At 33.8% G+C, this 72089-nt stretch overlaps 4 protein-coding genes across 4 annotated transcripts; 3 read left to right on the top strand and 1 right to left on the bottom strand.

Moving 5' to 3' along the window:
• The first annotated feature begins 10574 nt into the window (after positions 1-10574).
• On the top strand, positions 10575-20103 carry LOC132552686 (transmembrane emp24 domain-containing protein eca-like). Its single transcript, XM_060216878.1, has 5 exons — positions 10575-10714; positions 12361-12476; positions 14788-14892; positions 15072-15218; positions 16733-20103. The coding sequence occupies exons 1-5, from the start codon at positions 10576-10578 to the stop codon at positions 16880-16882; spliced, it is 657 nt and encodes a 218-aa protein (XP_060072861.1). The 5' UTR covers position 10575; the 3' UTR covers positions 16883-20103.
• A 2993-nt stretch (positions 20104-23096) lies between these two features.
• Positions 23097-23561, top strand: LOC132552694 (uncharacterized). The gene has a single exon (XM_060216886.1). The coding sequence runs from the start codon at positions 23097-23099 to the stop codon at positions 23559-23561; it is 465 nt and encodes a 154-aa protein (XP_060072869.1).
• Positions 23562-24403: 842 nt separating this feature from the next.
• On the bottom strand, positions 24404-35925 carry LOC132552688 (putative pre-mRNA-splicing factor ATP-dependent RNA helicase PRP1). Its single transcript, XM_060216879.1, has 13 exons — positions 35844-35925; positions 33969-34066; positions 33196-33344; positions 32459-32649; positions 31954-32155; positions 31372-31548; positions 30872-31126; positions 30409-30667; positions 29591-29782; positions 28064-28186; positions 27166-27356; positions 26285-26454; positions 24404-25290 (listed from the first exon to the last, which is right to left on the bottom strand). Exons 1-13 carry the CDS (start codon positions 35894-35896, stop codon positions 25170-25172), a joined length of 2181 nt encoding a protein of 726 aa, XP_060072862.1. The 5' UTR covers positions 35897-35925; the 3' UTR covers positions 24404-25169.
• A 148-nt stretch (positions 35926-36073) lies between these two features.
• Positions 36074-50011, top strand: LOC132552695 (sideroflexin-5-like). The gene is made up of 12 exons (XM_060216887.1): positions 36074-36146; positions 36697-36765; positions 38141-38245; positions 39125-39179; positions 39607-39632; positions 40439-40549; positions 40833-40898; positions 42564-42654; positions 43194-43309; positions 43546-43631; positions 44906-45023; positions 48278-50011. Exons 1-12 carry the CDS (start codon positions 36090-36092, stop codon positions 48353-48355), a joined length of 978 nt encoding a protein of 325 aa, XP_060072870.1. The 5' UTR covers positions 36074-36089; the 3' UTR covers positions 48356-50011.
• The last annotated feature ends 22078 nt before the right edge of the window (positions 50012-72089 follow it).

Below are 72089 nucleotides of genomic sequence, written 5' to 3' on the forward strand. Positions count from 1 at the left end.
GTTTTCTCTTACTTAAGACATACTAACAAAAATATATACTGTCTACAGGATACGCACTTCACTGATGATAATGAACAGCTGATAAGAAATGAATGGGGTTATGAATAATTTTTCTCGTCCTTCCGCGGAAACTCTCGAGGGGTAGCTATTCTTATAGGTAGTAATTTTGAGTGCAAAATTCACAAGGAAAAGAAGGATTCATCAGGAAATTTCTTAGCACTAGACATAGAAGTAAATGACTCACACATTACACTTGTTAATTTATACGGTCCTAACCAAGATAATCCAGATTTTTATACAAAGATTTCAGACACCATAGAAGACTTTGAAAATACACACGTTATTATTTGTGGTGATTTTAACCTTGTTTTAAAGCCTATTCTTGATTATGACAATACATATAAAAATATCAACAATCCAAAAGCAAGAGACAGGGTATTAGATACCATGGAAAATTTTAGTCTTGTAGATATTTTTAGAGAGCATCACGAAAATGTTAGGAGATATACTTGGAGAAGAAAGAACCCAGTGAAACAGGCACGTCTTGACTTTTTCCTTGTATCTGAAAGTTTGCTATCTAGTGTAAACCATACAGGTGTTGATCCTGGTTATAGGAGTGATCATTCCTTCCCTAATATATCAATGACTTTTAACGAGTTTAAGAGAGGTAAAGGAACATGGAAACTTAATAACTCACTGCTTCATGATCTAGAATATTTAAACATTGTAAATACTTGTATCAATACAGTAAAGAAACAATATTGTATACCAGTTTATGATCTTAATGATATTGAAAATATTCCTAATTCATTAATACAATTCACTATTAATGATCAATTATTTTTAGAAACTTTACTAATGGAAATTCGAGGGAAATCCATAGCTTATGCATCATACAAGAAAAAACAGTCTCATTTAAGGGAAGGTAATCTTATGACAGTAATACAAGAGCTAGAAGCACAGGAAAACATTGATATAGATGAATTGAAAGAGAAAAAGCAGGATTTAGTAAAACTAAGAACACATCAGATTAAAGGGAGTATTATTAGATCAAGGACCAAATGGGTGGAAGAGGGGGAAAAACCAACCAGTTACTTCTTTAACTTAGAAAATAGAAACTATATATCTAAAATAATACCAAAATTACAAACAGACAATAATAACATAATAACAAAACAGGAAAGTATATTGGAAGAAGTTTGTTCTTTTTACAAAAATCTCTATGATGTGTCAGATAGTAGTAATATGCAAGACATTGATCTTAATCATTATATCAGTGATGAAGTTCCTAAACTTTCTGCACAAGAGTCTGGAAATCTAGAAGGAGAAATTACCTATACAGAAGCAGGAAATACTTTAAAATTTATGAAAAACAATAAGAGTCCTGGGTCGGATGGGTTTACAACAGAATTTTTCAAATGTTTCTGGGGGAAAATAGGGGAATTTATTGTTAGGTCTATTAACTTCGGTTATCATACAGGGCAACTATCCATAACACAGAGGCAGGGCTTAATTACATGCATACCAAAACCAGACAAACCTAAGCATTTCATAAAAAACTGGAGGCCAATTTCACTGTTAAACACTGTGGATAAAATAGCATCAGGTACTATAGCACAGAGAATAAAAACTGTCCTAGACAAATTAATTAACAATGACCAAACAGGTTTTTTAGCTGGGCGTTACATAGGGGTTAACACACGATTGATTTATGACATTATGCAATACACTGAGGAAAAGGATATACCAGGAATGTTATTAATGATTGATTTTCAGAAAGCATTTGATTCTGTGTCTTGGCTATTCATAGAAAAAGTTCTACTTTGTTTTGGTTTTGGTAAAAGCATAATTCACTGGTTTAAAACATTACATAATAAAGCACAGTCAGCTGTAAATCAGGGGGGGAACCTATCTTCTTTCTTTGATATGAAGAGGGGCTGCCGACAGGGGGACCCGGTCGCGCCGTATATGTTTATTCTCTGTGCTGAGGTTTTGGCAATAAAGTTAAGAAACAATAGAAATATCATTGCTGTTGAAGTTGAAAACTGTCCTATATTACTTTCTCAGTATGCTGATGATACTTCGCTTATCCTCGATGGGTCTAAAAAATCACTAAAAGAATCCATTAGAGAGCTTAATGAATTTGCAAATATTTCTGGATTAAAAATGAATATTGATAAAACTCAGGTAATATGGATTGGAAGTAAAAAATATAGTGAGGATAAACTTTTACCTGAACTTAACCTACAGTGGGGCAAAGAAAGATTTACATTATTAGGAGTTGATTTTAGTGTGAATTTACATGAAACACCGAAACTAAACTTTGATATAAAACTCACTAAACTGAAATCGCTTATAAAAATATGGAATAGAAGATCATTAACTCCAATAGGAAAAATAAACATTATAAAGTCGTTGCTTATATCACAATTTAATCATCTCTTTATTTCATTACCTAATCCAGATGAGAAGTTTCTGTTTAAACTCAACTCTCTACTTTTTGACTTTCTATGGGATGGAAGACCAGATAAAATCAAACGTGACACAATTATGCAAAACTACGCTAATGGTGGTCTTAAGATGGTCAATCTTGTAGCTTTTATAAATGCATTGAAACTGACTTGGATAAGGAGACTCTATCGCAGTACTGAGAAATGGCAGATAATTCTAAAAACCTATATTGACACTGACCTTCTTGCAAACTGTGGTAATAATTATATTCATTTATGCATAAAAAAGTACAAAAACAAATTTTGGTGTGATGTTTTCAAAGCTTGGGGTACACTTAACACAAAATATGAGGATAAGCTATTTCAGAGTAATATATTATCTGTCCCAATTTGGTATAACAATAAAATAAAGATGGGAGGTAAAACAGTATTTTATGAGAGTTGGTTTAAGAATAATATAACTATTATAGCTAATTTAATCAAAGATACCAACAGATGTGTTTTCTATGGAAGGGAAGAATTTATTCGAAAATATCAAATAAATACAAATTTTTTACAATACCAGGGTCTCGTCTCTGCAGTCAAAAAATTTATTGCATCATATACTGTCTCTAACCCCTCTATAATCTATCCTTGCATACCAATCACCTTACGTATCTTTCTTCAAGACAAAAGAGGGTCAAAAAGGTTTTATAATACTCTAATTAAATGTAACATGTTACCATCGCGTACCAAAAAATGGAATAGTATATTTGATAATATAGATAAACAAACTTGGGATAAGTACTATTTAATGCCATTCCATGTAACAAAAAATACAAAGTTCCAGTGGTTCCAGTATAGGGTAATCCACCATGCATTAGCAACAAATTCCCTTCTTTTTAAAATTAGATTAGTTATCTCCCCTCTTTGTGTGTTGTGTAACTCCGAGCGCGAAACAATCATTCATTAATACAGTTTTGATCTAAACACTTTGATCTATTACCCATCGCATTACTAGTTTTTCCTTTTTTCTTTTTTATAATTATATATATAACAGTCCTTGACCATACCGAGTAATCAGATATAAAGAAAGAAAAACATTAAAAGATTAAATTACTCTAACCTATTTTACCATCTCACCCAACAATCCACTTTACTATTTCTTCCTTCTCTTCAATTTCTTTCTCTTTAAATTTCTTATCCCTAATAAAGTTCTATTTCATTTCTTCATTTCTGTATGTTGATGTCAATTTATGGTTGTGTGTGTGTTTATGCATGTGTGCATGGGTGCATTTCAAACAAAAGTTTACTGTGATATTTATGAATCATAAGGTTTCATAATGGTTATGAAAGTATGAATCTTGATTTGATGATGATGATGATGATGATGATGATGATGATGATGATGATGATGATGATGATGATGAATTGTTGTGAAAAAGTCAAGGTCACTGTTGACCAGGTAAGCTGGATGTTTTTGTCTCTGCAGTAATTTGTGAATTTTCTCCATATCTAATGGAGTGTGTGCACTAAAAATTGGTCTGCACATCAGTTATATGCCAGAGTATGTAGCTGTGTTACTTCAGATGTGGAACTTTTCTGCAAAATCAGTGTTTTGAGAATTTTATTTTGGATCTGACATAAGCTCACCATGGCCATGGTCCAGTGATTTCAGCATACTGGCCACTGTTAACCATATATACATATTAGATGAGTTACCCAGGTAACTTTACCTGTACATCTGTATAGAGATATACTGCTGGATATACTACTACTGGACACACATATCTGTGTATAAGTGTGATACTTGTGACATTGCTTTTGTCTACTGTTCTAGAACTTTGTCTTTAATATCTTGTAATTATGACGTCAACTAGGAGTTCAAGTTCAGGTTCCAAAGGACCAGGAAACACAAAGGGTGCTTAGGGTTTTTCTGGAAGACTCAGTGATGTGACACGGAGGTTGTCAAGTGACGAGAAAATAGACAATATTTTCGAGATTGTGTCCACTCTGCAGCATGACATGAATGTGCAAATTAAATCTCTCTGTGAAGAAATTAAGGAGGAAAACAAAGAACATGTTGAAAGACTTGGGGGCCGAATATTTGAATTAGAGGAACAAAACTCCAAACTGACACAGACTGTAGAAAGACTGGAACAAAAAGTGATAGAGTTAGAAGATAAACAATACCAGATTGCATACAAACAGAACGATTTAGAGCAGCATGGGTGAAAGAACTCTATTAGAATTATTGGTCTAAAAGACACAGACAAGCATGAATCTGCTGAGGGATGTGTTAGCAAAATTGTAGGATTTGTAAAGTCCAAACTGAAAGTGAACATTCAGGAAAAAGACATTGATATTGCCCACAGACTTGGCCCTTATCAGACAAACAAACCCCGGAGTGTTATTTGTAAATAAGTGCCCCAACAATGATACACCTAGTTTTTATGACATTTATCTGATACGATAGACAATTTTGGTAATGATAAATTTATAGTATGTGGGGATTTCAATCTTGTACTAAATCCCGAATTGGATTATGATAAGAGTTACAGAAATATTAATAACCAGAAAGCCAGAGAGAAAGTTTTAGAATTTATTGAGAATTATTCTGTAGTTGATATCTTTAGAGAATTAAATCAAGAAAGTAAAAGATATACATGGCGAAAGAAAAACCCTTTAAAACAGGCAAGGTTAGATTTCTTTCTTGTCTCACAAAATTTATTGTCTCGTATCCAATAATCAGCCATCGAATCTGGATATAGATCTGACCAATCATTTCCTATAATTGTTTTAAATTTAATGAATTTAGAAGGGGGAAAGGGCTTTGGAAATTTAATTCATCTCTCTTATATGATCAAGAATATCTTAATATGGTAAAACAACTTATTCTGGATGTAAAAGTACAATATTGCCTGCCAGTTTACAACATTAACAACATAAGTAATATTCCAGATGCAGATTTAACTTTTATGATCGATGATCAACTTTTTCTGGAAACACTTCTAATGGAAATTAGGGGCAAAAGCATTTCTTACTCTTCTTATAAAAAGAGACAACAAACTAAGCAGGAATTTAATTTGAAAAAAGTGATACAAGAATTAGAAGAACAAGAAGATGTAGATTTAGAAGAATTAGATAGCAAGAAAAAGGAACTAGAAAGCTTGAGACTTAAAAAAATAAATGGAAGTATCATAAGGTCTAGGGCCAGATGGCGAGAAGAAGGGGAAAAGCCAACTAGTTATTTTTTGAGTTTAGAAAACAGAAATTTTACCTCCAAGATCATCCTTAAGATACAGAAATCAAACATTACTATTACCGATCAGGACGAAATATTAGAAGAAGTATGCTCTTTTTATGAAAAATTATATTATGACAGTCATGATACCGAAGACATAGACTTACATGATTTTACAAACTCATTTGTGGTTCCAAAATTAGATGATATTCAATCTGAAAGTTTAGAAGGGTTACTTACTTTGGGAGAAGCAGCAATAACATTAAAAAATATGAAAAATAATTAAAGTCCGGGTTCCGATGGTTTTACTGTAGAATTTTTTAAGTGTTTTTGGAAACAATTGGGTGTTTTTATTGTTCGGTCCATAAATTGTGGGTATGATAAAGGTTCACTATCTGTAACTCAGAGACAAGGAATTATTACATGCATTCCCAAGGGAGATAAGCCTAGACAATACTTAAAAAATTGGCGACCCATATCATTATTAAATATTGTATATAAAATTGCTTCAGGATCTATAGCAGGTAGAATAAAAAATATCTTAAATACATTAATCAGTGGTGATCAAACAGGATTTATTGCGGGTAGATATATTGGGGAAAATACTAGATTAGTTTATGATATCATGCAATTTACTGAGGAAAACAATATTCCAGGTATGTTATTAATGATTGACTGTGAGAAGGCTTTTGATTCAGTGTCATGGGAATTTATATCTAAAGTCTTAACATTTTTCAATTTTGGTTCTAGTCTGAGAAACTGGGTGAAAGTTTTACACACAGATGTTTATTCAACTATCAATCAAGGAGGTAATTTGTCCTCTTTTCTAAGTATTAAAAGAGGTTGTCGCCAAGGCGACCCAATCTCCCCATATATTTTTATTTTGTGTGTGGAAATACTTTCCATAAGGATAAGAAACAATAAGATGATTCAGGGTATAGGGATAAATAATAGTCCAATCCTAATTTCTCAATATGCAGATGATACGTCTCTCATATTAGATGGTACTGAAAGATCTTTGAAAGAATCCATTGAAGAATTAAATATATTTGCGAGAATTTCTGGTTTAAAATTGGATATTAGATAAAACACAGGTGATCTGGATAGGAAGTAAAATTTATAGTGAAGATATGTTTTTACCTGAATTAAATTTACAGTGGGGAAAGAATAAGTTTACTCTCCTTGGAATAGAATTTAGTGTTAACCTGCATGAGATCCTCAAATTGAACTTTGATAAGAAAATAATTAAACTAAAATCACTAATTAAAACATGGAGTAGAAGAGTACTTACTCCAATAGGGAGAATTCAGCTAATTAAATCTCTGTTGTTACCTCAATTTACTCATTTATTTATCTCTTTACCAAATCCAGACAATCAATTTTTGATTAGGTTAAATAAAATGCTTTTTCAATTCTTGTGGAATGGGAGTTCTGATAAAGTTAAGAGGGATATCATAACCCAAGAATATTACAGAGGGGGTCTCAAAATGGTAAATATAAGATCCTTTATAGATTCGCTTAAGCTAAGTTGGTTAAGGAGGCTGTATCAAAAGTCTGGAAAGTGGCAAATCATTTTAAATACATATTGACCTACATAAGCTTTCAAACTGTGGTAATGAGTATATTAAACTAGGTCAAAATAATTGTAAAAATGATTTCTGGAAGGATGTCTTTCTGGCATGGACAAGATTCAATAGTTTAAGTGGTGTAAAGCAAGCATGGGAAAAGTTCATCTTTAAAGCTCCATTATGGTACAATGAGAGTCTAACTATTGGGGGGAAAACTATATTTTATAAGGAATGGTATAAAAAGGGGGTTATTGTTGTGAATGATTTAATAAAAGACAGTGATACTCTCACTTTCTATACTTTTGAGGAATTTATCCACTTATATCAAATAAACACAGATTTTCTTACATACCGTGGTATCTTATCTTCTATAAAATCATATTTAGGTCAAGTTGATCTTGAAAATACTAGGGCAGTTTCAATTGAATATCCTTTTATACCCATCAATGTTAATTTTTCATAAAAAAGATAAAAGGGTCTAAAGATTTGTATAATCTTATGATTAAAAACGATATTATTCCCTCTGGTAGAAAAAAATGGGAGGATGAGATCCAATTAAATAATTTACAATGGGAAGAAATCTACAAAATTCCTTTTAAAGTAACTAAAAATACAAAACTCCAATGGTTTCAATATAGATTAGTCCATCACATTCTGACAACGAACTCCTTTATCTACAGATTAGGTTTAGTTGCCAGTCCACTCTGTCCCTTATGCAATATAGAAAAGGAAACCATAATCCACATCATGTGGGAAGTACAAATTTTTTTACAAAGTCTTGAAGTACTTCTAGAAGCACTTGTTATTCCTTTTGCTTATAATAAAGAAAAAATTCTCTTTGGATTTTCATTACAACATCAAATGCTTACATCAGCAAAAATTGACAATGTAATACTAATAATTATTAAGAATTATATCTATAAGACTAGATGCTATCATAGAAGATTAAACATTAATGCATTTGTAAATTATATCAAAGAATACTACTCTGTTCAGAAATATATAGCAAATAGTCAAGGGGACTCCAAAAAGGTCAGATTTGAAAATGAATGGAGAAAATGGAAGTCTTTGATAGAAATTGCATAATAATTTGTGCAGGTAAATATACTTCACTGTAAAATGAAAACCCTTAATAATGTATGATTTATGATATGTCTATCGTTGTATGAGTACTTTCAGATATAATGTATGTAAACATTTTACAATCTGCACTAGGATAACTTGATTATGCTGAAAAATTGCATGCATTATATAGACCGATGTAGTTTCATAATACTGTGTAGTATCAATACTGTAGTCTTCCCTCAGTTGGCTTTGCTCTGTGATGCTGTATAATAACATTATAATTACTAGGCCAATATAGTATATATATTATATATGGTATATATATATATATATATATTTTTTTGCCCCTTTCTCTTTCAATCATACTCATAGTTTTCATATACCTACATCATAAAGCTTTACTCATACATGTATATATAAATGTTACTTGATGAACCATTCAATAGTATGTGTACTTAATACTACTTAATGATACTATCTTAGTATTCATGATAAAATCTTAACCAGCTAAATATTTCTCCAGGACTAGCAGACTTTACAAAGAATAAAATGACCTTTCATTGTGTATTTTAGATTTTCAATATACTCATATATAATTTTTCTCTCTTCCACTAGCCCTCTGTCTTGTTCCTTGCTTGTCTCTTTTTATCTCTGCTATTTTCCTCTAAAGTGTGTGAGGGTTTCAAAATGTAAGTGAAAAAGATTAGAAATTGTTGGTGAGTGAGATACATAGATGTGATATGAATGTTTAGCCCACTATCACCCACTCTTTTCTTCTCTTTCTTTTTCTCTGTCTCTCTATGTGGAAGGAAAGTGTGTGTGTGTGTGTGTGTGTAATAAAGATGACAAAGGCATGTGTTTTGTTGTGTATATAGAAATGGTAATTGGTTTTTGTAAACCATATTTTCTTAATTATATATCTATGGCTAATCCTGATTGCAATATTCTAATGCTGATGGCAACTATGAAGATAAGAATGTTGTGTAAACTAGGATATTATCTACAATATACTTAAGTTATTGATTCACAAATAGTTGCAATCCTATACAAGTATGGAAGTTTCTGTGTGTGGAGTGTGTGTATTCTTATGTGATGTTAACTATACTTGTAAAAAATGCTTAAAAATAAAAAATTACAAAAAAAGAATTGTTGAATGTGGATGATGATGATGCATTATTTAGTATGTACAATAATCATGATAGTAATATTGATTGTGATATATATGTTGAAATGGATGATGAGGAAGATTATCATGTTTTTGAGGATGATGATGATGATGATGATGATGATGATGCATTATTTAGTGTGTAACATAATAATATTGATTGTGATATATGAGGATTATCATGTATGGTGATATTAATAATAATAATAATCACATGCATTGTTGAATGTTGATGATGATGTTGATGATTCTTTTGAATGGAGTGTTCTTGTTTGACACGCAATGACTATATGTGCACCTGTGTTTGGATGTGTGAGAGGGTGTGAGTGTATTTGTCCTGTTCAACATGTAAAATCTTGAAAAATAAAAAATTATAAAAAAAAATTGTTGTATTCATAAACTTTTTTTTTCTCAAAATAATACATTATTACTGGTAATCTTTTCAAGATAAAGAGTAATGACGAAAGCTCCATCATTTTGGATTGATTAGCTGTTTACAACAGAAATATCACCCTGTACTATATAACACTTACAAATCGAAACATGGAGGAAATCAGATAGTATTAAATCTAAGCAAATTTTCCGAATAACTGGCGTAATTTTAATCTATTAGTATTATTTTTGTTACGAAAATGAGATTCACTTTTCACTTGCCGAAAAAAATGGCCCTGACCATATCGGTCAGCATTGAAGTGAATGGGGCTTAGGCAAGTCAAGTTTGATAATAACCTAGAAAAGGGGGATGGGGGCTTCATGGTTCAGTAAAGCCAGAGATGTTTCCACTGGGCCCAATTTCTTTCCTCTTTCATACATTCCCAGACTGGGTCTATAGCAAGTTCGGGAGTGATACACTGTAGATAACGATTTAAGATGTAAATAATTCATTGTATTTTTGGAGGGGGTTCTCATCACAAATAGTCAAATTGATGAAAACACTATATTGTGTAATACATTATAAATGATCGAATACGGATCAAAATTAAACTTTTTAACGGTTCTTGTATCTTTAATATTATTTTGGGCAAACGTTTAGTTGATCAAGAATAAAAAATACGTGTCCTCCCAATGCGCATGTGTGACATGTCACTTCCTTTCATCGCAACCATGGCCGGCAAAGCAGTAGTCTGTAGCATTTTTGCTGTTCTAGTTTCCATTTCTACCGTATCAGGCTTATATTTCCACATAGGAGAAACAGAGAAAAAATGTTTTATTGAAGAAATTCCAGATGAAACTATGGTCGTGGGTAAGGACATCTCAACAAATGTAAAAACTGGCACCCAATTTATGCCACCTGTCAACGTTACATCGTTGACGTTGATGTGTTCGTCTGCTGCGTTTATCTGCAGCGTGTTTAATATCCCGATTGTAATAACTAGTTCCTACTTTATCCGTGAGGTTTATCTTACTACAGATTTGTTATTATGCTGTTATGCTCTGGGTTTTGGAAATTCATCTAGACAATGACTACCATGATAATATAGCCAACCTGTCCGAAATTGTTTTGAGTAGTTAAAACTTGTAAACTTTTGCAACAGAGTTTCTGAAAAGTCTGCTATATTATTAACATGATGAAATATCCCATTAACTGAAGTACAGTGAAACTGTGCACCTAAAAGCCATGAATCGAATATTGCGGATTGTCGGAACAGCAAGAATAGATGGAACATTTTGATTTTAAAAATGATACCAAACGCGATATTGTTGTAGGTCTTAACCAGTTAGTAAGATGAAACATGAAAACATAATTTTGACGCAGAGAAAAAAGTAGGAGAGCCTACAAAAGAAAATTTGTAATCAAGGCAGATATAATTTTTCTTTAAATTCTGAATTAAAAGAAATTTAAATACTTAGAAGTGAAAAGTGAATGGTTTCTAAAAATGACTGATCATCCAGCCACCTGGATGTGTTAATTCTTGCATAATAGAATTAGCAATAAATACATATCCATCATAGGGACACATATGATGCAATTATTGATTATTGAATTTCTATCAGCATTCCATAATTGGGCTCTAGACCATGTTTTTTTGTTTTTGTTTTTTTTTCTCCTCCAGATAGAATACCAAGCAAATGTGGTCTGTGTGATCCTGCACTTATAATAACTTTATTTGCACAAAAGTAGGCTACAGAGATGTGGGGGAAACCTAAATATAAGTCAAATTCAAACCTTTGTTAATTACCATTTGTATTTGGGGATTGTAAGTCTGTGCTTCTTTCTGACTTGACACATGTATATGTGTAATATGTAGACTGACCACCACAGCAACCTCCAGCTGTAAACCTTCATTGTATAATTATAATTCCCTAGACTTGAGTTGGGTGTTGGCCAGGTGAAACACCCAATTTAAACTTACTGATTAATTCCCTGCACCAAGTAGGCACTCTACACCCACAAAGTGTTCCAGTACCACAATACCTGATGCATACTGTAACTGAACTTTGAGCTACAAATGAACAATTTGAATTTATAAAAAACATACTAACAAACAATAGATTGCTTATAACACCTGTCTGACACAGGCAAATCAGTTGTTGTTTAACTAACTTATTTAGTTGTTAAATACTACCCACTGCTCCACAGAGCTGGTTCAAAACAACGATCTGTGTCAGAAACAATAAATCAAAGAACTACCAACTCACTGTTTAATACAGTGGCAATGGTAGGTCAATTTTCTTTATTAACATTTTAGATGAGCATGACAGATTTGTCAACAGTTGTGAATAGGTCAGACAACTGACCTGAATCTGACATCGTTCTTTGAGTAAAAAAAATTCAAAAATAAATATTCTAAATGATATAAATCAGGATATTGAAATGAAGGGTTATTGATTAATTAATAGTAGGTTGTTGATTTATAAGTAGGATGCATTTTAAATTTGTTGTTTCAGGCCATTACAAAGTTGAGATTCTAGACAACAATATAAATGACTATGTTCCAACTGTATATGGATTAGGAATGCACGTAGAGATCAGAGATCCTGAAGATAAAGTTGTGATGTCGAGGGTAAGCGGTTTGGACCCAAAGTCTTAGGTTTAGTATTCTTGCTGCAAATTCAGGAATATTTGTTAAATGTCTCATTAGCAATTGATGAATAAGGTCACATTGTTTATAAATCATTGATGATACTCATGTACTAAATTACTAAATCTTGTAGTAACCTAAAAGATATGATATATGTTGTTCAGGTATATATTTTTTGTCATCAAAAGATGACAACGTGGTCCAATCCTCTCCAATTCAGATTTTATTCACCGTTATATGTAACTCACCCCCCTGCTTTGATTTATAAAGCTAGTCAGACCTTGACAAATACCCTTGAAGAGCAGCATGTAATACTATAAACAAACATACAAGCTCATAAGCTTGATGTAGAGATGAAGAATCATTTCAAAGCCAAAATATTGAATTTATTTCCAGGTAACTACAAAGTACAAGTGTATGATTATACTGTGAAAGACTACATGCCCAGTGCCCCAGGGTTGGGGATGTTTGTTGAGGTCAGAGACCCAAACCATGAAATAGTGTTATCGAGGGTGAGTTCTGCTGTAATTTCAGCAAAACATATGGAGACCATAACTGCTTTTTTTTCTTTCTTGTTTGTAATAGGAGTTTTACTACTTTGCATGTATACCCCCCCCCCCCCCCCCCGCCCTACTTTTTAACATCTTTAATATGATGGATAATGAATAACTGATATGTAGCAAAGTTCTGTGAATTTATGCTGATAATTAACATTATCATACAGTGCATGTACATTATTACAAATGAAGGATTAGAATCATTATTTTACTTACTTTTAAATGCATCGTTTATTGAGGAAATCTTTCAAAAGTAAATTATACATAAAACCATTGAAAACAAGACATAATAGATCCCAGTACAAATTTTTGAATGTTTGAGTTATCATTTGATTGATCAATTTGTAATATTTAAACCATGGACATGTATATAAAATGTAACAGTCTTAGAAGTCATAGACTATAGGTGTTGTTTTTTTCTCTGTTCTTATTTTCAATTTATTGTTTCTGGATTAGCAGACTTATTGTTATGTACATGGATACTAGATATAGTTGGATCAATTTGTGATGGTTAGCTAATGAATGAATCAATGCATGCTTTGTAAATAATGTACCGGTATGTATATATTTACTTACATAAATAATTTATCTACATACAGTCATCTTTTCTCTTTGATAGATAATATTTTAAAGATTTCTTGAAATTTAATTTTATTTATTGACCTAATTTTTTTCACCAATGAGAAAGTATGAATTTAATTTTTGTATTTGCATGTGCTAGCTAGTTTCATGCTACTTGTTGTAATACAGTTACATGTACCCTGAACATGTACTAATGTATATACAAGCATATTGAAACATTTTTTTCTGTTTTTATTTTTTACGTTTCTGGTCTCCATATGGCATTGTGAAATACAGTGTAATTTTAGAAGTATCAAAGTGATCCTTTTTTGTGGTCCACTCGGTTTTTTTTCTGGGTGGTTGGTTTATCATTTCAATACTGGCATACATGTATATTTCCTTGCTGCTCTTTCAGATGTTTATTTTTGTTTGATTTATGTTTCATTGCAATTTTTTGTTGTAGACCTGTCTGATTTCAAAGAACTTCTGTAAATTAATAATTGCTTTTAATGCATGATTTTCAGGAAAATGATAACATTTTTTTCAGATGACCATGTCCATAAACAGTTAACATTAGCATTATCTTGTCAAAAAGTTTTAGCATTTGGCTAATGAATGTGTTGGAATCTGTAAACATGTAATAGTTTCATTAACTCAATTCCTTACCTTTTGATACCTTAGATTAAAATTCATATTTAGAGGAAATTGAATAATATATATATTGCAGTTGCAGAAGTGCAATTTCATTAAGTTTATAAATTCCATAAACTTAGTATGTATAGAAATAAGTGTTTGAATGAAAAGAGTACTTTAATTTTTTTTTTTTCGTTTTGTAATGTGAATTGAACTTCCAAAAGATGACTAAAAACATCACTGGAATAACATTTCAAATCATCGCTATTATTTTTGTTTCTAACTACCAATATTGATTCAGTACTGTTACCATGGGTCTGTCTACTGATATGTCCTGGACTTTATAGTGAAGGACAAGAATATAAGTCTATAATACTGTATTGTGCACAAGTTTTTATTGTTTTAAAAGATTCTACTTGTACAAACTCCAAAAAAAGAAAAAAATAGAAGCAGTTTAGAAAAGAGATTGTTTAATCATGATTTATGGAAAATAGGTAACTATATAGTATCATTGAAACTTTGATTCTGATGTATCTTTTCAGACTTATGCTGCTGAAGGACGTTTCACATTTACATCTCACCTTGCTGGAGAGCATGTGGTTTGTCTTCACTCCAACTCAACAGCGTGGTTCTCCAGTGGTCAACTGGTAGGAATAAACTACTCAGCTCATCTGTGTTTGCTTGATTTTCATACAACAAGTTCATGAAGAGTTCAAAATTTTGTCCAAGCTATTTGAAAATACAAGGCAAAGTACTTATGTATGGTATGCATTTGTATTGATATATAAATTATGTGTATAGTAATCCTTGGATCTTCTTTAAACAGAGAGTACATCTTGACATACAAGTCGGAGAGCATGCTGTGGATTACTCTCAGATCCAAGCCAAGGACAAACTTTCTGAGCTCCAACTAAGAATCCGTCAGCTTCTAGACCAGGTAGAACAGATCACAAAGGAACAGAACTACCAGAGGGTGAGTAACAAGATGGCTAAAGTATGACACATCTGAAACCATTGTAAAGGTGTACATAGGACAAACATTCTTGTATTGAATATGATCTGTGGATCAACCTTTCCCATGGAAGACCATTTTGGTATTTTCCAATAAGTCTGCAAATGCTGTGAATATCTATATTCCTAATTATTTCCCCCCAAATGAAATGGGTAGGGGGAGGGGTTAGTGGAGAAGGCGTATTTCTTCTTCTTCTTTTTCTTTTTGATGAAAATTTACTTATCAGTGTATTTGAAATTTGATTAATATATGATATACATTTTTTATATATAACGTATGGCAACAATTTTGGTAAATACCTTATTTCCGGGGTTTTGTATAAGCAGCAGAACCAATTAATAACAATTTTTTCTTTTTGATCCACATATTAGCTGCATCAGAATAAAAGTCACACCCTTTCTTAAGATGTGGTTATGTTGACCAAAGATTGTTGATATAACAGACAACAGAAAGCAATTAATCAAGATTGTCAGTGAAACATTTAGTTTTATAGTAAACTTAATAGTCTTGACAGGAGGAGGTTAATAAATGAAAAACATATTTGAAAAAAAAAAAAAGTATGTCGCTGAGCTTTGAGCAATAATGGAGATAGTGCACGGATCAGTTGGTATATCATCACTAAGAGCATAAACATGAAAATTCAGGTTAATTTACAAATACTTATTTAACTTTCTTCTGTTGTCAAGGTTTCTAACACATTTCTCAAAATGATTGGATGAAATTTAATGAAACTTTACATGAGCGTTCTTTTATGAGAGGCAGTGTGCAAGAGCTTTTTCATTTTTCATTAGGTCAACTGACCAGTCAAAATGTCGTCTGAGAAATTTTGCCAAAATTTAGATAATGGTGACATTTGTTTTTCAGTTTGAACAACATGGCCACCACATAGTGGCTGATTTGTTGAAATTCAGATATCATCTGATTTCCATGAAAATTGATAGATAGGGGCAGTTTTACAACAGAAATAATGGTGACATTCATTTTTCAATTGGACAAGATGGCTGCCACATGGTGGCTTCTGATTGGTTGAAATTTAGATGTCCAGTTTTCCAGCAAATTGGTGTATAGGTATTATTTGATAACAGTAACACATTGATAGAACACTCCATTTTCTGATTTATCAATGAAAAGTGTTACATAGGTGTTGTTTGACATGATAAAGACAATGATGAGGTTATTCTTATTGGACTAAATGTCTGCCTCACACAGATGACTAATGTGGTGAAATTCAACACATCACATTCCTATCAATCTTGATTTATATAATGAATGCTTTGTACATCAATTATCACTGAGGGGTGTTTGAGGGACATATATAATAGTCCCTGTTATAAGTAGTACTTGTTCTTTGAAGATGTAAATGTTGTAATATCAAGGTACTCTGTTTATAATTATGATAAATCATAACTGAATGTTCCTTTCATAGTTGCCATAGTACTTTTTAAAGATTTATCAAAAACTCTGCTTCTTTTCAGTATCGAGAGGAACGATTCAGACAGACAAGTGAGAGCACTAATCAGAGGGTATTGTGGTGGTCTATTGCTCAGACTCTGATCCTTCTCCTTACTGGTTTCTGGCAAATGAGACATCTCAAGAGCTTCTTTGAGGCCAAGAAGTTGGTATAGGCCATAGCATCATCTTAAGGCAGCAAACTGGCTGTAAATCAGGAAGTAGTGGATCTTTTCCTCAACAGTGTTACTTTAAAGGGATTTGGGCAATTTTTTGGACAAACTACCACATCTTTCCTGGCTTGCCAGTAGTGTGCATTTCCTCATATCATTGAGGATAGAACTGCAATCGAGACCATTAACAAGATAGTCTTTATCTGGTAAACAGTTGTTTCTGGTGGTTTATATTTTGGCTTTATTCATTTCCTGTAGTTTACATTTTCTTGCTTAAAAAAACTAAACAAAAATAATGTAAATGATATTGACATGCATGTCGGTTTCAAAATTTACAAATTGAAAACAGATTAATATTTTAATAGATTAATATTTGATTGATATCTTTAAAAAGATATTAAAAAAAACACATTAAGACTGTTAATTCCTGATTTACAGCTTGTTAAAAGTATTTCGTATATGTATCTTATAAGAACAAGAACATGTGATAAATATATGTTAACATTTGACTTTGGGGTGGTTACATTAAGGTTAGGAATGAGAAATAATGTAAAATCCATAATTGATTATCGGTTAAAATCAGATAGTCATTTCGATGTAATTAATCAATATCAGGATTTTCCCTGATACCCGCTTCAGATCATTGTATAATATAAGGTTAAACTATTAATCTATTATATCTGATCATTGTCCCATCACTATTCAAGATTTTTAACTATTGTTTGAAATAAACATTATATCGGGTAGAGCTACATCTGGTATTTCATTGATTTTTAACTATTGTTTGAAATAAACATTACATCAGGTAAAGCTACATCTGGTATTTCTTTGAATATAGTTCAAACAGTCTGAATAAGTGCACTTTTTCTAAACATCCATGAGAAAGATTAATGAAGATATTGTTTAATTATTTAGAAGTGTTTATATTATCTTCTATGTTAGTTTTTCTCTTTATGTACCAATTTAGATGAACATTACATACATACTATGTAGTAAGGGGCAATTTGGAATTCGGTAATCTCCCCCCTAAAAAACTGAGGAAAGAAATAACATGTTTTCTACATACCAGTTACATTACATAAATCACTGCTGAAGCGTATCAAAGATAACAGTATACACATTATCAGTGATGCAGAAGGCTAGACCATCAACAGGTTATTTTCTTCTCACACTTGGCCAGACATATAATGGGCCATGGCCTTCCTAAGCCCCGATATATTTAGAAATTTGACTTTTGTGGGAAATTGGTATTTGAGTATAAATTAGCCCTTGTATTATATCCTCAATTTTCCCCTTGATAAATATCTTAAGAATGTTTGAATGAAGTGCTTTTAAAAATAAATTGGTATTGCTTTACCAAAGTTGAGCTATGATTTTTGATAGTTTCTGAAAATTTTATTTGATGCGAGAAAGAAGTGTGATTTTTGTTGTGAGGATGAGATGATTAGGTCATATGATTGTACTGGTATGTGAGAACATCCTAATTACTGCCTATTGGTTGATCAGTTAGGTTTGAAAGTCAGAGTTATATTAGGTAAGGCTGCCTTATATAATTTAACTGTATGATACTTGTACATGTTTGTTTTCATAAGGATGAATGAAACTATTTCTCATGGCGCTCAATAGAATGTTTGTGTTGATGAATACTTTTTCCTATTCATTTCATCAAAATCATGAATATTACGAGGACGTCTGAAATTGTGTAAGAGTGATTTATCATTATCTGCTACATAGGTACGGTATTTATTTGACCAAATAAATTCTTCATATTTTTCACTACTTGTAGTTTATATAAATACAAAGGGATATTCTGCACAAATTAGGATTTCATCACAAGAAAATTGTACTTATGTTCTTCATTTTTAAATAAACACAATTTTTCCTTCATGGAAATTCTTTATTGATCTAGCTAGCTCGATTTACAAATGTTTGTGTGACCCTGATCGTGTTATCACAAGTTTGCATTGTTATTAGTGGAATGGAAGGAAATTTTTGTGTATATTATGCAATCAACATAAAATAATCCTTTTGAAGTAATAAAATTGTAACCACAGGAGAAATTTTAGTGAACAGCGAACTTACTTGTGTATTTACCCAATACTCTGTATAAAATCAGATGCATTGTAGTATATTTTGTTGGTTAAATTAAGATTTAAATGTCATTAAAATGAGTTCTAAGAGGTACAGAACAGCTAGGAATTTTGTAACTTGACCAGGATATCCCTTTAAGCTTGAATTTATTAGAGTGCAGTTAGTTTGTAACTTTACTTGTGTTTTGAAAAACTTCATACAGCTTTTCTTGCAAGAAGTCAGTATCTAACACTTTTTCCAAAGTGTTTGAATGTTGTACTGTGTAAAAGGTGAAGGTACATTTACATAGAGGTTTTCAAAAGAATTTCTTCATTTATCATCACTCTGGAAATATCACATACTGTTATGGTTAGGATGTAATGAAATAATATGCTTGCTCTGGTAATATATTCTATAAATTCTGTATCAGCACATATGATATGTACAGTTCATGCAGTGCAGTTCCTGTCCCCTTTGTTTTAGGAACATTATTGCTTCTGGCATCACAAAGTCACATTTTGCCCTGTAATTTTGATTGTAGTTACTTGTATAAGAATCACTTTATGTTGTGTTGTACCATCCTATAGTTTTTATCAGTCAGGTCATACTAGTAACAACAGGATTTATAGGGGCATTAAACATACATATGTATCTTCTGATGGGAATTTGTACTTAATGCTTGACAACTAATTCCATCTTACTTGATATTTATTATCATAACTTGCTATCTACTCCTGTTTTGTTTAGTTTGGTCAAGTCTATTTGGTGCCATGATGCTATATTTAACATTTATTGCTAACCTATTTCCATCATGTAATTTGCTTTGAAAGTTCTGTGTAGATGAAGATGTATTTCTGTTAATGCAATTGTAGAAAATAGTTTTTTTCTTCATATAATATTTGCTCTATGCTGTTGCGAATCATTTTAACTCAGAAATAATAGATGTAGAAAAAGTAACCTACAGTGTGGAATGTTATACCAGTCAGTGTGATTATCATGATAAATCAGTTATTTTTCCAGCATTTCAATGATAGTCTCCCTCTCCTTATAGTTGGTGTCATTTTCTTTAGTGTTTCCTTGTTACACTTTTATTTATTGTGGCTGAAAATGTACTGGTGAGGAAGTGTAAAATCAGAATAAATTGTAAATAACCATTGATGTTTTGAACTTTGTCATTACTAAATATGGCTGGTCTTACAATAGCCAGTACTTACATCCAATCTTAATTTAAAGGTCATTGACTGAAATCCACCTTTAAAATAGACATTTCATCTTGAATCTTATTGAAGATTCTTTTAACACGTATGGAGTTGGCATGACTGAAGACAATGTTCCACACACATTTCTTTTGTCAAATCCGTGGAATCAAACCGTGACATACACCTATCTTTTGTCAAATCCGTGGAATCAAACCGTGACATACACCTATCTTTTTGTCAAATTCGTGGAATCAATCAGTGATATACTCGAATCTATTGCCAATCACATGTAATCACAAAGTGACCTGCACGTATCTATTGTCAAAAGTTGAAAAATGTTGTGATGTAGTGACATATCCAGTGACAGTTGAATGTTGTGATGTAGTGACGTATCCAGTGACAGTTGAATGTTGTGATGTAGTGACGTATCCAGTGACAGTAGAATGTTGTGATGTAGTGACGTATCCAGTGACAGTTGAATGTTGTGATGTAGTGACGTATCCAGTGACAGTAGAATGTTGTGATGTAGTGACGTATCCAGTAACTGTTGATTGTTGTGATGTTGTAGTGACGTATCCAGTGACAGTTGAATGTTGTGATGTAGTGACGTATCCAGTGACAGTAGAATGTTGTGATGTTGTAGTGACGTATCCAGTGACTGTTGAATGTTGTGATGTAGTGACGTATCCAGTGACAGTAGATTGTTGTGATGTTGTAGTGACGTATCCAGTGACTGTTGATTGTTGTGATGTTGTAGTGACGTATCCAGTGACAGTTGATTGTTGTGATGTTGTAGTGACGTATCCAGTGACAGTTGAATGTTGTGATGTAGTGACGTATACAGTAACAGTAGAATGTTGTGATGTTGTAGTGACGTATCCAGTGACAGTTGAATGTTGTGATGTAGTGACGTATCCAGTAACTGTTGATTGTTGTGATGTTGTAGTGACGTATCCAGTGACAGTTGAATGTTGTGATGTAGTGACGTATCCAGTGACAGTAGATTGTTGTGATGTTGTAGTGACGTATCCAGTGACAGTAGATTGTTGTGATGTTGTAGTGACGTATCCAGTGACTGTTGATTGTTGTGATGTTGTAGTGACGTATCCAGTGACAGTTGAATGTTGTGATGTAGTGACGTATACAGTAACAGTAGAATGTTGTGATGTTGTAGTGACGTATCCAGTGACAAGCGAATGTTGTGATGTTGTAGTGATGTATGCAGTGACGGGCGAATGTTGTGATGTTGTAGTGACGTATCCAGTGACAAGCGAATGTTGTGATGTTGTAGTGATGTATGCAGTGACGGGCGAATGTTGTGATGTTGTAGTGACGTATCCAGTGACAAGCGAATGTTGTGATGTTTTAGTGACGTATCCAGTGACAGTTGAATATTGTGATGTAGTGACGTATCCAGCGAGAGTCGAATGTTTTGATGTTATAGTGACGCATCCAGTGACAGGCGAATGTTTTGATGTTGTAGTGACGTATTCAGTGACAGGCGAATGTTTTGATGTTGTAGTGATATAAATTACTGGCAGACGAATGTTATATATATTCTAGAGTGATATATGCAGTGAAAGTAAAATATTATTATATTGGAATGAAGCACAACCATAGTGATATGTTTCAACTGTAATAAAGTAGTGTCAATATTCGCTGGCTTCAGACGGAAACGCTATCTCGTAATACATGTCACTATGAGACACAATATACATTGTATTTTGTCAACTTTTTATTTTTATCATTCTATACGTAGACTAGGTACTTGGTTTCACCACAGGTTCGACCTGTTTTAATTGTATCCCTGTATAAACCCCAACATCGCGATAATCTTGACACTGAAGAAACGGAATCAGCTAATGTTACCAAAGTACTACATTGTACAACAAGTCTTTTCCCTTCGTGGTTTCTACAACACTTTCGCTGTAAAGATTCACTACGTTTTGTAGATGTGCTTTACTGATATTTATATTCGCTCATCTTGTTTTGTTTGGCTGAAATTGCTTCACCAAGACTAAACGATAATGAATTCTAAACATCTAAGCACACAACACACATCTTCCCGTTTGGCCCCAACCCTCTGTTCCTACGTGGTCAGCCAAACAATTCATGCTTCTGACCAAATCGAGACAGAATCCTCACATTCCTATTAAAAAGGACCCCCTATAAAGGGTCATACTCCTCTTGCCCCAGGGGATCGAGCCCTCCGTGTATTAAAATGAATTCCATTAATGTAAGAATGTTTCTGACCAAATTTGAGGAAATTCAAATCATTCCTACGTGAGGCTTATATAAATCTATAAAAAAAGTGATTCCTTTTCACCCGATGACGTCTCAGACCAAATTTGGGCAAAGTCCTTCATGCGCAACGATTATTTCAGAAAAATGTTATTGACAAAAAACAGACGAAAGACGACGCGGTATTGGCATAAGCTCACCGGTCCTTCGTACTTAATGGAGTTAGCTTGACCTTAATTATGATGACGATAACAGTTTGCTCACTCCAGCTGCGGAACTTAAACATTAAAGTTGAACTTCAGTCGCATTCTCCTTCGAGAGTGAGCATGAGAAAGATAGTGAATCACAATGGTTATTGATTACAACGTATCATCGTGTCGTTGTCATTGTGACGTCAAACGTCATGATGTACCATGAATATGACGTCACAAACATAATTTGAAATTGACGTGAAATCATTTTATGCAGGTGTTCGAAAAGATAGTTGTGAAGACTTACAAGGTATGTATTTGAAGTTTTGAATTCTACGGAGCATGTCCATTTTTAATCACGCATTGCTTAAATCAGCGTTGAAATAATTTAAACCAGTCATCATTCAGTTGAATATAAAACCAAAGCCTAATTTGCTTTGAACAAATGATGCACATCATCTTGCATATATGATTTTATTTGCCCTTCAAAGATTTTTGTTCTTTCTGGTTTTAAGAATGGAGCATGTTTTGGGAAGGAGAAATGCAATTCCTGGCAGTGTCAGTCCAGAAAAGGTAAAGGAAAAAGTGCGCCGTCCAAGGCGAGCTCTTCCAAATATAAGCCACACTGCTGACGTCACCAATGATGAAATCCAAATGATGAAGTTGGCTGCTCAGACGTGTCGTGAAATAAATGCTAGGGCCAAAGATACTAGTGAAAGCCAAGAAACCAAGAAACATTCAAGTAGTAATAGGAAGACCAGTAAAGCTATTCTAAACACATATGCCAACGATGCGTTCTTCGTGAAGACAACTAACCGACAGGATTATGGTGGCTCTTTGGCCATTGCACGTAATCTCGTGCACGTGCCTACGACAATGTGCCCGGACGTCGATAAGCACGTTGAAAGGGTTTACAAACTAAGACATACACTTCCACTTGCCTGCCCAACGTGTTGGAGTCTCCAAAGAAACTACGTATGACTGAGAAAAATATCAACGATTACCTTATTTCATTAAAAAATCCATCAATTTCCAATATGAAAGTAATTATGTAATTGATATGCGATTTGAATATATCAAAGGAAGGGGAAAATATGATCACGGTACATTTTCATCGTTGAGAAAAATGCTTTGGCAAGAATTAGCGGTATCATGGCCGCTTGAATTCTATTGCTGGTACATGTGTATAATTCTTTCAGCTGTGAACTGTCTTGTTGGCATTTATGGTCGGTGTAAATGCAAGAGCGTTTGTCATAGCAAGACCGAGTTCAGAGCGTATATCTTAATCCCATATACTTTTTTCTAATGTCATTCATAAATTGATTTACATTACAATGGTTAGCAGAGTTTAACCAGTCAAGTGGAACGATTTCGATTACGTCACTAAGTCCACAGAACATGGTTCCTAGATGGAAATGTATCAAATTTGACGAAACGTTATCTAAACAGACTTTGAAGCCAGCCCGATTACACTGTACCATGAGATCTCGTCTTTCACGAACTAGTTTTCAGACGTCCTACACTGAACAATGGTTCATGTTGTCCATGTAGCACACATAATTTTCGATCATGCACCACACTAATCTTAACACAAGAATCTGAAGCAAGTCACTGAAGCATACACTATCGGTTAAATTTAGCATCTGCAATAATATTCAATACACTTTTGTATAACATATTTTCAACACAAACATTTCTCACGGACTACACACGTTCTTGCGCAGCTGAGAAAAAGTTGCTGGTGAGATGACAACAGACACTACTCAAGCTTTATAATGTCTCTTTAAGTGAAAGAAGATATAAAACTAACAAAAAGTAGGTAATCCATTTCAATTTTAATGCAACTGTCATTCACCATGACGAATGAGCATGACATACAACATGTAATGAACAGTCACTCCTAATCAATGCTGTTTATGCCTGGGTTTACCACGGACTCCAAACAAGCACACACACTGGTCGGTGTTTAAATACATCACATGTCAGAACAATGACAACAACAACTACAACTCAACAATGCTGATAATGACAACCAAATAATGGTGACACTGATATTGATGAAGATGATGGATGACAATGATGAACACGAACGTTTAGCTCCTTTGTGTTTAAATTTAACATTTATCTATAGTGAAATGTTCTATTTTTTTGTTCTTGTTTTGCTCCAAATTACAATGAACTAATTCACTTTTAATAAGCCAGTGATTTTTCTGCTTGTATCTAAACCAACTAGAAATAAAAAACAGACTTCCCATATCACTAGTATGTGACATTAATCCTGATCTTGAATACAATTCCTCCTAATCTTTAGAGTTTGATGAATATACAGAGGTTAATTTAAAAAGTCGTAGTCACTTAATCGCATCCTTCAAAAAACACGCTGTAGTCACTTAATCGCATCCTTCAAAAAACACGCTGTAGTCACTTGATCACGTCCTTCAAAAAACACATCTTTTTCCTTGTGATCCTTTTTCTATTCAAAACTTATATGTTGGTACTGATCACAAACAACACTGACTACCGATAGGTGTTGATGACAAATGACCTTAACATTTAGTCTTGTAACTACTGGTAAGTAATATCTGTCTGTTAGTTTCCTTCTTGGTACTGTTTTGTTTGCATCTTTGCAATGATCCTCTCTAATTGTCGCCGAGCTTCACACTGAGGGAAGTTTTCCATATCATAATACTGAGGAGCCACTGCTACCAGCCTGCAACACAAGTGAGAAATCTCTGTGACATCTGATTAAATACAGGAAACATATCTAACAATCTATTTTCTATAAATATAAACCAAGTATTCAGGAAGGTTTAGAAATTAAAGGTCAGGCCCCACTTGTATAAAACATCTCAACTTGAGATTTCCTCAAGTCGAGATCTTCCTCAGCTGGTATCTCCTCAAAAACGGCCTGTATAAAATTTTCTCAAGGAACAGGAGGAAGTCATCGGCTAGGATGTCCTGAAATTCCTTGAGGAATTTTCATACAAGATATTTTCGAGGAGATATTAGCTGAGGAAAATCTCGACTTGAGGAAATCTCAAGTTGAGATGTTTTATACAAGTGGGGCCAGGTGTCACAACATCTGAGGGCGTGGTAGAGGTTCTAAAGGTCAGTGTGGTGTACAAGATCTATAAGAATTTTTCAGTAAATTAACCCCGTAATATTTTCATTACATGAGGTACTCATCTTACTGCTTCTTCACTTTGTTTAGAAGTAGCAATACAATAATTTATTTGTCTTTGTTCGTATGCAAAATGCCTAATTTCTGGTTCATCAATTTTTCCTTTTAATTTCTTGATGGAAAAAAACAAGTGTATCTCCCCCTACTTTATATTGATTGGAAGAGTCAATGGCAACATGCCACCTTATGGTGTTTCTGTTAGGACTTCTTTGTATGCATTACAAATCTGTTTACATTCACCTGGTGTGTGGATCGCAGTCATTCATTGATGTAAACAAATAATGGTCTACACTATCGAAAAATATCCAAATACCTTACTATAAACAATGAATAATTAACAATTTTTTTTTTTACTTCAACACATTGCTGTTAGGAATGTGATGGGCCCACTCATGAATGAATTTTGAAGTACGTCATATCATGTCACGTCACGTCACACCAGCTGTTATGCAGTAATTTGTTATAAAATAATTCTTCGTGAAATTATAAAAAATCAAGACTTTCCCCAACAACAGGTACATACCAGTCAGGTTTGACATCAGACACTGTACGAATGTAGTTCTTAGTGGTCAATACAAACTCATTGTAAAGGACCCACTCTGGTTTGTGGTCAAGGCAGGTGGATGGATGGAGCTGGACAATCTGACTGTCCTTCACCGTTAGGTAGTGTCCAGTTCTTTCTAAATGGGCAACCTGCCACCAACAAGTTAAGAAAATAGAGACAATAGTAATGGTAAAATGTGTAGTTGACGTAGCTGACACAATCATTACTTCAGTGTAGCAATCATGCTTATATTGCCAAAACCTAAATAAACCTCATTGTAATGACAAAAATAACAGCTTATTTGCCGCACACAAACTTACATATTGTACCACTGGTCAATAAAATGGCACCTTGTCCATTCTGAAGGAAAATATTTTTGTTACTTTTGTTCACCAAAATACTAGTTATATTTTCAGTAGAAATAGTCATGTAGAGAAAATAACTATAGTTATACTGATTTTAAAGCCCACAATACAAGGAGACTTTGTCATCAAGGTCCCCTTCAGTTAACACTCTTCCATCAATATACAGCTAACTTATTGCAATAGTGAAACAATGGATTCCTTCAAGAGATTTATGAAAACTTGCTTTTTGAATTACCTAACAGCTTCTTAATATTTTGATGGAAGTGTGGGGATGTAATCTTTACAAGGTAGTAGAAATTGAAATTATTGATATATTCCTGTGAAAATGTCTGGAAGCCAGTGATTTTTCTCGTAAAAATAGGCTGCTCTTCTAAGCAAATAATATATTTTTTACTTTGAATTTCATGGATAGGACAAAGCTAACTGAATTAAAAAGACACTTTGGGGATGGGGTAATAAACAATGTTGTTTGGTAAGGAATTGATATCTATTGACCTGCATGAAAAATCCAGAAACCAGAGCCTTCCTGATGTTAAGATAGTAGTCCCGACTAGTGAAGTCAGTACTGGATCTCCGTAAATTGAACCGATCCATGATCCTGGCCAGCTGCTGCCGTACGTTGTCAGCACTCTTCAGTGATCGGAAGTTAACAAAGTTGTCATAACACCACTGGGGATCTTCCTGGCCTGAAAATGATGGACACATTACATTTACAATCAGAAAGTTTATCCCATTAAATGCAAGGTAAACAAAACGATTCTACATTTGCCAGAAATTTTTAAGACAACATGCATCAGAAAAAATCTGTATCAAGGAAATTTTGACAAAATAATACAGTAATAAGTGAATTGTATGTTCACTGTTCTGCTATCATATTAACTTTTCCTGTTTTCAGTGACAAGTTTGAGATTGATTTTATAATGAGGACTGACATTCTGTAACATTTCATTTAAGATGAAGCCGAGATTCAGAACGATAAAAATGTATACTGCGACTAAGAAAACTCTATCGTCAACATAGCAGATAAAAGATTCCTTGTCTTGCACATGTTTGCATCACAATTGTATAATCTGAAATTGTTTCCTTTCCAAATTACTTGATACAATTTTATTACCTCCCTTTGTGTTATATGTCATAGCGACATATGAATATGACAATTATGATTTTGACATCACTTGGAATCAAATTTGTTGTAAAGGTAGTAGACAAATTGGACCAGACAGAAAATGTACCACTGAAGACAATGAGATTTCCACGTCTTACGTACGAGAAACTGATTTCTATTAATGTAGCTACACCAAAATGTGATCATCTTTTAAAATTTGAGACAAGACTAAAATTTTGGAAAGCCAAAACAATACACAAATATTTACAACACCTGACTGCTACTTACTTTGTTTGAATGCATGGTATACATTGAGAAGAGTGAGGTGGTCCCCGTCAATGTGAGCAAACCTCATCTTTGCCTCATCAGCTGCCTTCTTTGCCTCCGTGGGTCGCACAAAACACTGTGGGACTAAATGGGTGATACGGGGCCGGGCACAGAGCCCATCCGCATCGGCATTAGTAACCTAGTCTGTCACAGGCATTACTGATAGGAAGATGACTAAAAGGAAGCCAGTATATTAGCCATGGGTCCGATACAACCAAAAACATTACAATATATCAAGTCTGTGACGTAATTCTCATAACATCAACCCAATGACTCGAGATCAAACACTTCCAAAATAACTAATACATGCAGCATCAACCAAATTAAATCTGAATATTGCCACAATACAAAATAACTTGTCACCTTAAGGTCCATGATACAGATTCACTCCAATTAACCTTGATTAAATATGCCAAAAAATATCCTTACAACTAAACCTTACTTCTGTGTCTGTCAAAACATTTATATCAATCAATACAATGATTTGTAACTAAATACAGCCAAAATTCTAACAGCATACCAACCTTAGGGCTTCTAACTGACTAAAACAGACTGTCACATTTACTTAAATATTTGTTGGTGATAAAGTAGTCAAAAACCACATTTATGTTTACAAGACATAACACCCAATGAGTCTATCAGTGGAGATAGTTATATAATACATATGTAATAGCATATTTTAAGTAGTCTTGCACAGGTGAAACTACCTTAAAACTTCCACAAACCACATAGACACACATGGAATCAAAGTATCCATCTCTATCACTACTAACAAATATACCTATTTACCATCAACTCCTTGGGATACCATGAAGTTAAGTCCTATTTACTACAATAACTACAGTACATTGATATGCATTTCAACATTTGGATGGCATTATAGATGGAATATCTCAAAACAGTTGTATACCACACAACATACTTGTATATCATACAAAGACGGATAAAGCTTTTCATCTTATCTCAAAAATAAATATTTTACTCAAGCATTCTTATTCAGTATAATGAAGTAGTAGCTTTCTTTCGAAGTATCATATTGATAAGATAAAATCTCAACAATAACTGAAGAAACAATCAAAATTTGATCTGGAACAAAGGCAATGATTTATAGGATCTTAAAAAGCAGAAAATTGGGATAGGGAGAATGTTTGTAATATATCAAAATGACAATGATTTACGTGATCTTAAAAATCAGAAAATCGCGATATGAAGAATGTTTGTAATATATTTAAGGACAGTGATTTATATGATCTTAATGTCTTCACAAAAAAGGAAGTCTTTCGTCATTTTGCAAAAAGGATCTGAAGGGCGATACTTCTCCAGTGTGTGCAAATTCTTTTAACAATGGTCTAGATAACTGATTTAGAATAACTGAATATAACTCACAGAAATCCAACTTAGTTGAAATTTGAAAAATTGTATCCTTATTGTTTTACTTTAGTTTGAAACTGGCGAGTATGTTCACTGTTCACGGGGCATATATATTACCTGACAACATGGCAGTTATTGATAAAATCTCATTGGAACAGGTGAAGTCACAACTGGCAATCACCATCTTGGCCAGTTGTGGGTCAAGTGGAAACTCTGCCATCATGGACCCAAGTTCTGTCAGCTCTCCATCATCATCTAGGGCTGCGAGGTAATTCAACAATTCCAAAGCTCTCATCAGCGTCTCAGGAGCTAAGGAAATAACATTACAAATTTCAATCATGAACTCATTCAACCCCATGGCCTATGTATGTTTTAACTAAGGTATAAAATACTCAATACTCTCTTTGTATTGAATAGTTGAAGAAAATTCTAATGGCATTTAAATGACATTTCACTTTGTACCACTGAAAAAGCTAAGCATTCCCCATTTCCCTTCAGTAATTTTCAAGTGGTATAATTCATATTTTCTGCCATGACTTTGTATTCTACCCAAATCTATCAACTGTTTCATATTCATACAAGTCTTTTTTTTCCAGATTTCCATAAATTTTTGTACAAAAATTACTGTTCCAAGTAAATATTTTACGATCAAATTAAAACATGAAAGCCCATCTATATTGACTATCATCAACATAATATTGTGTCAGAGGCACACAACAATTTTCCATTGCTTTCTCAGAAATAATTGTGTTATCCGATATTGAATTACAATCTCACCTGGATATAAATTTGCCATTTTCTTTAAAACACTTAACCCTCTCCTGAGATATTAGAAGGGAGTTGATTTTGACAATTTAACCACACTTGTTCACAATAACAAATTAAAAATTTCTTTTAAATTTTCTTTTTTTAAATAATGATATCTAGAAACTCACCTGGAGGATCCATAAAATCGAAGTGGACTAGATCATCAATACCAAGTTTCTTCAGTTGTAGCACTACAGATCCCAGATTTGACCGCAAGATTTCTGGGTATGTGTTTTCCTGCATTTCCTGTTTGTATGCTCGTTCTGTATATAGACGGAAACACTTTCCTGGCTGTGTTCTACCTGCACGTCCTGCCCTCTGTTGGGCGCTTGCTTTACTAATGGCTGTCACTAAAAGTGATTCTACTCGTATACGTGGGTTGTACACCTGTTCAGAATAGAATTTAACAATTATTATCAAAATAAATAACTTTTTTGGAAATAAATCAACGGTTGAGTGAAAATGATCTCCAATCAGTGTAACTGATTTTATGTTCTGAAAGAATGAACTTGACAAACTTTGAAAGATTTAGATGGCCAATCATATGTCTACATCCACAAAAAGTTATTTACTTCCATAAAAAGTATATACCTTTTGTTTTGCAAACCCTGGATCTATCACAAATACCACACCATCAATTGTTAAAGATGTCTCTGCTATATTGGTCGAAACCACAACTTTTCTTCCTATCGCTCCGTTTGCCTTCTTAGCAGGAGCAGGTTCAAATATCCGTTGTTGTAGGTTTGGAGGGAGAGTGGAATATAAAGGTATACATTTCATGTCTCCAATTTCTGGTCCCAAATTATCAATTTCTCTCTGTATTCGTTTACATGCTTCGTCGATCTCCTGTGAATGAGAACAAATGTGTTGTGGTTAAGTTGGCAAAACACTTATCGTAAACATTTAGAAACATGTTTATATCATCATATATCAATTGTTTCAAAATTCACCGAAACTTTTGATGTGGTAGTATTTCATCTGACCTCGAATGGAACCATAGTTATCTTAAGACTGAGAAATATTCATCCAATTCAATATTGAACAAAAATTAACGCACTTCTCATTCAATGACAACTGATGAACCTACTGACCTCTTGCCCAGTGAGGAACAACAGAATATCACCCTCTTTTTCCTCACACATGTGTATCTGCACTACAGTACGTATAGATGCTTCCAGATAGTCCCTCTCAGGCTCTGGTGTGTAGAAGATCTCTACAGGATGAGTACGTCCTGGTACACTCATTAGTGGTGCATTGTCAAAGTAATTCTGAAATTTTAATGTTTTCCTTTCAGTTCTCGACCACAAATAATTTATATATGTATATATATATAGAAAACCTTCACTGTACTGTGATTAAGATAATGACAACCAAGTCTTTTCCATCAAAATTGCAGAAATATCACTTAAGTATATCATAATGCATCTGATTATAACTTGTACAGTACTAAGTTGTTTTAGCAATTTGACTTCCTCATGATAAGAATTCCACAGAAGTTGATTGGTTGCTTGTGTGGTAAACACTTGAGAGTTTATATTGGTGGTTATGTGAAATTAAATTCCAATTTCTAAAATTTAGAATATTTTGCAGAAGTTCCATAAAAAGCATCCCTTTTTAGGTGTCTAAAGTAAAGATACTGTCTCTATTGGACAACCCATAAAAACTGACTGTACCTGAAACTTTCCAGCATCTAGGGTTGCACTCATGATGATGATTTTGAGATCTGATCTCTGTTTGGCGACTTCCTTTAGAAGACCCATGAGGATATCTGTAGCTAGGGTACGCTCGTGAGCCTCATCAAGCATGATGATACCATAGTTTTCTAACAGTGGGTCTGACATACCTTCTCTCAGCAACATACCATCTGTCATATATCTGTCAATCAGTGAGGTATAAAATGAAATGCATTACCTGATGTTGTTTCAAAATAAAATGGCATGAAGTAATATGAAACTTTTAAAGTAAAACAAAATTTTGTAAACAAATTAAAACTTTGTTGAAGAAGGATTTTTAATCATAGATAATCACAGAAAATAAGTTTTACCAGATATTTCAAGACAAATTAGGTATCTGAATTTATTACGGGTCTAACTATAATGAATTGCAGAGGCTTACAGCTGGGATATAAACAACAGAGATTGGTGCAGTTTACTTCAGATATCAACAAAAATCTCTTACTTTAGAAGTGTTTTTGATGAAGTGCAATCTTCAAATCGGATACTGTAGCCAACTTCTTGTCCCAGGCCAACATCCATTTCCTCTGACACGCGCTGAGCGACCGACATAGCGGCCACTCGTCTTGGTTGTGTACATGCAACTCCTTTCTTTGCAAACCGTGCTCTCACCCACTCGAGGCACCATTGGGGAATCTACAACACACAGAAAATTCATCCATTGCATCAGGCCTATCATCCATCAACATAGTAAGAAGGATATTTATGAGACAAATGTTAAATCTTAAAACTTGATCAAAACCTGGCCATTATTTCAGATCATGCTCAAAACAAATCAGTATACACTTTCTGACACTACATTACACACACCTCCTTTTCACATCTGATCTACATGGACATCTTCATTCAAACAAAATCTATTCAGTAATTTTGAAGGATGTTTTATTCAGATTAGATTTGCCAATTTGACCTCACTTCATATGTCTGGTAAAGATACGAGGTAAATAATAAAAAGTATTAACAAGATAAAACCCTGTTACATTTTTTCATGGGTTAGACTTGTCAAAATGATTTAATGTTCTAAAATAAAATTAAGTATATAGAGTTGAAATCTTCAGATTTGCTCTGCCTATAGCAATGACATGTACTTTACACTAAGTATAAAATAACAAAGTGACAATTAACAATTTACGGTAAATTAATAGTACAAATTTAACTTTCCTTTTATAACATGTTACATACTTGTGTAGTTTTTCCAGAGCCTGTCTCTCCCACCAGTACCAAAGTCTGGTTTTTATTTAGCACATCCATAAATTTCTCTTTGTATTCCCATACTGGTAGTTTGCTTCTTTTGTTAAATAACTCGAAGTATCTGGGTGAATAAGGAAGACCTGAAACAAGAAATCATGAAAAATATCAAATAATTTCAATTTTATTTTCAAAGTCCAATATTTCAGATATCCTGTTTCTTAACTCTTTTATCATGAAAAATAATTAGCATTTTAATTGTAATTACCAATTAAAAGTCTTAAATTTATGCACAAAGATCTTAAAAAAAAAACCTGCCTTGGTAAACTTGACTACTAAAGAAAGAATTAATGAAAGCCTAAAACCAACTATGTTAAATGCATGCAATTGATCGTGAAAAAGATGAAAAGACATGGACTTAACCTATTTATTCATGTTTTAAAACCATTACATGTTGAAAAAATGAGACATTTTTCATAACTGTCAGTCGGAATACGGGCAAATACTTTGCTTTAATATGATTGCTCATATGTGCATTTACATATATGTAATTGTACTGGGATACCTGGAAATCTAGTACTTCAAAATGGTACTCGAATTGAAACACCATTCAAATATGGACTTCATATACTTCTATATGTGTAATATTTACCATCATCTACAGATCAAGTACTGTAAAGTCACATTCAAATATTATGCCATTCATTACAGACCAACAACAAAGGGGACTTATAAAGTACTCTATGAAAGAAAATATCAATATGTACCTGTGAATGGGTTCATTTGTATCTGTGGCTTGGGTATATTAAATTGTTCGAATATTGATTTGGGTTTTTCCTCTTTGACTTTGTCCCCATCTTCAACCCTGGAAAAAATGAGAACATATTTTATCATATAAATAAGGTCTATCTCACATTTTGCAGTCTAACAATAAAAAACGTGCGTCAACCTCTTATGAGTATGAAAAAAGATGGTTCACATTAAAATGAAAGAATGGTTATTACTATTTTTCAATCTGACCATTTTTTGTGGGGATCATTGTAGCAATTCCATTTAGTACCAGTGAGGAATGACAACTCTTTAATAATCTTAAGAATTTGGAACAAACTTTAACACATCATATTGATTTTGACCAATCTGAATTCAATTACTGGTGTCAAATGTGTTGTATCACTTTTACAATTTTGAAAGATCTTGTGTCTTGGAATTGAATCTTCTGTATACAATCTGGCCATGCCAGTGTGCAAAGAGACAAAGTGATAAACTCTGACTGGCATCACAGATGTGAGAGAAAAAAAATTTAATGTAAATAGAATATTCTCAATACCTTGATAGTAAAAGTTATTTTCATCTTTCGAAATGGATTTTTTTCCCTGTTTTTCATTCACAAATATCAAAGTTTTCATCCCAATCAATGAAATATGACTTTTAATCTTCAAAAAACAAAGAATGTCCTCTACTTCTTGAGGCAAAATTAGACATCACTGTTGACTCTGCTAGCAACCCATGAGACCTATGTAGCTTTTAAGTGTTAATGAGAGGTACTTTAAGGCTGTATCATGTATTGGCAGACCTAGGCCAACAACCAAAGTAACAATTGGGTTTATGCACACAACACAACATTTTATACATCAAAATTTCAATAAATATCTGTATCCAGCACTGAGAAATGTGTAAACTATCTAAGGACCATAACTCTGGAAAATTAAGTCAACAGGAAGAAATATACATCTGTCCTCTATCTTACTCATTTGATAAAATAAATACTTGGTAATATTCAGTTCACTATTCCTATCTTGTTCAGTCCAAGGGCCATAACTCTAGGAAAACAAATAATAAATGACTAGAACAAATGTACATTTCTACCTGCACTGAGCAGGGAGTAATTTTGAAGCAGATTCTTGTTGAGGTAGTTGGGCAGCTACCTTAATGATCAACATACAAGTGCCCACCCATTGCATGCCATTCTAAGCCATTACGATAGGCTTGCCCAAGGAAACAACCCATGACAGCACAGACCAGTCTGTTTCTCAGATTCCTGAAAACCCAAACTGACATTGCACACCACACATCTCAGATTTCGACCTGTGGTAATGTAGACCAACATTATATCAACTGAGCTGCTCCTGTACACCAATGGATAGATTTGATCACGAGATCAGAGGATTTAAATATACCCTCGAGGTCGCATCGGCAATACGGTGCTACAGTCTTATCTAATCCAAAAATGATCCCATCCCTATCACAGGGACAAAATATGCCATATAAATATCTTACTACGTTTAAATTTAGACAAAGCTTATACATGCCCCTGTGGCCTGATCACCAGCCGGGCGGTAGCTTTTCAAGAATTGATAAATGATTTTGGTTTATTATATGACCTAATGTACCATCATATAATATACCCGTCACCATTTTTGTGAACATTATGTACTGTTATTCAAACAAGGTTCTCGCAAATTAGTAAAAGCGAACTGAAAACAATGGTGAAATTATCAGTGTTTATGGCGATACAATACCCAACTAAAACTGTTTTTGCTCAGTTTACAAAATCGATGACAACAATTTGATCATATCTGATATGCGTGAAAAATTGTTCTCCGATACTGTAGAGATATAAATCATGTTTTTTTTCGACGTACCGTGACCTCTTAGAGGAGTCTCCAACATCTATGCGGTGTCTTTTCGACATCATGGAAAACTTTACCCTGCAATAAATATACGTCAGTTGTTCGTGAGACAAAACCACAAGGAATGATGGGATACGTTGTTATCTATGTGGGTAAAAGGTAAATAAAATGCCCGGATGAAAGCATGTTTGGTCTTTGCAACTACTTCCGGTTTCATTTTGACCTCAGACGTGGTTTAGAAATTTGCATAGACACAAAATGGATTTTAATTCTAAGTATCCCCCTTTCGAATTGCAGAAATCTCGATTCGATCAGGTTTGTTTGATTTGATTTTCTCGATAGCAAGACTGAAAGTGTGCGCATGACGGATCATTTAGCGTCATTTACAAAGATAGGCATAGTTGATAACAGCTCGCTTTCGTTTTAGAGAACATAGCGATTGGACGGGCAACATTTCAGAAAAACCAGTTGTTCCATCATAAAATGCGCGCGAAAACAATAATAAGAAAGACTTTATATTACTGACTGACAAGTCTTCAGAAAGCGTTTAAAAGTACATATGAAGATTTTTCAGCATGCATACCATGTTAAAAATATTGACAGTCCACATAGTTGTTATGGCCGACCGTTACTCGCAGACCTGTCTGTATGCCTGTTTAGAAAGATGTAAAGAATGCATGAGGGAACTTGAAAGGAGAGTTGCGGTCTTTTCACATGCTTAACAGTTACAGGCATAATCATCACAATCTCTCTGTTAGATTAGTTTACGATGTTGTGTAACAGATCTCGGGAGGCGTTGACCAGTTGACAGAGCATTTAGGAAGAGTTATCGCTCTTCGTACACGTTTTATTTCTTACGTTTCAGGGAACATTTTATGGAAGACTACGCCACTTTCTTGATGTTATTGACCCATCCACACTGTTGACAACTGAAGTAAGTTTTACAGAACACACTGTAGTTTTACAAGGATAAATGATAATAATAATAATGAAAATACGAAAACAACTTGAATAACATGTCTTATATTTTAACTCCTTAACAATTATAGAGTTCTAAAGGAAAATTAAATGAATATTTTTTTTCTGTTCATGATCACTCTAATTCGAAACGTTTTTATTTATATTGTATATACTTTCGTATGTGAGAAGTATACATATCAAACAGTCTAATTTACACAAACCATCATGCACATTTATACATATTTGTCAATATTCAGCACTATTCAGGACATCTTCCCTCAACATATGTATCAGGTAGTTACAGCACATCCCTTTACTTTTCAAATGTATACCCCAACATCCCATTATTATGATTCTGTCACATAGAAACACTTAAACTTCCATACCTCTTCACCCCATGGCCACCCCATTTCCCTCCCACAACGCCAATCATTCTATTCTTACTCCATTTTCCCTTCTTTTACTCACCTAGCCTTCTACCCAATCACACGTCAACTGCTCTTCCTTTCTATGATTATACCTTCCACCTCATACTCTTCACCTCATCGTTCTTCATTCTGGTGATGGCCCTCACCCTTCTAACCCATCAACCCATCCCATCTCCTTGTTGTAAATTTTCCACTTCTCTCTTCTTTGCTTCACACTCATGGATTTTTAATGTCTCTCATGCTAACTTTCACCATTCTAACCTTTCAAACCAATCAAATCCTTATTACCCCCTCCCTATACATTCTCCACATTCTTCTTTTCCACTTCCCTCATGCATTCTCTACATTCCTCTTCTCCACTTTCCTTTAATACACTCTCCACATCTTTATTCTCCACTTTCTTCTCATACATTCATCACATATCTTTCCTCCACTTCCCAATTATACATTATCCACATCTCTCTTCTCCACTTCCTTCATACATTCTCCACATCTCTCTTCTCCATATCCCTTTCATACTTTTTCCATATATCTCTCTCTACTACTTCCCTCTTCTCCACTTCTCCTATACATTCTCCACATGTCTTTTCTCCATTTCCCTCTCATACACTATCCATGTCCCTCTTCTCCACTTCCCCTATACATTCTCCACATGTCTTTTCTCCATTTCCCTCTCATACGCTATTCACGTCTCTCTTCTCCACTTACCTCTTATGAATTCTCACGTTTTTCTTCTCCACTTCCCTTTCATGAATTCTTCACATCTCCCACATTCTCCCTCACCACACCCTCACTTTACTTCTTAGATAAAGCCCTCCTCTTTCCTTTGTTGATTTAACCTATACAGACATGTTTTTACCCTTCATCCTTTTTGCTGATTCATCACTATAGAATCTGTCATTATTTCCTAATCTGTTGTAGTCAAAACTGAATGAATGTATACAGCTATTGGATGACTATAAGAATAAAAAGACACCACCAGGTACAACAGATGAACAGTTATGGCGAGCACAGAAGGTCAAACAGGTAAATAGAATTGTAGACCTTGCCAAAAGAGCCTCTTGGTTAGGATTAATTTTCACATATGTATGTCAGTCAGAATCTGGAAAACTAAATGTTTATTTACAGGAATGTTTAAATATCAAATCTCAAAAAGTAAATGACAAAAGGAATCACATCACAATGAATTCTATAAAAGAATTTCAATTATTCAGGTATCAACTTACATGCCATGACAAGAAAATTTCACATGTGGACTCACCAGATAGAATAAAACCCAAACTTGCTGAATGTTGTTCTCCAATGTTCAAATTCATTTGTAGGATTCTTCATATTATAACCTCCCTTTCCATTAATTGACATCTCTTTATTAACAAATTATTTAATATGCACATTTTAAAAAATTATATACTATCAGCTTCTTTGTTTGTTTTAAAAGTATTGCTATAAATTTCATGAACCAGGGATGATTTCGCATGTTAAGCCTGCTATCCAATCCAATCATATGCTTCATACAGTTGAATTTGTTGAATCAGGAAATATTTTTATTGTTCTACACAAAAACATGAAAAAAACCCACAATTGGCCATAGCATTAGGTATATTTGTGTAGCATGATTCAAACCATTAAGTGGAGGTGGGTAAGATGGAAAAATGAAGGGTGTAAAGAAAGGAAAATCTATGAGGAATGCCTAACTTTGATAATTTTATCACTAGCCCACCAACTTTCCTTGGTTTGTGGGTGTGAAGCCTGTCTGGGGCAGTCACCAGGTAATGGCTGCAGGTTGACGTTTTCTCCGAGAAACTAAACTAACTTGCTTTAGTTAATAATGGAAATGACTTAAAAGAAAAGAAATATTTTTATGAATGTATAACAATTAATGTGAATTTACTTTTTTTTCCTTAGGCAATTATTCACCCTGATACAGGTGAAAAAATTTTGATGCCATTCCGAATGTCAGGTATGATGAATCTTAATGAACTTATGATGACACCAGAATTGAGATTTCAGAAGTTACAGAATATTGGGATTCTTTCTATAAAAATCATATTAGTTTTGAAGTTTTTGTTGTATCTTACACTGATTCAAAATGTAAGACAGTTGACTCTTAAGGTTTGTGTTCATGGTTAATATTTTTGATTACTTAACAAAAAATTTGTGCAGCAAACTGATCGAAGACAAAAAAAGTTAAACCTGTCACGAATGGCAGCTATTTATTCAGCCAGGGATTAGAACACACATTTAAATGGGTTAGCTGTAAAAGTGGAGTCAAAAGATCATTTCTTTAATTACTAAAATAAGACTAGGGTAGGAAAGTTTTGTTGATGATGTATTAGTTCAAATTTGTGTCATCTGAACTGAGTTCTTCTTTTTTTTATTATTTTCAGGATATGTACCCTTTGGAAGTCCAATTGTAAGTATGATATTTTATTGTACGTGTATGACCTTGTGTGCAGGTTTGAGTCTCAATATTAATTTCAATAGTGATGATGTTTGTTGATATAAATTTGTTCAAAAAATGTTAATCATAGAAGTAAATTTGGTTAACTTTCTCTTTTAAAATGACGTAAAGTTACTTGTGTTGACTATTTAGAAATTTATATCAGTACACATTTTTGTTCTTCAGCTAACCTTTTATGACCTTGAATGACCTTGACTATTCTGATTCTGAAATGAAACAATCCTGTGTGACCTGTTGACCATGAGATGGGTGACATTTGTTTGTACACATTTCATGGTGTTTACATTTAGCACATTACAATTTACTAACTTTGGTTTGTAAAAATGGTTTAAATTTTGTACAACACAATTGATAATTAATAGACCAGAAATAGTATTAAACAGTGCCATCTGAAACCTTAAAATTTGCTTCTTAAATTTTCATATTCTGGTGAGTTAAAACTGAACATTTGATGTATGATAGTAACACTATAATGAATATAATATTTTTAGTGATGAAACAGGTGAAAAATGATACATTTTCAATTTAATGATAATGGTTTTTAGTTTAGTAACATTTTGCATATAAACTTCAGAATGACTCCATGTTACTGTCATTTTGAGATAACATTTTTTATACATCATCTGTATTAGCTGGAAAAATATTAAACATGAGAATGATCAAGATATAATGCCCTTTGACCTGTCAATAATCTAGCTGTACCCTCAGTTGCTGTAAATCCTGATGAACTTTGACCTGTGTGCCATTTGTATCCTCAGGTTGTAGGTCTGTTGCTGCCCAACCCTTCCATTAAAGGGGTGATCCTATGGCAATGGCTTAATCAAAGTCACAATGCTTGTGTCAACTATGCCAACAGGAATGCCACTAAGGTCTGTTATCTCTGATATCTGTGTATTTTGTGGTTTGATATTTAGTTTAGTTTCTGCATGTTAATTGATGTTAAAGATATACTCTGTTATGTAACTTTATACAGACATAGTGTCTCACCATTGACCCCCAGGACTCCAAGTCAGGCAATACCTATTTAGGAGCTGTGAAATAATAAAAATAAAAGTGGGGATTAAGTATTAACAAAATGTTAATATCTGTAAAAATATTTTTATGCAATGTATCAGTGATTTATGGTATAATTATGGTATGTTTTTATTTCAGCCAACACCAACCTCGAAGTTCATGGCTGGATACATAGGTGCTGTCTCAAGTGCTGTGTCTATAGCTGTAAGAATCTATAAATACTAAAATATAACCCAAACCAAGAGTAATCTATAAACTACCATGTTTTTTGTGTGGCCTGCAGAGCTGGCGGACACTTTGGGATCACTTTGTCTGTCGTCACACGACGTTGTTGTCGTCCGTACGAAAGTTTTCCGTTTTTTTTCCGTAATGCTTTGAGTTATCAAAATGAAATTTGGCATATGGCTTCTTGTTGCAAGGGTACAGTTTAAGTTTGATTCCTTGCTGTCTGTGACCCTTCTTGGCTGAGTTATGCCCCTTTGAAATTTGAAAATTCTCTGGGAATATTGGTTTTCTTGACTTTCTTTGGTTATGCTTTGAGTTATAGAGATGACATTTGCTATATGCTGTCTGTGACCCTTCTTGGCTGAGTTATGCCCCTTTGAACTTAGAAAATTCTCTGGGAATATTGTTTTCTTGACTTTCTTTGGTTATGCTTTGAGTTATAGAAATGACATTTGCTATATGGCTTCCTGTTGGAAGGGTACAGATTAGTTTTGATTCTTGGCTGTCTGTGACCCTTCTTTGCAGAGTTATGCCTCTTCGAAAATTCTTCGAGAATATGCTTTTTTTGTACTTTTCTTGATTATGCTTAGAGTTTTTGAAATGAAATATGAGAAATGGCTTCATGGTCGAACTTTACAGATAAGGTTCGATTCACGCCTTCTTGGCAGAGTTATGCCCAGTTGAACTTGGAAAATTTACTTGGTTATGCTTTGAGTTATGAAAATGTAATTTTGTATATGAGTTCTTGGTTAAAAGTTACGCACCGAGTTCGCTTCTTGGCAGTCTAGAAACCTTCTTGGCAGTGATATGTCCCTTTGAACTTGGAAAATTTCTCAGGAATATTGCTTTGGGCAGTTTTCCCTTTATGCTTCAAGTTATAGAAATGAAATTTGGTATTACAACTTTATGGTTGATCGTTGCACATCCAGTTCAATTTCTGGGTGACCGTGAGACACATACAGTTCCGAGGAACTCTTGTGATGATATAGGAAACATAGTTTCAAAAAAACTCACTGCCAAATCATGGGTCATCACTGTTAAATCATGGGTCACCACTGCCAAATCAGAGGTCATCACTGTTAAATCACAGGTCATCACAGTTAAATCATTGATCATCACTGTTAAATCGTGGGTCATCACTGTCAAATCACTGGTCACCACTGCCAAATCAAGGGTCATCACTGTTAAATCATGGGTCATCACTGTTAAATAATGGGTCATCACTATTAAATCACTGGTCATCTCAGCCAAATCATGGGTCATCACCGCCAAATCACTGGTTATCACTGCCAAATCACGGGTCATCACTGCCAAATCATGGGTCATCTCAGCCAAATCATGGGTCATCACCGCCAAATCACTGGTTATCACTGCCAAATCACGGGTCATCACTGCCAAATCCTAGTTACTGATTTTCAAGGGAGTTGTTTCTCTTTATCTGCATGTATTTAAAAAAAACCATTATTTCCTGTTCCAAATTTTTCAGTTACCCAACCTCTTTGAAACTTGGTTTGCTTAGATCTATCATTAAAACATATTGCTTTCTTATTACCAATGCAATGCTTGTATTTTCATTATACATTAAATCATATTTTCTTTAACATGGGACAGCATATATTCTTCTGCCTTGTTCTTTTGTTACAGGTTGGTTTGAATCAGTTGATCAAAAAAGCTGATAAATTCAGTCCCTCTACCAAAACATTAATTTCCAGATTTGTTCCTTTTCCAGCCGTTGGTAAGTCTAAGCACACTATAGATAATATCGAGAATCAGAATTGAGAATACAATACATGTACATTGTATTTACAAGAACCAGAAACTAATATATATATATCATGTCTGTACAATGTATCTGTGTCATACTTAAATTACATCATACTGAAAGTTCCATGTGTCCGAATATTGTGATAAAGAATTCATTCCTGGAAGAACTTTAGTATCATTAGCTGGAAGGATTCAAAGTATTTTTACTAGCAGTATTATGGAACATCTACAGAATCTGTAATATATCATATATATAGTTAAACCATACTCAAGAAGTCAAGTTTACTTACTAGTTTGATTAGAACTTTGAAAGCAATTTTGCAATGGTTGACAACATTATACAAACAGTGGCAGAAGTTTAGTTATATTGAGAATGTCTGTTCACATAAGCATACTGTAAAATGTAATTATATGTAATTAATCACAATATTGCTACATGTAATTATAGACGTACTTATGCAATTTGTACCAACATTTTGTCTAAGGCTTTCGAATCTTTCGGGTCTTCAGCGGCAGCCAATGTTTGCAATGTATTACTGATGAGGAACAATGAGTTGTCTGAAGGGATAGATGTTGTGGATAGTAACCAGAAAGTAGTTGGCACATCAAAAATTGCTGCTAAGCGGGTAAGTTATTAGTACAGCTTGTCATATACAAAATTATGTTTTAACCATCCACCAAAGTTTTCAAATTTTTCATATCATTCAACTATTCTGATTGATCATATTTATGTAATACATTTAGGTTTCTTTTCGTTTTGCACTGATGTAATAAGAAAACAAAACTTTTTTACATTCTGAAATTGTAATTTTTACTGGATAAACATTAGTAGTCCTATAAACTGTTGATGTTGTAATAACAGGCTGTGCGGGAGACGGCAATCACGAGAATGTTCTTGCCAGCCCCAATCTTGATGCTCCCTCCTTTAGTCATGTCACTGGTGGAGAGGTATGTGTATACATTTTAGTAAATAGTACTTTATTGAGCACTATTCCTATAGAATGGATCAGGTATGTTGGCAGATTTCCCTTGTGGTATAAAAATTTGTTATGATACATGGTTATTTTTTAATGGAGAGTATTTTTTAATGGAGAGTTCATTTGATTTTTTAATGGAGAGTTCATTTTCTTGTATTCCTTGTAGAAAGTATGAATTTCATGATCATTACAAAACATTACAAGCAAATTTACTTAATCAGAATTTCAATAACCAATAATCAAGTGGTGATTAGGTGGAGCATTGGTTACATGCTTTCCATTCACCGCGCATCCAAGGTTCTATTCCTGGAATGTTGCCGTTGTATTTCATGCACTTGACATTTGAGGATAACAAGTCTAATAGTGAGCAGGGGAAAGTGAGAAAATAGATAGAAAAGTGATCATACTTATTTGTTTTCGTTTTTGTTAAAATTGGTTTATTTATTGAGTCCTATATATCCACGAAATTGAGTGTCCTGAAATAAAAAGAACAAAAAAAAAAAAAAAAAAATAAAAAAAAGAAGAAAACACCAACTTGTCTACATAATCATAATCTAACCCAAATCCAATAATACTAGAGGAAGCTATTAACAAAAGAAAAACTGTCATAGAAACTTCTGAAAAAAGTAAAAGGAGAATAAGTCTAGGTGTTCCCGAAGAGTAAGCGTATTTTGCTTCATCAAGGACACCCGCCATGTAAATCTAGGTAAATCCAATTAAGTTTTCATGGGAATAGGCCCTTGACCTAGCTGCAAATACCTCATTTGAAACGAACAGTTGTGTGCAAACTACCTTTAGGATAAGAGGGAAAGATACCAGCTTGATTACTTTTCCTCATGTTTTCCTTAATTCTTTAATCTACTGTCTACTGTAATGTCGCATTTGACACTATTTGTCGCATGGTCTGTGAGTTTATCTCGATCTTGTAACTATAATTTCCATCTTGTCGAGCTTCATACTCTTCATTCCCATCGCTCTATGATTTCTTCTCCTTTCGATGTTTCCATGGAATGTTTCATGGTAGTGGATTTCTTGTCGTTTCTATTTGATATACATGTAAAGTGAATATGATTTATACTTACTAAAAGATTTTCGTTTTGAATTTCAATTTATTGAAAGGACCCGGCATACCATTCTGCATTTGATACTTTAAATGTCATTTACTTCAATGAATGCTTCAGTTATATTACAAATTCACTTGAATGAAATGTAACTATAGAAATATTTTTTCTCATGTTTTCTTAGGACACGATTTTTGAAGGCAAATCCTAAGTACCACCTGGCGGTGAATGCGGTAGTGTGTACCGCTGTGTTTGGTTGTGCCTTACCTGTTGCCATTGCATTGTTTCCTCAGTATTCACAGGTACGTGTTCCTACTTTTGCTGATAAGACTGCTATATCGTAAGACTATTTGAATATTACATAAAATGCGAATATCTTCGGCCATGTAAAAGTACAAATTTTGAAACAGAATGAAACACACAATTCAAAAACTTGTTAAATGTTATAAGGACCTTAGATTGAATTCATAACCAATTTTGAAACATTTTCAAAGATGAAATGAAATGTTGAAAATAGATATTTTGAAAAATGAACTAATTGATGTAAATTAAATCCTTTTTATGAAGCTGGTGATAAAAAACAACAAATATTTGAATAATGTCAAAAACAACTTTCTGAGTGTTATTGTTTGATGTTGATTTAAATGTGACGTTTCGATGGTAATTACGGAAAATATGACAATGCTGAACAAAATGTTAACATCTTAGGGAGTTATTTCAAGTCAACTTCATGTTTATATATTAAAGATGATACTGAGGTTTTAGCACAGTTCTTTCAGTACACGGCACTGATCAGACGGTTTCCTTATTCCAAAATTTATCATTATGTTATATTTTTTTGATAACGGACCTAAGTCACAAAAGTGACTCAACGTTGTTTATAGCGATGCGTTGTATTAACTGTGTTAGTTAGCAGATGTTGATGGTGATTGCACCGTTTTTTTTGCACGGATACACGTGCGGAGATGTGATTGATGATACATGCTATGTTTAATAGACAGACTTACTTTATCAGTGTGTAATCTTTATGTCACAACACACCACGTGTTCCCAAAATGTTGGACTGACCGAACTAACATTACTAATGCAAGTATTCTTTGTATTTGTAAAATTGTTTCTGTGATAAGGACTCCTTGAAACGATGAAAAGTGAAAGAAAGTAATAGATAGGAAAGCTGTGTGAATTTTGACAAAACGATAACGATATATTTGAGCGGGTTTTAAAAAACTGAATAATATTGTTTTTTTTTATATCATTACTAATTTTTATAAATGTTAACAACGCTATATGATTCTGTGAATGGGTGTAGATAAACACGCTCCTTTATATACCTGAAGTGATAATTGTAATAATCAAGGATTATCAACAATTGTCTTGTCTTGTGATGTATGAATTGTGCGTGTTATCTCGTTAATAAATGTACTTTAACAGTAAAATACGAAATCATCAAGTAAATTTGCTTGAAGCAATATATTTCATTTGGAGATCTATCAATACATCGCAATGATTGTGAAAATGATGGCAAAAAAAACCCCCACAAAATTCTAAATTTGTATTGAAAAATGCTATTCTCTTACTTGTCTTCTATTCAATTATTCTAACACCGTGTATTCAAAACTTTAAATTTAAACACAAGTATACTGCAAATCATAGAGATTTCATGTAAGAAGGATATGAAAACTTCGATATTTTTTGTTTGTTTGGGACGAGAAAAGATAACTGGCATATTCAGAATATTATGACATTTTGACTTTTATATAGAAAATCGAAGTGAAATGTGTACGCGGAAGTATTCTCGGAATCAGTACAAAACAGTATAAGTAGTTACGGAAACTATTCACATCCAACTCATGTTGATGCGCATTTTGTATGAAAAAACTTGGTCATATCGGAATACAAACATCATATTGTGTTTACTTTTACTTTGAAATAAACTTCTTGAAATTCCGTATTTTTACGTGGTACGTACGAAATGAAGTCCTTCATTATGCTTCAACAAATACAACGGAAACGTTGGACTCTTTTCTGGTAACGATTGTGAAAACGATGACTTATCAGTTATCAACACATCTTTGCTTATTGATGTCACACGAAATTAGAAAACGTGTACAGTATCCACAGATACATTAACGGTGTTATGGAAGATTTAATGATAATTGCAATCATTAGATAATCTTTTCCATTATACAAATTACCAAGTAAATGTAAGTACATACAACAGCGTTTTAAGGATGACACCAGGTTTCTTATAGTACTTTCCGATCATCGGATTCGGATTGTGCAAGATAAAACTGTATTTTGCATTGAATGGTTACGGACCTGGAAGCAAACAATGTTTTCAAATTACAAATCATTTAGTTATATTATTAGGAAAAGACTGTATCCTTACCGGGAACTTCGGTAACATTTTAAAATAGGAAACATGAACTCTGTTTTGTAAACCACAGTGCTCCAGATATCGTCCTTTCGGATTTCTCTGTCTATCTATACCACATAGAACATCAATTGTTCTTGTTCATGAAAAGACAAAAATTGCAGGCAATTATATATATAATTAGGCCCTTTTGTGCCGGGAAACACGTGTAGATGGTTGTAATGGATGTTGTGGGGCAAGGAAGCAGACATGTGATATTGGCAAGGCAAGCCATATCAGCCTCTATGTGCATGTCATACAGCCATCCAAAATAGTATGTCCACCATCTGATAAAGTCAGTGTGTGCTGCCACATGTAATGCTTACAGACAGGAGAGTCAAATCCCAAGGCACCAATTATCTCGGCGTTGAAATAATTCCACTGTTTTTCTGTTGTCGGGTACAAGTAAACGCCAAATCCCATCAACTTTCTCAGTCCATCAGTTTCCCTGAACAAATAAACGTCTTACCCAATCCTATTGCACAGTTCATCAACTGCCACGAATCGACCAAAGCCACCCTCGTTCACTCCATTCTTGGCATAGCTATTTGGTGGGCCGACATTCCAACAGATTGGCTGTCGCACGGATCAGTGCCATCTCAAGGCCTGTCTCTGTTGTGATGTGGCACTTTGTAGCATATTGCTGCTGATGATTTATCATCAGATTCCTAATTGGCAAATTAGTAGACGATTCATTTTTGTTACAACGGGAGATAAGACCTGGGGACTATGCAGTTTGCGTCTTATTGTTTCCATTAGGACCCTGATAAGTCGAAAACAGAGGTTATATTGTCGTCCGCGTAGCAGGAAACTTTTTATGATCTCAAGATACACTGTAAAAACATTTTGGCTGCCAATTCGATCTTGACACTCCATAGAGTTGCCATGTTTTGTGACAAATTGCCATTATTCTGTTAGCAATATGATCCATAGTACACCACTGATGTGGTTTACGAGAAAACTCTAACGAGGTTCAAGGTTTTATTTTAATTAGCACACCGTGCATGTTTAAAGTCACATCCATAGACAAACCTGTTTTATCACGCAAATTATACTTTTGATTTTTTTCTGTGTCTTTTGTTATGTATGCTTTTGTTTGTGCACGATTTGGCAATAGAAGGTACACATGTTTTGTTTCTGCAGATAGCTGTGGCTGACTTGGAACCGGAATTCCAGACCAAGACGACTGAATCAATATTGTCTTATAACAAAGGCCTTTAGTGACATAGAAACTAACATTGTCCACTTCCAATGTGCTATTGTTACCTTATACAATGAGTTCTCGTGACCTCATGGAGCATTTTGTATAAATATAATTATTATATTTATTGTATTTAAAAAATGCAGCGAATTTTGATTGTGCACCTTAATGATTGAGTAAACACCTTAATTTAATGTTGATGTATCTTTAATACCAAGACACTATCCACATACCAAAAGGTTTTTTTACCGTTTTAATGCGTATTGGCGCTGGCGTTTTACTTTCACGAATGATGATAAAGCTGTAAAACATGGAGATTCGTTTATGAAGTATGAAATTTTGATATTTACCTTCTTTCTTATCAAGTTTATGATATGATTCTTATAGAACTTCTCAAACAAATGACAAAAAAGAATAACTCTCTTTTTGTTTTAATGTAAGTGAGGAACTTTGTTTGCCGCCTTGGTTCTGTTGTAAAGAGGAAAAGTTTATTAATATGACATCAGAAGAAATATAAAGTATGAAATAAAAGGAAAAGATATGGGGCCAAAGTTTTAAAGCATGAACGTTTTACCATCGTTTTTTGTTTCTGGTCTAGCTATTAATAATTTTATATTGCTGAATGGGGAATGGTGATATCTAGTCATGTTTAACGATAGTGAAATATATACATTGATCTTCATTAATTAGTATGCTTGAAATATTTTAATTTACAAACGTATCGATAATATCAATCAGATATTTTAAAACAGAAAAAGACAATCCCAACTCTTAATAATGTGACGATGTGATATATTTTTCATTAAGTGTCTTTGTATATAGTTATACAGATATCATCTAGTTTAAGAGTTATAAATATGTTCCTCTTACTGTATTGTAATTATAACATCCTATTAATATTTTACCTCGTTGGACGTGGTGCTACAGTATTGCTTTGGGAAACTTACATATATTATTTGGAAATTTCTGTTAGATATACATTTTAGGCACTGTTATTTTACATGTTAGTGATGTATATAGCTTTTCGCGAAGTATTTTTCTGGGTTTTTTTCCGCGAAGTGTATCTATGTTATACTTATAGTTTTATTAGTATTTCTACACAGTACGAATGATCTAGGGAGACTTTACTCCATTTTTAGCTGAGCGCATGTTAATTGAAATATGTGAATGACAATTAAAAAAATATATGGTACTACATCTATTTTCATGTAGTATTAGCATATGTCACATGTCGAAAGAAATCTTGAAGACCGTGTTGTATTTGTTCCTTATGTTTGAAATCTCCGATCAGAAAAGTGGTTGTAGAATATGATATAAACAACCTTCTCATCACTGTTAGATTATTTCAACATGGCATACAGACACCTGAACATGAGTATAGAATGAAAATTGCCCTCGCAACTGCTGTGAAAACATGTAGATTCAACACGATGTTATGAAGATTGTATTTGTTTAACGAAATTATAACATCAAATAGAAGCCAGTACGTTTGAGGTCAGATTGAAATGAAAACATAAATTATACCCAGGAAGTTTGTATATTTACAGTACAAATATGAAAATGTCTCTTAGAAAGAATTTTTAAATTGATTGTTTTAAGTTATGAAGTCGATAATTTAATAATTTGTTCATCTGGTCTTAAAGTTTTCATTTGAATTGAACTCGTTACAGAAATATATGCGGTTTTAGATGATTGTTGTAATTTTGATACCAATGTTATAAATTGCTTTGCATTTTACGTGAAATGAATTTATCGTTATCACTTATATTTTGATATAATTAATTCCAAATCAAAGGATTTTACAGAATATATATTTTGTTATTATTTTTTAAGTTGTTAACGCAAATTGATATATTGTAACACTTGGGAACATTGAGTGCCTTACCGATGGTGACCGAGTGTGGACAACGTAATGTTTAAAGTGGATTCCAGGTCAATTGTGTTTGTATTTTATATTGTGTTTATATTCCAAACTGAAAATAAGAAAGCTGACAGGCAATGGTAATTAATTGTTAACATTGTAAGACACAATTTGACACAATGTTTACATGAAATTCTTCGTTTTGGATGATACGGTGAATATTTTTTTCAGACACGGGTAATTTCATGCCTGGTATGGCATTATAGTCATTATCTGTAGTTAATATATTTGTGATTATATTTCATGCTAATAACTTCTATTGTTATCAATATTGCACATATGGTTCACAATTTATTGATGTTTACTAGTCCTATGTGTCCATTCCTACTTTAATTTTTTCAAATTTCTGATTTTTTGTTATGATCTTTTTGGTAGTCAGTAAGGAAAGCAAACGAAAAACCCTTAAGGAAAGACTAGCGTAACGATATTAGAAAGAGCTGTTATAGGGTGATTTGCTTCTAATCTAATTCGTCGAATTTTACACATTATATGTTATGTTTCAATTAAACTGATAAATCCTTTGTACCAAACCCTCCGATGTGTTTGTAATAGAGTTATTCTGAAAATATATACCCTCAGAGAATATTGTTTTAATATGTTATAATTGTGTTCTTCTAAGAAATCCTTTGTACTAAATCACAAAATGTGTTTATGATGGGAGATATTCCCATAATCATGTAAATGTGTTCTTTAAAAGAAATGTTTTCCTTATTAATTAATGTATTCAATAAATATACAGAAAATATACACAAATTGTAACCAATTAAAAAAAAAGATATATGATCAAGTTGTTCTGGTTTTGTTGATTCTCAACATTTGTTTTAAGGATATTTAATGATTTCCTGTTTAATATCATATTTATGTAACCATTATTGCAGGACATCGATATTTGTCGAGAGCGCGAGGCAAGAGTTAAAAATATACATGATATTAAGTGAAAACCCATTTAACATTATCTTTAATTACACTTTAACGAAATAGCTAAATGTAGGTCAAAGCATAAAGCCATTCGATGTCAGAAATGCTCGACACATTAGCATATTCTCTCGAATAGTTATGAACGATGTTACTCTTGACAATTCTGTGTCGTTTTGAATTGGATGTTTACCGTTTTGTGTTTTTCGTTGCTAAAGAACCGCAAACAAAAATCTCGCAGTGCAGATAGTAAAGAAAAACCCGTCATGTAACCTTTTCATTTGTGTTTGAACAGAAAATCAAATAATTTCAATGAAATTGATAAAAGGAAAGTATCGTTCTCTAGTTTTCCAACACTAAATATACTGATCTAAAAATAAAACTAGCTTGATAGTAAGCCTGTCGAATTTTATTGGCAAAATTTTCGCCTTGTTTGAAAATAAACTTATTTGAAAAGCCAATATACTGTTCAACCGTTGGTACCCGATAGATATCAAGTGACTAGAGAGTACTCATATATTTGAAAAGACGACACATGACTAATGTCGCTCCTATATATATATTTCTAATTTCTTGGTCAGGAACTTGGTGATAAATAGAACCTTTATCACTAGTCGTTGTGGGTCGCTGTTACAGCACAAAATAAACCAAATCTCATAAAATAAGTGTACACATGTACTTGTTTACTGTTAAAAAAACAGGCTACGCTTTAATAATCTTTAGCTCCTCTGGCCCGATTTGTGTAGGAATAATTTAATTTCGCCAAATTCTGTCTGATGCATCCTTGGGTAAAGTAAAAGCATTTTGTATCAACGATGGATCTCGGTCCCCTGGAGCGTGAGGTCGGAACCAAATAGGGGAAATTCATATTGAAATAGAGCAAATTGAATAAAATCTTACTCCTTCAGAAGTAATTTGATTTTGCCCAAATTTCGTCTGAAGCATCTTCAGGTGAGATGTAATCAATTTAGCATAAACGATTGGGTCTGGGCCCTCTTAGAGCGGGAATGGAAAGACCATTACAAGGGAAATAGAACAAATTCTGCTGCATACTTCTGAAGGAATAGCAGGATTCTGTCTCAATCTGGTCTGAAGCATGGAAGGTTTTGCTGAATCGCCAGGGAGAGAATTGGAACCCAATCGGAAAGTAGATATGGTTCATGTTGTGTGCTTGCATATTCATAATTCCTTTTTCCTTTAGTTTACATGAGGCAATTTCAGACAAACCTAATGACCCATACAGCCCGATGAGCATCGAGTTGGATTTATCAATTTAAAAGAAATATGACTTTATACTATAATTTAAGATGTTATAAGATCGATTACATTGGAATCATTTCAGTTCTAATTGAAAGACAGAATCCTTCACATAAGAAAAGGAAAACATCCGTTTCAGTGTCTACCGTGATTTGAGTTATGTTAAATAAAGGTATAAGTGATTTCCCCCTTGGTTTTTACTCGACGTGTCTGATTTAAATTTTAGTATCATTGTTTTTGGCTTAAAGTGATGTGGTCTATTTCTTTTTCTTCTTCGAATGATGCTGTTTGCAATGTACGGTGACTGATTTGTGCCATTTCGCCATTTTGTCTTTTCGCCACGAAAAGAGATGAGAATAAAAAAAAAAGAAATTCTAGTTCTTTCGTCTGTCCGCCTCGAAAAGACAAATCATGCGCGAAAAGACGAAATAGATGCACGCTTATTAGTTGAGACTGATTTGTGCCATTGCGTTATTTCGTCTTTTCGCCGTGAAAACGTGAAAATTAAAAACCTAAATTGTTATCAATCCTTTATTCGAGTCTTTTCCTCCAGGCACAGAATAGACGAATTAAATGCACGTTAATTTATGGTGACTGATTAGTCCAACATCGTACTTTCATCTTTTCGCCGCGAAAAGACCAAAGTTATCAATCCTTTGTCCCCGTCTTTTCGTTTACGCTTCTAAATGACGACAATACGCGAGATCTTCTACATATGTGTTTTGAAAATACTTTTATAAATTATCTATGGCCCCATAATGATTAGAAACACAGTAAGTCATGAACTGTAATTGATCTGTCTTAGCTTATCATCTCGAAACGAAAGAATACTGAACTCATTGATTATTAGGCCAAACAAAACAAGAACTAAACTATATTTATTAAATAATTTGACATCCTGGTACTAGAACTAAAGTATACATGCTATTTACTACACTAAGATTATTTACCAAGTATTAAACAATGAATTAAAGATAAATTGCTAACATTCGTAACATATCCTTGTTAATGTGAATGCATATGTATTCACTATGTTTTCCTGGAGATTGAGTAAAGTTACTTCTGCGTTTGTACCGTTTGCATTTGGATGAATCATGGTACCACGTGGTGTTTGTTTAAGTAGCCCTTGTGATGTATGATAGGGAGACCTAGAAACGCCCACTCAATAAAACTCTGTCAAAAGTCAGAAATAAAGAAACAACCTTCAATTACACATTTAAACAATCATCATGACTTATTTGGCCCCGTAATTGCGTATTCTCATTGTAGACGGCACTCAGCCTACTGTGTGGCACAGAGGTCAGAGAAATCACTTAGCCACACTATAACAAATTTGCACGTGTTAAAACTGATTTATTGTAAACAATTTTGGTCATGTTATTCTTTTCTACATAGTAATACCATTTTCAGGCTAATTAACCCTTTAAAGTGACCTATCTGGTTACCTGCGGTGGGTGGCCGACTTGGGGTTGGGTAACACTGCCCATGATAAGTTCGGACCACCAGGCGGCGCTTTACGATCTATGTCTATTCCGCACTTTAGATACATAAACTATACGTATTACAATTTCAAACTTTTTAAAGAGCTTGCCTGAGTTTTAATCATTTTGTCATCGTTGCCAAAATATGAGGACGTTTATTGCCACACAAACGGATTTATATTACATCCTTATTGCTCTTGTTTACAGATCCAATCAAAGATTTCTAAAAGATCTGCAGACGAAGGTATACACGGCGTTGAAAATAGTACAAAGTCTCATGTTACCATCACGGACCATGATGCCAACACATTCTAAACTCATTCGAGTGCAATGCTGATTAAAATTTCAACTATATCTTCATATTCACGGATATCGCTTTAATAGGACTACGTGTAATGTTACACCTCAGCTTTTCTATGTCGCTCTGACAGGGCTTTGATATCTTGTGAGGCGTATTTTCATTTCAAGAAATGAAAACATGCATAAATTTGGTTAACATGTGCACATGTTCATTAGACATCGTTTTTCATTTACCATAGCAGATAAATCGACATTATTCACATACCACAATGCGTGTACCGGTTTCTGTTATATTTATCTCATTTATGTTCCTAACTACAATATGGTAAACTAATTAAAAAACAAAGAATGACATCATATTACAACCAACCATTTATAGCTAATATATTTGTGAAGTACTAGTTTTTATTCGTCGATTTGACAGGGAGACGTCAGCGAGTTCTAACAGAGCATGAAATAGCTGTAAGATATTTGTGTTGTTACCGTAATACTATACAGGTAGATTACATAATATTTCTAACCTGCACTAACTCACACTTGATATTAATTGTACCTGCCAGAAGGCGGTACCATCCTTATCGCCTAGATATAACTTCCTGTCAGCAGGAGGTATCATCCTCATCACCTAGCTATAACTTTCTGCCAGCAGGAGGTATCATTCTTTGCACCTAACTATAACTTCCTGCCAGCAGTAGGTAGCATCCTCATCACGAAGCTATAACTTATTGCCAGCAGTAGGTATCATCCTCATCACCTAGCTATAACTTCCTGTCAGCAGGAGGTATCATTCTTAGCACCTAGCTATAACTTCCTGTCGGCAGGAGGTATCATCCTCATCACATAGGTATAACTTCCTGCCAGCAGGAGGTATCATCCTCATCACCTAGATATAACTTCCTGCCAGCAGGAGGTATCATCCTCATCACATAGGTATAACTTCCTGCCAGCAGGAGGTATCATCCTCATCACCTAGCTATAACTTCCTGCCAGCAGGAGGTATCATCCTTATCACCTAGATATAGCTTCCTGCCAGCAGGAGGTATTGTCCTAATCACCTAGATATAACTTCCTGTCAGCAGGAGGTATCATCCTTATCACCTAGATATAACTTCCTGTCAGCAGGAGGTATCATCCTTATCACCTAGATATAACTTACTGACACCAGTAGGTAGCATCCTCGTCACGAAGCTATAACTTCCTGCCAGCAGGAGGTATCATTCTTAGCACCTGGCTATAACTTCCTGCCAGCAGGAGATATCATCCTCATCACCTAGCTATAACTTCCTGCCAGCAGGAGGTATCATCCTCATCACCTAGCTATAACTTCCCGCCAGCAGGAGGTATCATCCTCATAACCTAGCTATAACTTCCCGCCAGCAGGAGGTATCATCCTCATCACCTAGCTATAACTTCCCGCCAGCAGGAGGTATCATCCTCATAACCTAGCTATAACTTCCCGCCAGCAGGAGGTATCATTCTTAGCACCTAGCTATAACTTCCCGCCAGCAGGAGGTATCATTCTTAGTACCTAGTTATAACTTTCTGCCAGCAGGAGGTATCATTCTTTGCACCTAGATATAACTTCCTGTCAGCAGGAGGTATCATTCTTATCACCTAGCTATAACTTCCTACCAGCAGGAGGTATCATCCTCATCACCTAGCTATAACTTCCTGTCAGCAGGAGGTATCATTCTTAGCACCTAGCTATAACTTCCTGTCGGCAGGAGGTATCATCCTCATCACATAGGTATAACTTCCTGCCAGCAGGAGGTATCATCCTCATCACCTAGATATAACTTCCTGCCAGCAGGAGGTATCATCCTCATCACATAGGTATAACTTCCTGCCAGCAGGAGGTATCATCCTCATCACCTAGCTATAACTTCCTGCCAGCAGGAGGTATCATCCTTATCACCTAGATATAGCTTCCTGCCAGCAGGAGGTATTGTCCTAATCACCTAGATATAACTTCCTGTCAGCAGGAGGTATCATCCTTATCACCTAGATATAACTTCCTGCCACCAGTAGGTAGCATCCTCGTCACGAAGCTATAACTTCCTGCCAGCAGGAGGTATCATTCTTAGCACCTGGCTATAACTTCCTGCCAGCAGGAGGTATCATCCTCATCACCTAGCTATAACTTCCTGCCAGCAGGAGGTATCATCCTCATCACCTAGCTATAACTTCCCGCCAGCAGGAGGTATCATCCTCATAACCTAGCTATAACTTCCCGCCAGCAGGAGGTATCATCCTCATCACCTAGCTATAACTTCCCGCCAGCAGGAGGTATCATCCTCATAACCTAGCTATAACTTCCCGCCAGCAGGAGGTATCATTCTTAGCACCTAGCTATAACTTCCCGCCAGCAGGAGGTATCATTCTTAGTACCTAGTTATAACTTTCTGCCAGCAGGAGGTATCATTCTTTGCACCTAGATATAACTTCCTGTCAGCAGGAGGTATCATTCTTATCACCTAGCTATAACTTCCTACCAGCAGGAGGTATCATCCTCATCACCTAGCTATAACTTCCCGCCAGCAGGAGGTATCATCCTCATCACCTAGCTATAACTTCCTGCCAGCAGGAGATATCATCCTCATCACCTAGATATAACTTCCTGCCAGCAGGAGGTATCATCATCATCATCATCACCTAGCTATAACTTCATGTCAGCAGGAGGTATCATCCTCATGGTGTCGGTAGTCATACATGAACGGGATAATGGACAACCTTCAGCTAACGAGACTGTTTTGGTGACTTTGATCAAGTGAAAAGAAAGACATTTCGCGAACATGGCGATTGAAAGAGTAGCGCCCTTTTATTTCTTATTCTCTATAACGGGCCTTTAAGACAGCTTAACTAAAATGTTGACTTATTTTACTACCTTTGTATATGTGATTATGACAAGTTAGACGTTGTTGTGATGAAAGCAAATGAATGATCTGGTTAATTATTTTGAATTGTACTGTATACCCGTGATATAATATAACAATTTGAAGTTTCACGAATTACTTCGCTTCCCAACTGAAAAAAAAACTGGTTCTAGTATGTATATCAATAAGTTGATCATAGCATTCATATTAATAAGGGGATTATATCATGCCTATTAATAAGGGGATTATATCATGCATATTAATAAGGCGATTCTATCATGCATATTAATAAGTTGATTATAGCATGCATATTAATAAGGTGATTATAACATGCATATTAATAAGGTGATTCTAGCATGCATATTAATCTGGTGATATAACATGCATACCAATAAGTTGATTAAGCATGCATTTTAATAAGTTTATTATAGCATACATATTATCAGGTGATAATAACATGCATACTAAAAAGGTGATTATAGCATGCATATCAATAAGGTGATTCTAACATGCATATTGATAAGTTGATTCAAACATGCATATTAATAAGTTGATCATAGCATATATATTAATAAGGTGATTATTGCATGCATATTAATAAGTTGATCATAGCATGTATATTAATACGGTGATTATAGCATGTATATTAATAATGTGATTCTGGCATGCATGGTAATAAGGAGATTATAGCATACTTATCAATAAGTTTATTATAGCATGCATATTGATAAGTTGATCATAACATTCATATTAATTAGTTGATTATAGCATGCATACTGATAAGTTGATTCTAGCATGCATATTAATAAGGTGATTAGCATGCATATTAATAAGGTGATTCTAACATGCATCTTAAGCTAATTCTAACATTCATATTAATAAGATGATTCTAGTATGCATATCAATAAGTTTCATGAAGCATGCATAACGATAAGCTAAATATGTCATGCATGTTAATTAGCTAACTCCAGTATATATTTTAATAAGCTGCATCTAGTATACCTATAGATATGTTAATTCTAGTATGACTTGTAATATGATAAATCTAAAGAATCAAATTATTAGCCTTCTGATGATCTAATCATTATCAATTTTCTTGAAGACTTTTACAAATATAACTCAATGAAAAAATGTTAAAATAACAACATGGCATATTTAAAATATAAAAAGATATTTCTATCTACATGTAACTATCAAAACTACAAACATTCTCCAAGTGAGAGTCGACGTTCGCTGACGCTTGGTTTTCATCATCCTTCATTACTTAAAACCCTTTGTATCTGTCACCTGTCCTTATCTTAAGCTCTTGAATATTGAATCAACCCGGTAAACACCATAGGTTGGGAAGCAGGTATGTTACTATCTAGAGATGAAAAATCAATAGGAGGAAATCGAGAACATACATCCTAACAGAAAGCCTGTCACTATCGGTTTTATTGTAGGAGTTGTAGGGTTTCCAATTCTGGTGGTTATATCAGTACGATGGACATAGTCATTGCTTTCTTGATTTAACCAAGATTAACGTGACAGATATTGATGAAACTGTAAACGCTTACCCTTCCAGAACAAAAGTAACACAAGAAGAATAATTCTGTTTTACCCTTATTTAATATGTGTGTTAACATATTGGTATATTCGCGCTGTTTTCCCCACTCCTTTACTTTATTTGTGTTGTATTAAAATTATTTCACTTGACTGATATTTAAAAGAGATGAAACGATCCAGATCTGAATGATGTTTTATCCATTGAATTTTTCAAAAACTAATATGCCATTACTAATGACTAAACATTTTTTTGAAAATGTATACCATTCTAACTGAATTAAAAAGTTTATAATGTTGGCAAGTTGTATATACAGTGTGTTACAATGGAAAAGTATTCTTACAAAATATCGCATTTAATAAATCGAATACTCATTCAATGAAGAATGATATGGAAGGTAAAACGTTGAATAATAATTTAATAATATATTGCCAATATCGAAAATTTTAAATAGATAATGAGTTCAATAATTTTCTTCTGTATTAGATACATTGGATGTTGTACATGTAATTAGATTTGATAATAATCTGGTAAGGTATTTATAAGACAGTTATGAGGAATAGAGGTCAGAGTTATCATAATGAATGTTTCTATTTATTCTCTGCAAATTGTCCGAGTGTAATTGTTTGTGTAAATATTGAACATGGACTGGTTTCTGAAGCCTCCATAGTTTGAACGTTTTTAAGGAAAATGGTCGTTTTTATTCTTACAGAGATATAAATGACAGATTGGTGTATATGTGTACCCATCCAAACACTGAACACGCCGAAGTCGCCCGATAAGTCCGATCTAGTTTGATAGTCTATCAGTGTCCGGGATATTTAGAGGCAAAATCACTTGAAAGGACCAGAAATTATCGTAGTTAGGCGGTAGTAAGGACTTAATTAGAACAAATTGTCCGAGCCACATCGCCGTGTCCTGATAAGTGTCGCGGTCCGAAGCATGCGAACTGATCATAAATCTCTGCGGACGTCTTGATTTAGCCTTATCACTGACTGACCACGTCCTGATTGGCTCCAGAACTGACCCTCACTGACCATTGACTAGCTGAATAATTACATTTCAATTTCACAAAGCTCGAACAACACACGTTGGTGAAGCATAAATTGTCTCAGTGGTTGATTTAGAAATTAGTACAAACTTAAAATCACTCCCTTCCTATCACTTACATAAGAGGTGAGGATAATCAAAGAGCGCATAATAGGCTCTTATCTATAATTAAAGGTGTATTGGGAAAAGTCATGGTTGTAATTATATTCTGTTTTAATTGTTGTAGGAAACCGTAATATTACAAAATCAAATTGTACATTAACTAAAGGAAAGGCGCTTTGTGTAGTTACTCTATAACGTGATAGATAATCAAAATCAACGATATAAGTTATAAAACAAAACAACAAAACAAACAAAACAAATGAAATTATTAGTGAACTTTTTCTTGGAAATGATGATGCAACACATATATATTATCACAAACTGCAGATTAAATAACGACGCCATTTTTACATTATGATTATAGAAAATAGAAATACATAACAAGTCAGTATGTTATACTTTCCACTGGAATGGAAAATCATTTCTGAATTAAAACGGTTAAATTAACAAAAAGATCATTCTGATAATATTTTCGATATTAATGTGGTGAAACGAGTGGTGGTTTCCAAATATTTTTCACCAACAATTATTAAAACATTTAATATTAAGCGATCTGTTAAACTTGGAAAATTTTTTTTTTATCTTATGATGCACAAGCCTGTCTTGTATGCTCGATTTCTGATAAACACTTCGACAATTGTTTAAACACATTTCAAATATGGAAATGTGTAAAATTGAAAACCAAGATTACTTGGCGACACCAATGAAGCAGAAACTCTGATTGAGTTCCACTGTTATAAAGCTGCACTATACATATAATATCATATTCTATGATTTCAGTCTAGATATCTGCTTGTTTTTATACCATGGCATGTCGTATAAAGACAACCGCTTAGGGAGATAACATGATTCGTGTTGTCTCTTTATTGGCATCAAGAAAATTCCCCACCGTTCTTGTTATAATAGGGTTTTTTTATCGTTTTCTAGAGGAAGAGAAAGGATTCAAATATACAGATTTCGTTAATAATTCTCAAGAGGGGTCTAAAAGATATATTTAGCAATGACTTAAGCCATTTATCATTTTAAAACACATGTAGTGTCGAAACATTGTCTCTTGTTATGTCTTTTAGGACGATCATGACCCCTGTCGTAGTTTATTAGGGTCAATAGGTTTTTGTTGTCAGTACATCTCTCCACCTTACTTTTGATTTTTTTCCTAATCGCTTTGGATTTTTCTCGGTTGCCTCCTAGTCCTCAAAATCACTGACGAGTCCTAAAATAAAGAAACAGCTGTTTGAGGCATCATCTGCCTCTATTGTATCTTATCTAAACGTTTGTGTGTCTTTTATTCAATCTTTTTACAGAGATCAGCTCCTTAGAAAAGAAGTGCAGTCGATGGGTCCCTCCTCCTCTTTCTCCTCCTTCCCCTCCTCCATCACATCAGCTATTAATAGTAATTGTGAAATTTTGATTTAACGTGATAGGAATGCTTAAAGACCGTTTTGCTTAGTAAGAAATAGGCTGTAAGAGAACTCTGAATTTCTTTTATTCAATTATGACTCAGTTTTGACCTTGTAGTCCAATTAAACATAGTGACAATGACAGAACGATTTACAAAGGAGAAAACAAACAACACTGCTAATGTCGCTAAATAACCTGAAAGGCTATTATCCATTTTTCACTTTCGAACCTGTAATTGATTTTACGTTGGGTGCCAAAAACCGTAAATAGATTAGGTGTACTAAACATTTCTTTATTACGTATTGATTGATGGAATCACAAAAGTCGGGTTTTAACGTAAATTAGAAAGTTTCTCGATGATTACTCCTTAAATCGTGTACAAAGTAAACTAAATTAATCAAAATCAGTCATTATTTGTCCAGAAGACTGTTGTGTTGCTGACAACACGTAGCCTTGGAGGTAGGACTTTCCCTTGAATGCCACCAGTTCGCGCGGTAGAGCCTTTAGCCTTTGTTTTGTTCCACGCCAATGCGCATGCGTTGATTAACGCCTACTGATTACGCGATAAATGATTAAATCTAGATATTTAATTAGCCATTACCACCGTGATCGACAAAGGTAGCGTCAGACTCGAAATCGTAAACAGGTATATTGGACAGGTAGTTAACGTAAACTAACAAAATGGTCATGTGGAAGGCCATTGTTCTTGTTATAAACTACATTTTCTTCATTAAAATATAAAAATAATCAGTATGGTATACTTTAAACATACGAAGATATTCAAAATGAATACGCTTACGATTTAGAGTAAGAGAAATTAATATACAAATGTACTGTATTATGTAGAATAAATGTGCCCCTTCCGTATCGATACATCGTGAAGTAGGAGTATCTACATTATCTGGCCCTGTTGTATCTAATTAAAATTTACTATTGCCTTATATGTATATCCTACAATCCTGTATAAAATTATAGTAGCTTCTATATTACCATAAAAAATAAGAATGAAACTATTATATAAATTAATGGTAATAGTGTTCTTATATGGATAAGTAGTTTCCATAATAATAATAATAAACATTCTTTGTTGAGGATGAAACATGTTTAGCCAAACGGCTAATCTTCCACATGGTCCTCTTGTTAGTGAAACACATGGGTTAATTACAAAATCAAATAACAAGAACGGTACACACAATAACATAAAACAGAATCACAATATCATAAGACAAAATAACCTCAAAACCTACTATCACAGCATTTGTTTAAAATATCACAGAATGCTTAATGTGCCGACAGGTTATATTTTATTATGATTTGAACCTAAACTATTGTGTGCACACTTATTATGCAAATCATGTTTGAGCTTAGTTCGTATCCGTTTAGCAAACTAGTTCATTTCATGAAAACACTGAAGACGTCAATGTGTCTTCAAGGGAATGTTGTTCCATACAATACATACAGAAAAGACACCATATCCGAACTCTAAAGCATCTTTTATCAAATCCAAAATATTATCTTCAGTAGATGACAGTGAAAGTTTTCCATCAGAATAAGACTGAGGTTTGATGGATTAAAATGATCATTTCAAGCAAAGCGCGCTGTCTAAAAAGTACTAACATTCTACCAAATCACATGTTACATACTGAATACAGATAATGGTGAAATATAAGTAAGACTTGTATATCAACATATACAAAAGATTTCCATTGTAAATTACTTCAGCAGGCCAAAGTTTGTTAGCTCTCCTTACAGTCAGACAATAAAATCGTGTGTTAAACTGCTCTAATTGTCCATCAAACCTTTGCACAATTATAGCAAACTTAAAAATCTATTAGACAACGCCCCATTGTAAAGTACAGATGATTCCTATCCTAATAGAATAATTAAAGTCAATTTTCTCAAAAAACTTATCGGAAAATCTACTTTGTATGGTGCCGTGCATCTTGTAATAATCCTGAGGTCATTTTGTCGACTTTTACAAAAATCTATTAGACATTGTAATAATTTGTGAATTTGTTCATTAAAAATGTTATCTTGTAAAACAAAACATGTTTTTATTGAGTACAAGGAATCAAGGTTCGTGTTCATAACGCGAACCGGGAACCTGAGAAACTCTTTAAGTCAATTATCTGATTCTGTAATTATTTATGGGATCATAAGGTCTCGGGGATTGAAAACAGAACACGGGTTTGTATATAGTTTTACAACAAATTACCCGCATTGGCTTTTCAGAGCTGATCAACTGAAAACAATCGTTGTAGGTGTAACATTACAAATCACTCGAGCCTCTACGGGGGTAAACTGCGTTACTAACCCGATCCCGTCCAAGCAGGTAGCTTAGTGGCTTTAAAGACCTACCTGGGTTATCTGCTTGCCTAATTACCTCCATACCTGTAGACTTGTCACGGACAGCCGTGACGTCATCATCATATCGCCCACAGCGTCCAGGAAACGGTGGGAAAAATCGCCGAATAGGTTTGGCCGACCCTACCTAACAGACGATAACATTAAAATGAAGGTTGATATGGCAATAATTAGGCGATGGTCATCTCTCACGTCCAGGTTTCAACACTGGTCAAACCAAACACTTCTGTGAGGCAGTTGTTAAATTTTAGTCGGTTAAAAACCAGTTTTGTTATATATTAAGAATTTTTTGTAAAATTTGATTTCAAACGAAAAATAAGCAGACATGTGTGTAACATATTTCAAAATAACAGATCTTTTGAATATATCCCTGTGAGTATAAAGTCTTCAGAACTACTGACAAAGCCGTAATATTTTCCAAAAAATAATTGACTACATGATAGATATAAAAAAAACTAACTAATAGTCTATGAAGAATATCTAGAACACGAGGAATAGTTTAGGTGCGGTAACATTTTCTGCTTCATCGACGATACTCCGTTTGAAAATCAATGTTCAAACAGGATGATGTTATGTTCTCAAAGTGAGAAACGGGGTCGTTCAAGATTGTTGGTAACGGTGGCTACCGTACAACAATATTGTTTTCAACAATCAGCATACTATGTCATCAAAATTATTTTTACGCTTCGAACGACAGAAAAACATAACATGGAAACAGAAAATAGCAGCGAAAAGAAATAAAAGTCAGGCAAAGTGGCCAAACGGTTCATAGACAAAAATGTGAAAACGCAACGGATGTTTGTGTACAACATAATCATTTTTCTTTCAATTTGTTTATCGTTTTTAAAAGATGTGATGCCATACAAAAGAGTTCAAATTGTACCGAATGTGCAACTGACGTAGGAAAGAAAACATCAAGGAAGGACTGCACAACGTATCGAAACCTTAAAAAGGGTTTGTCAAAAATTACGAGGATGGAATGATGAGGCTTTATAAAATGTGCTTTTATAGGTTTTCTATAAAGGAGTTATTGAAAAATTTACAATTCTCAAACTTTTACTCTACCAACTCTGCATGGTAATTGAAGATTCCTAATTAGTTTCTCACAGTAAACTAGGTACGGAAAGGAAACAATCGGAGACGACCACGAAACAATTAAACATAAAATCATGCATTATCTGTTGCATTGTGAATCCAACTTAAATTGGTTGTAACTACTAAGTCATACAAAATTGAAGCCAGGAATGTTAATTTTAAGACCCCCGGTAACTCCCATGATTTATTTGGCAGTTAGTTGTTATGCAATGATTGAGGGCAACAATATGTATAACTTTGTACAGAATATATTAAAAAATGTACTTTACACTGAACGGTCTGACAGTAATGAATATTGGCAATTAACAACTTTTTTGGTGAAAATTGTCAATCAGTCTTGTCATATGCAGTGTCAAAAAAATAAGGAGTGAAAAAATACGTAAACAAGTTAATTTCGAGTGTGAAATCAGCAAAAGAAATATTAATTTGTGAATTTCTAATGACAGCGAAGCGTTAATCGCCAATTATATTTCTTAAAGTAATTTTTGTACGTTTATATACAGGTACAACATTTTACAAATAGATATCAAATTAACTGAAGTAGCGATAAATATGACACTATGGAACAAACACCTGTGGATTACATATTTGAACAAGGATTGAGTTATAAGTATATTCAATCATGAAAAATAAGTACCAGAACGCAGCATGCCAGCTTACGACAAACATCATAACTAAAAAAGTGCTTAACATTTACATAGATATATAAATATTACATAGTATTTAATCCACACAAGATTTACGTATTCACTTTATTGTATAGATCACAACACTAAGTAACTTTAAAAATAGAAACATCTGTAGAAATAAGGAATAAAGATACAATATATCGTTATATTCTTAATCACCGAGTATTCAGTGTTTTAGCAGAATCTTTTAGACACATGTTATGAGGAGTTGTCATGTTGTTTGTTAACAATACGAAAAATAATTGTAAATATTGAAATTTTACGGCGTTAACAGAAGATATATATATATACCTGTTTACACACGTCTGAGGATGAAGACCTGACAAACATTCCACAAATTGTATGACATGTGATTGTACTACTACGGACATCAGTAACAAACCTTCCACAACCATCTATAGCTCTAGATGTTTAAAAACGGAATTATCTATTCATGGTCTCAAGAATCTAATTAAGGAAACATATTGTGTCCAGAAATTCATAACTACTGGAAAAGGGAATCTGGTACTGGATGAGTTTAAAAAAGTATGGAGGAAATGGGAAAAGTTAATTGAGATAACTTAGCATCATAAATTTGTGTTTCTAGTATGTGGTTATACATTCCCAGGCAGCTCCCTCTCTCTCTCTCTCTCTCTCTCTCTCTCTCTCTCTCTCTCTCTCTCTCTCTCTCTCTCTCTTTCTCTCTCTCTCCCTCTCTTTCTCCTTCTGAGATATATTCCTTTTATGTAGTTATGTGTATTTGTTCTGTGTTTTTTGAGTGGGTGAAGTATGAGTGATAATAACATGTAAGAATGTTTGTATAGGTGTAGTATAGGTAAAGAATGAGTGAATATGTATACATAGTGGAAAAATGAATGAACACATCCTTCAGGGGAGTTTGTATAGGTGTATGATATATATATATGAAGAATTAGTGAAAATGTAGTGTATGAAATATAAGTGAATCAATCTTTTATGAGTGTTTTTGTTATATAAATGAGGTGCAGGTGAAATATGAGTGAATGTAGTATAGGTGAAGGATGAATGAATATATCCTATATAATTAATATACCAGTTGGGAGTGTTGTATAGATGAAGTGAAGGTGATGTATGAATGTAGGTGTATGATGAGTGACTGAAAGAAGAAAAGCTGAATGGGATATAAAATATAAATGAGAAAGTGTGGTATGTTTATTGTCTTGCAATGTATCCTGTTTGAAGAAAAAAATAAAAAGTTACAAAAAAAAAAAAAAAAACCTTCCACAACCTCATCACTTATCTTGGAAATCGGACGTTAATTTTGGAGAACCACCATAATACCTGAAAAACGAGATAGATGTATTGAACTCAAATAGCAATGGTTCACTAGGGTCATGATTAAGCCATCATCATGTCCTGTATCAATGGTATTGAGACATTTTGGTCATAAATTCACACACGATGCCTCTTCCCGTATAGTTTAAAACTTTCATAAGCCGAAGACTAGGGGTTTTCACTCCTTAGAATCTAAGTATAATTGTATGGCGATAGATAATATAATTTTGTTAAATTGCAATCGCTTATTTCTTTCCATTAACCCTAAGTATTAATCGTAATCTGATATTTCTGCAAAGATAAAACCGTTTATTGATATATCAACTGAAATAAGCAAACAATTCAAACAAAAATGTTATTGTCCCCAACGGCTATAGTGCTCTTTTTATATATCTTTTATCGTTACCTCAAGTTATTGTTTGTTTTGTTTTTTAATCATAACACCTATTGATCAGAATGTGTTTCAGTAACATGACAAATATGATCTGTTTCTCTGATTTAGAACATATGTCATCCGACACGTCGACAATTTGTGTTTACAAACTGTTAATTTCCTTTCGCTAGATGGATGAGGCTGTTATGTCATTCATATCATCATATGAATATAGTACGCGGGTGTTTTCCCCGATCGTGACGTCACAAGGGACACCACAATGACGTCACACATTCACGAAAAAGAAATTTGATTTTGTTAAATTACTGGAAAAAATGTTCCAGCGAAAATGACATATTACTAACGACAAAAAGAATATCGATTCTTAAAATTTATTTTATATTATATTTAGGAACTAGCAGACTTGCTTGTTATTCATAAGAGGCTGTGAAGCTTATTTTCATCATTTTTAATTACATAATTAGCCTAATTATTATAAAGTTTTATCTAATTCTTGTCAAACATGCAACTGATGTCCAGCTGCCTCCTGCTCTTAAACTGTGTTTACTTGGTATTAGCATTGGAATTGGTGAACTATCTCCATCTAATGGACAACCAAACTAATTCACATTCCAGCAGTTAGCTTTAAATGAGCGCCCTTCTTTCCTTTGACTTCGTAAACCCGAAACGAATTCGCCTTTAATCGTTGGTTTCATGTTGTAAATTTGTTTCCGATTTACTTTTAATCGGCTGGTATATGGCTATGTGATTACTGCCCTTCTTGAAGTCATACTCCCACTGGACATTGAACATGCTTTACCAGGCGATAGTCACCTCTTTAAGTCGGATATTACCGAAAAATCATTTCGATTCTCGGTCTCCCATGAGCCTCGTTTGTAACATCAACCGTAAAGTTCTGTAGCACGATCTGCGTCATTTGAACGCTTCGGTGGCATGCTGGTTACCGCGTGCGATAAGAGCTTGTTTAGAATCTGTTTACGGTGTAAGGAACGTTTAGGCGGACGTAATTGAACTGTTAAGGTTATGATTTTCTCCACTGGACAAAGAAAACAGACCAATTAACCTTTCTTCACAGTTACCCATATGATATGGCCCTGTCAGTAGTTAAATTTATGCCACAGAATTCAGCCATCGAACCAATTTTCCGGTGAAGCACTGTGGATAGTATGGTGGAGTCTTTAAGAAAGTGTGTTCTTCGACGAAAGAAATTCAATGATACAATTTTTATTGTCTGAAAGCTAAAGGAAGCCGCTTTTGATAAATTTCAACCTCAAGTTTCGTATATTATTTGCGTAGCATCTCCAAGCAATGACCACATTTTACATTTTTGAAGATATGTGCTTTAGGCATACCGCTTGGTAGGCATTTTAAATATGAAATTCGCGACATCTTATTAAAAGATTTTGATTAAAGATTCAAGTCGCATGTCTTTACAAAGTACATGTCCATACAAATCCATATTAATACTTTTTTAAAATGACGATTGAGAGAAACTCTTCTTCAGTAAACATACGATACGTATATATACCTATGACTTGGGATAGTGGTTATAACCTATATTTGAATATTTTATTCACTTGCATAAAATAATTTCGACAATCATTCATCATTGTGTATGTTATTGTTTATGATGTGACAAAATGTAATTCTATAGAGATTAATATTACTTTTTCCTTACAGAAATAACCAGGTAATAGATTAGTCTTGTCTTATTTTTTCGTTTATACACATGATCAGAAGCACTGTTGTAATGTTTGAAATGAAATGATGATATGTTTAGATAATCTGTTTGACACGTATGATGTTCAGGTTTAGAACTCTGTTTCGCTTTCTTTGCTTTCTGCACAGTTAATTAAATAAGAGCGGTCGTAGATCACACTGTTGTCGTTCCTGATATAATGACTTTTGGTGATGGCCTGCTTACGATAATGACTCTGTCCGCCATTGTCAGGCAGAGCAAGGGCTCACTCAACCAAAGATCCTCTTCAAACGGTCGACTCGAGATTGCAGGCTGAAATATCAGAAAGATGAACTCACCATTATAAGGAATCGGCGGTACGTCAACGTGTCTTCATGAAACACACGCCTCAACAGTTCCACATAATCCATGCTCAATTTACCACAAAAATTAGCATTGCTTGTTTAAGCTTAAAATATTAAGCCGCAGATCCGAAAACCGTGTGTAAAAAAAAACCAAGTGTTGTTTGAGTTGACAAGTATAATTAAATTTAGCGATTTGTGTATTGTTTGACAGGAGAGCGTGTGTATTGTTTGATACATATCTAGTGTAGTTCTCTTGAGGTTCATTATGTCAAAATGTCGAAATGTCATTTAATTTTTCTAACCAATGGTATAATTCCTTCGCTTGGTAAAGCAGCTTCAATATATCTCACGCAAATTAATTAATGTACGCAGGTTGGTTGAATCACGTGACCCATGCCATTTTTTTCATCAATGATGTACTTTTAGCATTTTTTTTCTTCAGAACTCCTCCTGTGTTTGCATTCAACATTCGGATGTAAACCTTTTCCAAACTCATTGGCGCTTTTGAATCCAGAACTTGGCACTAATTGGTAAAATTATCTTTAAACCATGTTTTATTGCTATTAATTGTTCGCATTTCAAATCTCGTTTTGATCTGACGTATATTTACACACACGGTCCTATATATAAAAAAGAAAAAAATGATAAAAATGAACATTTTACATCAACAAAAAGGACAGACCGCAGTTATCTCCCTTCAGCTGTAATCTTACCCCAATCTGTTTTCATGCATGACATGTTTCACTCTCTATTTGATGGAAGATGAAATCCTGGTCTATACATCAAATAAATCAGATAGGTAAACCAATATCTTCTGCTATCGACTAATAAAACCATGCACGCATTAACAATATGTGATATACGTTAGTAATATAATAAAATGACAAAAATATCTGTTAAACAGTGTAATAAAACGATACATATAAAAGCTGTTGTTGATATCAGATTAAAAATTTGATAGCACAAAAAGTGTTCATAGCGTTATCAGTGCAAGTTCCTCTGTACTCCAGTGTAAAAAACATAACAGAATATATAGCTTAATTGGCGGATAACTCTATCACGCTGTATGTTTACTGTGTAATTACTTATTTCCACGCATCGCTATTCGTTAATCCAGACGCTCTTCATCTTCGGTCATAATAACGTGATTTACATGAGAATAATTTGTACCCACGATATAAGCATTCAATTATGTCTTTGTCATTTTTTCAAAAGATATTTCTGATTAGCGTCCTAGTCTAATACTGATGCTGTCCAAAATCACATTGCTGACCTCTCCCTTTCTTGGTATGTCTGATACTTAGTATTTGTAGGGTCATTGGGTAACGGTCATTGTGTTTGAAAATAGAGCGACATTTTCAGGTGAAAACATATCAGGTATAAATGTTGTTTCTCACAGGAACGACTGCAATGTCATTTTAACATTTGCATTCTTTAATTAAACAGATGAGTTTGCCGAATGGAAATCAGTTATTACAACTAACAGTTATAATTACATTATGCTAATATTTTCGAAGATTTTTGAAGTAAATCTATTTTATCTAAAGAGGTACACTCGCCACTTAGAATCACAAATTAATTATCCACTTCTCTATGATTGAAAACTTTCTGATTTATTTTAATTGGTAAATTTGCCAACGCCCATGAACAAAACATAGTCATAGAGAAACACATGTGTACACGAATCCAAAATTCCATGATTTAAAAGTATTATGAAAATAAATTCATCGTAATTAAAAACTTTATGATTTAGTGTGAAATGAAACATTAGCCACATTGGTGCGATGTAAAGTGATATTCTGGTGTCATGCTAAATAGCAATGACTTTACATACATTACTCACAACAGATTTGCCAAAAGCAGAAGCTTTAATCACGTGAGAGATCTTTCGACCATAACTTATAAAAGTAACTTGTTGCAATATTCTTTATCTTCCGCCAGAACTAATGAATTAAATTGTCCGCTAATTTCTGTTCGCAGCTATCCTTTCTAATGGGTACCTTTATTCAATAAGATAAAATTAACATCATATATGACTAGATGCCGGAATTGTTCACTTTCTTTTATTGAATGCTCTAATTAACATTCAAGATAAGTAATGTATTTTTATTTTCATAGGCATACATTCTCCACGAGAAAGAGATGAATGTACTGATACCAACAATAACTTATATATTTTATAATTTGTAAACTAGGTCTATCAATGATTTTAAATAAACAGAAAATTCAGAAACGTTTCCCTAAAGATGGAATGGATGAATATAACCAAAACTTTCACCTTACCCATTTTTAAAAAGAAAAAATACACATTATAACATCGCTAAAAAATTGATTAAAAAACTTGTTCTAGGATTCATAAAATTGTAGAGAAAAAAGGAAAAAAAAAAAAAAAAAAGAAAGAAAATAACGTGGCGTCGACAGAATTGTTATTTTTGCTGTTACCTGTTATTTGTACTTTCACGTCTCTGTCTTGGGACATTGTATGCCCTTATCGTGAGGCACAAAATTTCTAAATAAATAGATAGCGATATAAAGTATTTGCAAGGAAACGTATCTTTGAACTTAAATTCATTTGTCATTAAAGGCACCATTTTGAAAATAAACTATAGTTAATTTATCTTTAAATAGATGTTGTAAAATTGAAAAAAATGCAGGTTTTGGTCTTGCAATGAAAAGGTTTAGAAACGTTTGCTCATTTAATGAAAAGGTGTTTTCTACAAGTATAACAATTTGGATTGTAAGTTTTCTCCTCCGCAAAGTCCTCTCTTGCTATAGTAACGAAGTGTTTACAAACGAAGCTTCTATCACTCTCTAGGTGTAAATTAGTACAGAGGGATATCAGATGTCGAGACAAACTGCAGGGCTACCAATGTCCTTTAAGGTCTGTGTGTGACTCAGATTCCGTATACAACACTACCAGTTACGCATTATTGACACTGCTAATACCATTGTTCACAGACACCCATTTTAGGAAAATGGAAGAAAATTTTCGAAAGAAAACCACAAAAGACTTTGTCACGCGTTGCAAATGAG

Source organism: Ylistrum balloti, unplaced genomic scaffold, assembly GCF_031769215.1.
Source record: "Ylistrum balloti isolate Yb309-2 unplaced genomic scaffold, AGI_CSIRO_Ybal_v1 Utg370268, whole genome shotgun sequence".
Classification (NCBI taxonomy): domain Eukaryota; kingdom Metazoa; phylum Mollusca; class Bivalvia; order Pectinida; family Pectinidae; genus Ylistrum; species Ylistrum balloti.

Coding starts and splice junctions, on each gene's coding strand:
- LOC132552686 (XM_060216878.1), top strand. CDS start 10,576: ATGGCCGGCAAAGCAGTAGTCTGTAGCATTTTTGCTGTTCTAGTTTCC. Junction 12,477..14,787: donor ATAAAGTTGTGATGTCGAGG/GTAAGCGGTTTG, acceptor GTATCTTTTCAG/ACTTATGCTGCTGAAGGACG. Junction 14,893..15,071: donor GGTTCTCCAGTGGTCAACTG/GTAGGAATAAAC, acceptor TTCTTTAAACAG/AGAGTACATCTTGACATACA.
- LOC132552694 (XM_060216886.1), top strand. CDS start 23,097: ATGGAGCATGTTTTGGGAAGGAGAAATGCAATTCCTGGCAGTGTCAGT.
- LOC132552688 (XM_060216879.1), bottom strand. CDS start 35,896: ATGATGTCGAAAAGACACCGCATAGATGTTGGAGACTCCTCTAAGAGG. Junction 28,187..29,590: donor AATAACTGCCATGTTGTCAG/GTAATATATATG, acceptor TCACCCATTTAG/TCCCACAGTGTTTTGTGCGA. Junction 27,357..28,063: donor ATACCATGCATTCAAACAAA/GTAAGTAGCAGT, acceptor CATCATTTTCAG/GCCAGGAAGATCCCCAGTGG.
- LOC132552695 (XM_060216887.1), top strand. CDS start 36,090: ATGGATTTTAATTCTAAGTATCCCCCTTTCGAATTGCAGAAATCTCGA. Junction 40,899..42,563: donor CAAGTGCTGTGTCTATAGCT/GTAAGAATCTAT, acceptor CTTTTGTTACAG/GTTGGTTTGAATCAGTTGAT. Junction 43,632..44,905: donor GTCATGTCACTGGTGGAGAG/GTATGTGTATAC, acceptor ATGTTTTCTTAG/GACACGATTTTTGAAGGCAA.